The sequence below is a fragment of the Apteryx mantelli genome, chromosome 4 (genome assembly GCF_036417845.1).
Source record: "Apteryx mantelli isolate bAptMan1 chromosome 4, bAptMan1.hap1, whole genome shotgun sequence".
Lineage (NCBI taxonomy): Eukaryota > Metazoa > Chordata > Aves > Apterygiformes > Apterygidae > Apteryx > Apteryx mantelli.
Window position 1 is genome coordinate 3,159,166 of NC_089981.1, and position 72,089 is coordinate 3,231,254.

Sequence of the window (72,089 nt, forward strand, 5' to 3'; positions counted from 1 at the left end):
AATTCTCCCCAAACAAAGTTCTCTTTCTAACAAGTCTGCTGAAGTTTCTCTGATATGACCTAAAACTCTCCTCAGAGCATCCTTCACCTCCTTATTCCTTAGGCTGTAGCTGGTAAGATTCAGCACTGGAGCCACCACTGTAGAGAACAGAGAGGCCCATTTATCTCAGTCCAATGAGTAGCTGGATGTTGGGCTACCGTACATAAAAACGGTGCTGCCATAAAACAAGAAGAGAGCTCTCAGATGGGAAGCACAGGTGGAGAAGGCTTTGCATCTGCCCTTGGAGGAGTGGATCCTCAGGGTGGTGGAGATGAGGTAGATGGAGGAGATGAGAATTGCCAGAGATGTGAAGGTGCCACGAAACACACCAAAAATGTGAAGTACCGTCTCTTTGCTGCAGGTGTCAGAGCATGAAAGCTGGATCCTAGGGGGATGTCACAGAAATAATGACCGATAACACCAAAGTCACAGAAAGAGAATGTGAAGGTGGAGATAGTTTGCGCAAGTGTGTGGACAAAGCCAGTGAAAGAGGAGATGATTACCATCTGTGTACAGGCTTTTGAGGAGATGACAGTTGCATAAAGGAGAGAGTTACAGAGAGCCACATGCAGTCATATGCCTTTACTGCCAGCAGGAGACACACAGCACTAGCCATGAGGAGACAAGTGAATAGCTGTGCCACACAGGCACTGACTGAAATGGCTCTCCTCACTGCTGAAGAGTTCACCAGCAACCTTGGGGAGATAGCTGAGGAGTAACAGAAATCCACAGAAGCCAAGTTACTGAGGGAAAGGTACACAGTGTGTGAAGCCGGGGGATCAACCTTCATCTACATGATCATTCCAAGATTCCCTATTAATGTGCTTTAAAAAAGCGGGTTACCTTCACCTCTTGGCTTTCTGTTAGTCCAGAGAGGATAAACTCAATGGCCACACAGTGATTCCTCTCAGGCATGTTGCTAGCACACTCATGCTATCTCCCGACAAGAAACTGGTTCAACACCTAGAAGTGATGGGAAACTGGCAACACACAATTGATTGTCTTGGTAGCCACAAGGAAGTATGGAGCATTTTCTTCATAGCTTCTGACTAGACTTCTTTAATTACGCATTGAAATGACTTGTGATACAAGGGAGTACTGTTCCTATTTTTCAGGTGAGATAAGAAAGCGCAGAAAGATAAAATAATTTATTCAAAAGGCAGCAGCAGCACTGTGAAAAACAAGTCCTAGTCTGGCACTACAATGGTTTTCGTGTGCCCTCTTTCTCCTCTTTTAAGGAAAAAAGTCTGCTTTTCTTGAGGACATCTATGGAGCACCCTTCTCCCCTCACTCGTGGCCACGGTTGGGTGTACAGTATCATCCAAATGGCCCACTCCAAGGGCAATGGCCCGCTTGTTCCTGAAGATACATGGTCTTGACACTAGTTCAGACATCATTCTTCCTGTATTGCAATCACCAATACATTTTTTGCCTATTAGCTAACTCCCCCGGGCATTGGTAGCAGGGTAGTTAGAGCTCAGTATGGGCCACAAAGTCCATTAATGGGACAAAGCAGCCCCCGTTCAGCCTTGCTGAAATAGGAATATAATGGTTAGGCTGCAGCTGTGCCAACTTGCTAAGACCTGCCTTAATTACATGGACCTCCACCACCCTGACCTTTGGGACTGCAACTTGTAAACATACAAATAACAAATCCACATCCTGGCAGAAGAAAGTAAGAGTTTCCTCTCTTGAAAGAAATGGCGGCAAGCACTAAATGGCAACAGCAGCAGGAAAACCCAGCTTTGCATCTTCCCAAAGAGGAGGAGATACCACAAGATCCTCCAGGTTTGACTGAGAAAGGATTTCTCATTTGCTTGCATCCCTGTTGTCAAGGAAAAGTGGCCATCTTCTGCTCAGGAATAAATTGGGAAGAGTCACCAAATGAAATACTTTCCATTTAGAGGGGGAAAAAAGTCGTGCTAAAAGGGAAGGAATCCTGAACAGAAAGGGAATCACTCATCCCTGTAAAGGTTCTACCAGCTTCACCTCACATGAAAAATTATTATTAATCTATTGGAGGTTACCAGTAACCTGGCTGATGCTCTCAAAGCAGAGTTCTTATCATGTGGGTGACTGAATGGAGGTTTCAATTCTTGCTGAGGTCTGTTTCTAGCATAGGCTTCAAGGTATTGCATAGGTACAAAACTATTCTCTTACTGACCTGTTTCATCCAGAAAGGCAAGAGTAGATACTGTAAATACCAAGCCAGTTTATTCCCCCCTTGAGCCAAATCTTCAGAAGTACTTGCCCATTTCAAGAAGCAGACAGCAGGATTAAAACCTGCCTGTAATGGTTAGGTACAGAGTTTAAGTGGGCAAAATGCTTACCCTGCTTAGATGCACAAAAGACCAGACTGCCTTTACACACTGAGTTATCCTTGCATAGCTGGCTGTTGTTTATCTCCAACCTACCCAACCTTTTCTGCCCTAAAGCACAGCAACTAGCCCAGTTAATTCTCAGAAAAGGGCTTCAATGAGCTTGCTATCAACAGGTTGCTCTCTTCCATGGACTACTTGGGAAACTGAAGGAGGAAATTTCCCTCTCCTGCCCCAACGTGAGTGATCAAACACTGGATTAGGTGCAAATTTGTAGAATCTCCATCTGTGCTGACGTTTAAAATTCAGCTGGATCGGGCCGGAGCAATCTGATCTGACTGAACCTGCTTTGAGGAGGAGGTTGGACTTGATGACCTCCAGAAATCCTTCCCAACCTAAATGATTCTATGAGTCTATCTGCAGATTGAAAATGATCTTTTTGATCTCTAAAATGAAGAAATAGGCCTACCTTCCTTGCATGAAGGTGCGAGATATTTTATGCCGTATTGTTGCAGAAATAAACTCTTATTTCAAAAGCTACAAACTTATGAGGCCTTCCAGAGACAGCTGGAAGTAGCCTCACGATCCCAGGCCCTGGTTCTCATGGGGGACTTCAACTACCCTGAGATCTGCTGGAAAGACAACACAGCTAGGCACAAACAGTCCCGGAGGTTCCTGCAGAGCATTGGTGACAACTTCTTGACACAGGTGGTGGAGGAGCCAACAAGGAGAGGTGTGCTGCTGGACCTCGTACTAACAGACAAAGAAGGACTGGTGGAAGAAGTGAAGGTCGGGGGCAGCCTTGGCTGCAGTGACCATGAGGTGGTGGAGTTCAGGATGCTGCGAGGAGGCAGCAGGGCACTGAGTAGGATCGCAACCCTGGACTTCAGGAGAGCAAACTTTGGCCTCTTCAGGGACCTACTTGGAGGAATGCCATGGGTTAGGGCCCTAGAAGGAAGGGGCGTTCAAGAGAGCTGGTTAATATTCAAACATCACTTCCTCCAGGCTCAAGATCAGTGCATCCCTATGAGTAGGAAGTCAAGCAAAGGAGGTAGGAGACCTGCATGGATGAGCAAGGAGCTCCTGGCAAAACTCAACCAGAAGGAGGAAGTCTACAGAAAGTGGAAAGGGGGACAGGCCACTTGGGAGGAATACAGGAACATTGTCAGAGTATGCAGGGATGCAACGAGGAAGGCTAAGATCCGTTTGGAATTAAATCTGACAAGAGATGTCAAGGACAGCAAGAAGGTCTTCTTCAAATACATCAGTGGCAAGAGGAAGACTAGGGAAAATGTGGGCCCTTTGCTGAACGGGGAGGGTGCCCTGGTGACAAAGGATGCAGAGAAGGCAGAGTTACTGAATGCCGCCTTTGCTTCAGTCTTTACTGGTCAGGCCAGCCCTCAGGAACCCCAGACCCTGGAGGCAAGAGAGAAAGTCTGGAGAAAGGAAGACTTTCCCTTGGTGGAGGAGGATCGGGTTAGAGATCGTTTAAGCAAACTTGACTCCCACAAATCCATGGGCCCCAATGGGATGCACCCACGAGTGCTGAGGGAGCTGGCGGATGGTATTGCTAAGCCACTCTCCATCCTCTTTGACAGGTCATGGAGAACAGGAGAGGTGCCTGAAGACTGGAAGAAAGCCAGTGTCACCCCGGTTTTCAAAAAGGGCAAGAAGGAGGACTCAGGGAACTACAGGCCAGTCAGCCTCACCTGCATCCCTGGAAAGGTGATGGAGCAGCTCATCCTGGAGGCCATCTCCAAGCATGTGGAGGACAAGAAGGTGATCAGGAGTAGTCAGCATGGCTTCGCCAAGGGGAAATCATGCTTAACCAATCTGATAGCCTTCTCTGATGGAATGACTGGCTGGGTAGATGAGGGGAGAGCAGTGGATGTTGTCTCCCTTGACTTGAGGAAGGCTTTTGACACTGTCTCCCATAACATCCTCATAGACAAGCTCAGGAAGTGTGGGTTAGATGAGTGGACAGTGAGGTGGCTTGAGAACTGGCTGAATGGCAGAGCTCAGAGGGTTGTGATCAGTGGCACAGAGTCTAGTTGGAGGCCTGTAGCTAGCGGTGTCCCCCAGGGGTCAGGACTGGGTCCAGTCTTGTTCAACTTCTTCATCAATGACCTGGATGAAGGCACAGAGTGCACCCTCAGCAAGTTTGCTGACGATACAAAACTGGGAGGAGTGGTGGATACCCCAGAGGGCTGTGCTGCCATTCAGAGAGACCTGGAGAGGCTGGAGAGGTGGGCGGAGAGGAACCTCATGAAGCTCAACAAAGGCAAGTGCAGGGTCCTTCACCTAGGGAGGAATAACCCCATGCACCAGGACAGGTTGGGGCTGACCTGCTGGAAAGCAGCTCTGCGGAGAAGGATCTGGGAGTGCTGGTGGACACCAAGTTAAGCCTGAGGCAGCAATGTGCCCTTGTGGCCAAGAAGGCCAATGGTATCCTGGGGTGCATCAGGAAGAATGTTGCCAGCAGGTCGAGGGAGGTGATTCTCCCCCTCTACTCAGCCCTGCTGAGGCCACATCTGGAGTACTGTGTCCAGTTCTGGGCTCCCCAGTACAAGAGGGATGTGGCACTACTGGAGCAAGTGCAGCGAAGGGCTACAAAGATGATTAGGGGACTGGAACATCTCTCTTATGAGGAAAGGCTGAGAGAGCTGGGCCTGTTTAGCCTGGAGAAGAGAAGGCTGAGAGGAGATCTTATCAACGTGTACAAGTATCTGAAGGGAGGGTGTAGAGAAGATGGGACCAAACTCTTTGCAGTGGTGCCGAGTGACAGGACGCGAGGCAACGGGCACAAACTGAAACACAGACGCTTCCATCTGAACATGAGGAAAAACTTCTTCACTGTGAGGGTGACAGAGCACTGGAACAGGTTGCCCAGAGAGGTTGTGGAGTCTGCTTCTCTGGAGATATTCAAAACCCGCCTGGACGCAATCTTGGGCAACTGCTGTAGGTGACCCTGCTTGGGCAGGGGGTTGGACTAGATGATCTCCAGAGGTCCCTTCCAACCTCAACCATTCTGTGATTCTGTGAAACATTTCATGTACCTTCATAATAGCGAGTTGTTTCCTGTTCACTACAAAGACATCTTACTGAAACAAATCAGAAGATTTATCTAAATAGAAAAACTTTAGGACTTCAAACTTGCAGTAGAGCCCCTCCCTGCTCCAGATAAATGCCCAGATAAATGTTCTTTGCTTCGATGTTTGCAGAACTCTGCAATTCGGTACTGCCTTTAGAGCAACAGCTCATTCTTTTCCCTATATGTTGCAGCTGACCTGCAGCCTGGGCGTTGTGAAACATTAGTGGAGCGACACGCTGAGAAACAACTTCAATATGAAATGTGATATTCTAACACTCAGCTTGCTGCTTCAGAATTCTTTCTTCAGAAAAATGGTGTTACTGAAGTACTTGGTGTACTTATGACTCTCGATGCAGTTTATTGTCTGTAAATTAGATCTCCTGCAAGACACCAGGCCTTAATCAGGAGTCTCAGCAGGTGCACTGTAATGAAGAATCTTTCTGTGAATTAATCTCCCCTACCCTTGGTTAGGGGTCTAGTCAACATCTATTCTAGGCTCCCCCTATAGACAAAGGAAGCAATATCACCTTCAAAGGACAATTCATCCCATCTTAAGATAAGTGTGATAAGCAGAAGGAATCATCCTCTAAGGGTGTCTTTGTTGTCATTGATTACAGGACATGCCCATCTCATTCCCTGCCCTTACTACTTTTTACTAGTGAAACTGATGACATAAGTGTCCTAGCAAACTCAGTGAACCCTCGTCATGTCTGTCCCTATCAACTCACAAACAAAGCTTAACAAAGCTTTAGACTGCAAACTTTAATACAAATTCTTTTAATAATAACAAGACCATATTCATGTAAATAGCAGTACAGTGTAAGATATCAGAGGAATCAGTTCTGCTTATCTGACTCTGAAGAGCTGCAGTGCAACTCTGTGGAGTTTAAGCATTAGGAATGCCATCTGAATGTGAATCCACCTCTGTTACTAATTATGATCAAACTTGATAATTCTTCTTCTAATTAAAATGCACAGTCCTGATACACAGTTAGCTGGTTTTTCCACAGAAGATTCCTGTTGTCTCTAATAACACATCTACCCTTGGACTCGTGTCCTTTGTTAGATAACCTCTTTGTCTCATGGACCATCTAGTTTCAGGCTGCCTGCTCATCTGTGGAGCAGATATTTTGCTGTGATAACCTGTTCATCTGTGGACCATCCAGGCTCAGATTATGTGTCCATCCATCGGCGTAGATTTTTCTTCAAATGCAGATAGAAAATTCTTCAAGTAGGTAATCGCTGGTGATTTGCTTAGAGTTCTGGTGCCTCTGCCTTAACACTGCCTTTGCATTTCCACCTAATCCCACATATAATTTTCTTGTAAGGTCCTTGAATAATTAACTCTTTTGAAGAAAAGAAAAATAATGGTCTATTGGAAGATGTTGACATAGATATCATGCTTTAGTAAACAGTTTGCCATTAACCTCTCTCTGTTCTTGCAATATCACTGGACACTTATTGAAATTACTTTATGATAAGATGATGAAGACAGCTGTTCTGGGAAGCTGAGGAGCCTTTGAGACATATGAACGAAGACCCTTCCCCTGATTCTGGCAGGAGTTTAAGGACATCTCTACCTGCCAGAAAAGCTAGCTTACTTGTGCTACTTCAAGGGCTTAGAGGTTGTTCGACAAACTGTTGGCCTTCAGAGCAGAGAGCTGAATTGGGTTACTCAGCTGAAGAGTGATCTGCTCTGACTGTCCCTAGCAGCGAAAGTCATCAGTGGGGCTTAGGCAGGCAGAAATGTCCCAGGTAACGCAGCCTTGGTTAGACTGTGCTTACAGTGGCTGCTCATGTTGTGGAGTGGGGGCAACTCCTGGGACAATGAATGTGCAGTGCCATGTGTAAGATGATGAGTGAGGGAAGCTCGTCTCTTTGGGCTGCACCATGAGGTCTGCAATGTATTTGCACTGGACTGAGTCCTCTTCCAGACTGCATTAGACTGGCAATGTAATGGCTCCCGGAGTTCTCGTCTAGACTATGTGAAAGCCGTGGTGTTCAGGAGATAGCTGGGTTAAAAGTGGATCAACAGGTATTGCTTGTCTGGGTTATTTATCTTTCTTTCCTGTAGTCCTCTCTCACAGTTTAGTCAGGAATATCTGAAACCTCCATGGTATTCTAGGAAGCATGAAAATGTTTGCTTGCAGAAAATTTGTGCTTCTAGATCCTGCCAGAGTTGCTCTGGGAACTGACTGGTTATTGTTTAATGACACCTGTCAGTCTTAATGATAAAGCTAAGGATATGGAAGAGTGGAACATATTTCTTCCTCAGACACTACGTTTACACATTAAGGGGTCTAAGTGGTTCAGGATGGGCAGAATGGGTTGCTCTGAGTGATGACCCCCAGTGAGAGGGAGTGTAGCTTTTTATGGGACCTTTACTTGCAGTCCTTCCTAAGGATAGGGAAAAATGGTCTTACACCCATTTGTCCAATAACTCTGTGTGTTGAGGCAGTGTTATAGCAGGTTCCGTTTCCTTCTCTGTGCTACTTCCATGGCCAAAGCAGCTGAGACTGAAGTCTTTCTCTACTGAAGCCAGTGGCTTTTTGTTCTCTGAGAGCCAGCTCCCTGAGTCAGATGGAATGCGATCCAAAACCAGAACTCAGGGCAGCATTAAGCTGCATTAACGGGGACTTGAAATAATTCCATAAACCTGAGCTGGTCACTCTACACTCTTCCTGTAATTCATAGATATAAATATAGACCTTTCAAGGGAGACAGAGACAGGTGTGATCAACCTCTCTTCCAAAACTATGGAGGCAAACAGACTTTTATTTGCCTTCATGAGCTATAGAAAGAGCCTACAAGTTTGGTTTATGCTTTGGCAGCTTATTAACAGAAGTCTAAACTTAAGTAGGATGAATCCCAGCCTCAGCATTTGTAAAAAATTCTTCTGTGTGCACATTTTTAGCCTGCGATGCATGTGAATTGGTTCAAGGATATTCACCCACAACAAAAGAGGGTAGGCTGTCCCTCAGGACCACCTGCTGTGTGGTAACTTTGTTCTTGCATGGAAGACTCGAGTCGCCCACATCACTAATACTGTAAAGAGTTTAAGGTGCCTGATGAATGTGACCTGGTTTTACTGAAAGGTTAATGATCACCTTCAGACTGTGAGTCAGGAAAAAAAAGGCTACAAGGATGTATGAGGTAAGGGAATGGAAACAGAACATGGAAGCGATACTGCTGAAGTGGTACTAGTTAGCAACAGTCGAAAACAAAGCTGGGATATCTTCAAGACATCAAACTTGAAAGTAAAAACTTAGGTGAAAATAATCACCGTCAAAAGTGCCACAATTGTACTTTCTCACAGTAAAGCTGTAGCTCTTGCTATTACAGAAAAGTTTTTAATATTTAATATTTATTTTTAATATTTAATATTACTACTGTTTTCAGGGTCTGAGGCCACTAACAGGCCTTAATGGGCCTGATGATCCTCGCCTGAGGCAGCTACTTGCACCTCCTGCCCCATGGGCCCAGGAGCCCCATTTATGCTCAACCCTGGGCCTTCAGTTTCTGTCTGAGCTTCCCTAGAGGAGCACTGATCTCCAGCTCAGCTCAGCTCAGCGTGCAGACTCCATTGCTCTGGACCCTGCCCTGTGGGCTGACTTCCCAGTTTGACCTGGACCTATCTTGTCACTTTGGGCCTGCCCAGTAGGCACTGGACTCTCTCTGCCCCTGGTTACCCTCACCAGGCCTGATCCTGGCTCTGACCCGCAGGCTGACTTCTCAGCTTGACCTCATACCTGCTTCATCACCAGGAACTCTCCTGGTCATCTGGACTCTTGGTTGAACTTGGCTACCATCTCCAGGTCTTCTCTGCCCACCTGGCTCAGGGCCAGAGGGACAGGCCCTGGCTGCAGCCTCCTGAACTTATCATTCTACACATCCTGAACAGGGAAAAGGAAGGAAAAAATGGGCACTTCTATGGCATAACTCATCTCATCATGTAGCAGATGTCTAAGATATTCACATGAACCATTCTGTAAAAACACCTGTTACTTTTTTTCCCTCCCCCTCCCTATTGAGAAGAAACTAAGATGGAAGACAGAAACGAAGGCATGCTTAAAGGTATATCTCTAGGTGAGATGAATTCCATAAGCAGGCATATGCATGTAGAGCTACTCCAGATTTATTACAAATAAACCAACTATTCCTTCAGTGCCGTATTTATAACTGTGATACTAATATTTTTTTAATTCAGAAAAGGATATTAAAGTCCACTGGTTGGATTCCAACTGTTTCCAGTCAGCTTGATGGCATTCTACTAGACAAATGTCTGATAGAAAACACTCTTTGATTAATTCTGCTCATTCCTGCACCAAACCAAGCTCCATTCACACTCATAACAAACTGACTGTCTGACTAGTAGGTAAACGGGCGTATGAATTCATGAGCTGACTTTTGAAGGTGTGCAGGATATACAAAGTTACCTGTGAAGACAGAAATGGATGGTCAGCATCTCTGGGGAAATTAAGGTTTCAAATGCATTTGTCTGCATGGGATTACAATGATATTCCAGAGTAGATGTCAACTGCACTTAAACTCCACAACTATGAAAAGAATTAAATTCATATCCATTTTCACTTATCACGTCTTTATTAAACCAAAGGTAAGTAACTGCAATTTGTTTGCACGGAAGAATACATGACTACAATCTGCTGCTGCTGTATCAATTCTATCAATAAATTGGACATACAAGCCACAAAGAACACGTGTGAAAATGAGGCTATTCTAGGATTCCTAGACTGTAACATTCTAGTTCCACATTGTCCTGAAATGATGTTTTGCTAAATTTCAGTCTACTTTTAAATACAAACAGACTTTATCTCTGTTATTTCTGTTTTGTATAACAGAGATGGTCTCTTTCCAAAATGTTGAGAAGATCTGGATTTATTCCACTCTTGGTAATACCCAGCACTCTGAAAAAGAAGGAGAACAGGCTTTTATCTATCTGGTTAACGATGGAGCTTCTATATGTGTGTATAGACATCTGGAGATCAAGAGTCTATAAGCAAATCTGGTAAATAGTCCAGTCCTTACTGGGAAAAAAAAAAAAAAAAAAGCTTGCAAGCAATTACATAGCAACTTATGCTTGGATCATACAAGAACTTCCAAAGTGAAAACAGATGTTACTTCCTAGTTGAGAAAGCAAGCAACTCCACCTGTGTTGAAATCCAGTGTTGTAGCAGGCAGGATTAAGCAGTGGGTGTAAGAAAATGAATGGCCATCCTTCATAGCAAAGAAACTAGATATGGGAAATAGATCTTTCAACCACTAATTTCTAAGGCCAGGAAAATGCAAATTTCATACTAACCAGTGTAACTAGTAAATCCCCTCCTATGCAATGTAAGAGTGAGAAAAAAGAAAACGAGAAGTACTTTTTTTTTTTAATTTGATCTTAGCATGTAATATGGCTCAGATATCTTTCTCAGCTCCAATATTTCAGGATACATGAGAAAGTAACCGGGTTCTAATTACACTCACTGACTTGGATTCCCCAGTTGGAAGGACAAGATGTGAGGTTTTTGCTGTCTGCGCTTTGGCTGTCTATGATATAAGGTATATGATCTCAGAAGTAATCGCCTTCACCTAAGCTGTTCATCTCGTGTTCTTCATAGTTTACAAAGAAGATTCATGGATCCCGGGCTATGAAGATGTCCCTTCTAAGAAAAGATGAACAGTGCCCAAGAAGTGTCCCCCTTTTTTCTTTATTAACTTTAAAGGAAGATTAGTTTGATGAGGTCAGATGAACTCAAATCTGCTGCAGAGATTTAAATTTGGGTAAGATCAATCAATGTGCTCAGCTCTAACTGGAATAAGCTGGGACAGCCTTTTGCTCAAGCCTATGACTAGATGCATAGTCAACTATCTGAAAAGAGCATGTTGGATATTTTTGTGCCACAACACTCAGATATGATGCAATGCAATGTTGGTCAGTACAATATAATTACAAGATGATACATTAAAACAAGTGTGTATATATATATATATATATATGTATAACTGATGATATTATCAACAAACGTTGAAAAACGGAAACTTTCTCAACCATCTTACTAATTTCGAATTCTCATTTTCAAACAAATAGATAGGGTCCAAAAACTTTCTCAGCTCTGTGGACATGCTATGATCGTGCCTTGCCACCAGATGGCGAAGGCACAAACCTGAGTGTATATAAATGTGTATACACTGGTGCTGATGTTTTCCGGTAAGTTGAAGATGGCTATTTTATTTGTTGGATTTTCTTTAGCCATAGTAGGGCGCTATATTTTAAAAAACTTTTCTGAAAATTGTCATAATTCTCCTGCACAAGTTAATTATGAAAAGTCATACAAGGGGACATCCATAGGTAAAGGTGGAAGTGACACAATCCAGTATTATAGCTGGGGAGGCAGCACAAGTATTTGGGGAAGCAGAGTAAAGGGAAGACAAGAGGATTTTCTTCTGTGAGGTGAATTGAATAACTGTGAAACTTCCACCTTGCAGGAATTAAGTTACTGTGCTCCTTCAGCAAATTATCCATTATGAATGTATTAATTATGTCACCAAATACATCAAAAGTTCAACATCTGGCAACAAGATAAATACAGGGAGTTACATTATCTGTTTGTGTTAGAGTAACTGACTCTTAGGATTCAGTTCTTCTCACCTAAATTCAGGCATCCTACTGAAGTACCTCATGCTGGCGCCTAGGAGGTTTGAGATCTCTCAGTAGAGATAAAAGGGAGAAATTAGGGAGGGGTGTGGGTGAAAACGTTCATGTCATCTACCAGGAAGCATGTAAAAGCTTTGTCTGAATCTAATCTAGTCATCTAAACCCCCTCTGTACTCAATGGAGAGAGACAGGCAGCTCCTGGAGATGATTCAACTTGTCCTAAGGAAGAAGCGCTCTGTGAAGATGCTAACTTCTTTCTCTCTGATGAACACAGAGGAAGCCTGATTAGCTTTAAATAGGTCACTTGCATACAGCTAAAGCTCAGTAAGGAAGTCTTCCCGTATGTTTTCCCCAAGTGTTTCACACCTATGAGCATTTGAAAGAGTAATCATGGAGCCTGGCCTCCTGCATTGCTGTGGTATGGAAATACGGTGTGATGGCATGGCACAGAACTGCAGGCTTGGGAGGGTAAGGCTGGTGGATTTCCAGGGCAGGAGTTGTTTTTTTTGTGTTTTTTTTACACATGCACATGCAATTTCATACATGCTTTCTCCATGACATGTTGATTAGGCTCCATGCATCCCAGATTTCGGGATGTGCATAGTTTACTGCGCACATAAAGACAGCCAGAACAGCACACGGTGCAGCTCAGTGTGATATTTCAGAGAATGTGAAATGCATCTCCTGGACATAGCTGTGCAGTAGATCCAGACCCATCATGGATCTTGAGCACATGCCACATGTCTCTACAGCAGATGGGATTCATCTCCCTGCAGTTAAGCTATTTAAAAGTTAGGTGACTGAATCTAATCTGGTTGTCTAAGCTGCCTTTGTAGTAAAGGAAGGAGACAGGCCATTCAAGAAGATAATTCATCATCTCTCTCTCTTGCAAACTCATCTTACAGGGACGTGGGACATTTTCCATTTCCACTCATTTCCTGCTGGTATTTTAAATGCTATCTTAAATTTGCCCTCACTCCCACACCTGCAGAAAGAGAAGGAAGGTCAGAAGCAGTGGGGGAGTCATTGATATTCCTGGTGGAGGCTGCTCTCCAAAGATCTCCCATCTTTGGGCAAATAGTGTTTCTCTTCAATGGTGAATTCCTACTTCTCTAATCTTCCTTTTGCATGAGAGAGCAATGTTGAAACACTGAAATGTCTTCTGGGTCAATTATGCTAAATTTCAATTGAGAAAAATCAAAATGCTTCATTTTGATCATTTTGAAACATTTAATTTCAATAAAGAAATTATTAGATATTTCAGAATGTATACCATAGACATTGCAATACAGTCATATAATATGTAATAATAGAGTGTGTTTTGAATTAAATGAAGCTAGACAAGAAAGTAGGTATGAAAAATGCTTTGGAAACTGGAAGTGCTTCTCCACCTCAAATGTAACAATGGATCAAAGTCAAACTATACCAGCTGACTAGCTGGGCAGTTGGTTTAAAAGGAAATGCTAAAAACCTGGGAATAGGAGCATTTACAGAGATGAGTTATTTATTTATTTATTTATTTTTCCTTGGGAGATGTTGTGCTGGAAGCGGGAAGGGGACCTGTGGGAAGACGGAGGCACTGTGGGATGCGTGGAGGAATACCGGGGCTGTTAAGGTAGTGGTAATTCTGCATGTGTGTCCATCGCATGCATCTCTAAGCGCACGAGGTTTATCAACTGGAAATAACTGAGTATGTAATCACCTCACAGGAACAGCTTTTGGGAAAGAGATCTTCAGATATGCATGGGGGTGAGGGCAGACTGAAATAGCAGCAGGTGGCTATGGCCCAGAAGTGAAGGGGCTCAGCTGGACTTCAGGGAGAAATAACAGAATGGTGGAAACAGTGAATTTAGGAGCAGAGTTAGCCAGCTACAAACGAGGGACATGTCTGCAGAGGATGCGCAAATGACTTTTTTGCAATTTCTGATCGCCTCACAGCCTGTCTTTGCTTGAAACAAGGTAAACCCTGGCCTCAGCTCAGTTCTGCCCTTACGAGCATTCACAGTCTGTGTCGTTACCTGTGGAGGCTAGGTTGAGTGCCAGTCTGGACTTCCAGCTGCTTGAGCTTATCTAGGTAATGCCCTGAACTGCACTTCTCACACTTGCTTCTGTCACTTGCTCCAATTACTCATTTCTTCTCCTCCTGCTAGGCTGAGCCATGTCTCCTTTTAGTCCTCTCCTCCCTTCCTTTGCCTTCCCTCCATCCAGAGTCAGCGTCCTCACGCACAACCTAACCAGGCCACCACAGCGGGACCATTCTTTCCCCAAACAGCCCCTGGAGTCTTCCTCAGCTGAGTCCCTTGCTCCAGGAGTTCAGCCAGACCTTGGCACTTACTTCACAGACCCCCTCCGTGTTGGCTGTAGCCTGTGCGGCCACCAACACATCCAGGTTCCCCCACCCCCTGGACTCTACCTTCTTCAGCCATGGCCTTGCAACAGCAGCCAGCTTATCCTCAGTGCTGAGTTCTTCAGTTTGAAAGGCATTGCACTACAATAAGGTTAGAGCTCATGATCACGGGTGGGGGCAAGTGGTATGTCTGCACGGTCTGACATCATTGTGTGAAAATAGTCTGGGATGCCAAAGGTCTTTGCAGGACAGGGGACTGAACTCTCTATTTCCAAGTCTGTAGGCAGCAGCCCTCACTTGGGTCTGTGAGTTGACACATATGGCGGAGGTGGGCTGGAGGTATTCTTGATCTTGGATCTCGTAGGGAACATGGCAGTGGAAAATAGGATTTGGGATCCTTAATGGAACTATGGCGTGCTTGTCGGGTAGGGTTTAGGATAAGAGTTGCACTGGCAGACTTGAAGGGTTGGCTGACAGGCTTCTCGGCAGTTGAATTTTGTTGCCAAACCCAAAAGGAGGCCACAGAGTTGTGCAGGGACAGCCCTGAAGAGCTGGAATTCACTACCCGCTGCTAAGGATACAGAAAAACACAAGGACACAATTGCCAGTTCGGGGAGGGGCTGTTCTTCCTTCCCTGCCCCACTCCTTCAGTGACCACCTCCATTTATGCCCCACTGAAATTTTCTAGGATTCTGCTGTGTTGGGGTCTTGGCAATTTTGCTGCCTTTACTTAGAAACCCAATTTTTCATTTAATTTTAGAATAAAGAACATTCTGAGGGAGCCTAGCAGGGAGGATGGAGCCTACCTGCAATGTGAGCTGCAGGGAGGGATTATTCCCTTGCAACAGAACTACCTCAGAGCATCTTGTCTCTATGTCTGAAACACAAATGGCCACGAAAGAAAAAAGGATCGTTCTCAGCCCCATGTCTGAAGGCAGCAGCTAAGTCTGTAATTGGCCTGGGCTCATAACGAGCATCCTTAGTTGGACAGCTCAAGACCTGACAAAGCTCATTAATCCCACTATTAGTCAAAATCAGATTGCTTTGATGGCATTACTCCAGGAACATAGTCCTGGTGTGCCATGAGAGGTCTGAACAAAGCCCTTCTCCAGACAAACACTTGCCCCTCTGATGCCTACATAAACCCCATAGTGACGGCTCCTCCGGTATAAGGCTAAGGACCCTCGGTGGAAGCACCAGTCTGCAGGGTTACACAATGCAGTAGCATGCACAGTGCAAAGAAGAGGCCTAAATAAAACAGCAGTATGGCATGCATAAAAAGACTTTTCCTCTCCTTCCGAGCTTTCTATTTGCTTTGAGATCCAAAGCTAGGATCAAACGAGGCAGGGGCTTCCTGACACAAAGCTTCGTTAAGCCAAAAAGCATCCTCCCAGGACTCCCTTTGGCTCCTGCATCTACAGAGCTCTGGGGATACCCATGAACGGACAAGCTCTGCTGTGAACACTGTGGCTCTCCAGATTTCATATGGGCGGCCCCCTTCGCCAACAACACTCCTTGCCTGCTATTCAGGAGCAATGAACTGCTAAGAGGAACAGTGCTGGCTGGTGCTCAAATGGGTGTAAAGGCTGCCAGGTGAAAGCCAGTCTGCCGGTTTTGGAGACCACAAGTCATCACTTTGACTGGGGGCTGAAGGATGCAGAAGTGCACCCCTGCACACCGGTGCCATCTGGTCCCAGCTGTCTACATGCTCACCTCTCAGCCCCACTCCCCCCCCTGCAAACCTGCCCTTGCTCATGTCACGCTGCACACTCCCTGCACGGGCTTTTCACAGAGGCCACGGTGGCAATGCAGCAGGCAATGTGGGCATGCCTGAAAACCGAGGGGTGCCTCTCCTTCCACTTCCCACCCTCAGCCTGGAGCCTGCCATTCCTGACAAGCATGAAGCCTGAGCACTGTGCCATGGCGTCCAACCCTGCCACATGACATGTCCCCACGACTCACCAGCAAGTGTCAACACACGTGCCAGTGGGCCAGAGGAGGATGAGGGAATTCCTGCTTTTGGGGCACAATTCCTCCTCCGCCAGCTTCTTCATGCCCAGGCACCTCCTTCGCACCGCAGAGCATCTGCAGCTCCCGGGGCCCCAGCCAGTGCTTCAGGCAGAAGGTCCTGCCTCCTCTGCAGAGAGGAACAGCAGGGGCTGACGTGGAGGCTGCTTTCTTGGGGGCCGTGCTGGCAATCCCCCTGGCAGAGTCTCGGGAACGGAGGCCAGAGTGCACGGTGCTCGAAATCTGCCACAGTCACTGCCCCTGTGGGCCCCTGCTGTGGAGGTTCGAGCTGGGGCCATGGGGCAGGAGGTCTCTGTGTTGGGCTCTGTGGGGCACCGGGACAGAGCTGGGGCCTTGGGGCAGTGAGTGGCAGCGGGGGCCATGGGGCAGCAGGTCTGGGCTGGGGCTGTGGGGCAGGGGGAAAGAGCTGGCCCCCGGGGCTCCACGGGGGCAGGGGCCACGTCTCCCCGGGCGGAGCCGTGGTGCCCCATAGCAGCCCTGCTCCCAGCATGCCGTGGGGATGCCCCAAGGCATGCTGGGAGTGTGGCTGCCGCCAGCCCAGCCCTGGTGTGGCAGAGCCGAGGTGCTGGCACCCTGAGGGCGCTGCCTTCCTGCCAGCTTAAAGCCATGGGCTCTATGCAGCCAGTGCGTCGCTGTCTGCTTTCCGGGGGCGTGCAGTCATGTGCCTTGCAGTCTCCTCGATCGCCTCCTTGGCACACTCCAGGCTCCTTTGTGCGACCTTAGATCCCTTCTCCATGCATGCGCTGATGCTCTGGTCCCCTCACACCTGCTAAAGTCTCCTCCAGTCCTCTCCCTGCATCCTCAGGTTCCTTCTGTTTCCCTCCGTGAGCACCTGAGCCCCCTGCTTTCCCCACCCTCAGCACTCTCCTCCCTTCCATTTCCCCCAAGGCTTCCTCTGATCCCCTCCGTTGCTCACCACGCGCACCCTCAGCCCCTCCATCCCCTTCCCTCTGTGCTCCCATCCCCTCCATTCACCTCCTGGCACGCTTGCATCCCCTCCCTTTCCCCCACTCACACTCACTTCCCCTCTACAGCTTCTCTCTTCTGCAGTCAGTGCTGCTGCCGAAGGCACCGTGCCCCTTCCACAGACCTCTGCCGCTGTACAGGTGGGGCAAGGGGGATCAACAAGAACTCAGCTCTGCTCCCACTGTCTCGCTCAGTCCGTTGCTTCCTTTGAGGCTCCCTCAGATTTGCAGGGCGGAAAATAATGTGCAGGGGATACCTTTCAGGCACTTGGTGTAAAGCCACTCTGCTTTCCATGCAGCCATCTCAGCTATCTGCTCTGCTTCTGCAAGGGGTCTCTCAGCCTGCAGTGCTTACCAGGCAGGTGAGAAAGGAAAGACCTCAGGCATCGTTTCCTTCCGAAGAGGCCAGAGGGCCGGCCGCTCCTTGACCACCCTCAGGGCAGACTGAGAAGTAACCAGAGAGGGTCACCAGAATGTACTGCGTGCAGGCATTATTCCCGTGCCTCGATCGGGTGTGTGATACTGCGTTGTCATGCTGTAGATGGGAAGCTGCTCTCAGTCTCCTCCACTGGGAACCCAAGCGGTGGGATGGCACTGCGAGTGTTGCAGGCTCCATCTGAGCATCACATTTTTCTTCTGCAAAACGAGTGACTTTAGAAGGGAAATGGGCTTTTGGGGATCCAGTGACAATCTCCACCTGGCGCCACCCTTCTTTTGGTTTTGCCCTGTTAGGATCACATCTTCAAACCCCCCCCCCAATTAGAACCCACCCCAAGACCAGGATTCACAGACGTCATCTCTAACACAGAGAGAATTTAGTGCCGAGGGAAAGAAATGACCTTTCCGATAAGCACTTTTATTTTTCTTGATTTTCCCAGGCTTTGACACCGTTTGGAGGCATTCATGGTGGATTTGCCTTAATACAGTTTTCAGGGTGAGAGAGCAAACCCCTCTGCTCCTTCGCTAGGCCATGCCATCTCCATGCCTGTGGCCTAGGGAAGCAACAGCTAGGACTTGGCCCTTCCTCCCCAGAGGCTGAGAGAGTGCAGTCACAGTCTTCCTCTTTATTCATTCACTTGCTCATTTAGGCCTTCCTTCCTGAGCAGAGCCTCTCCTTGCCAGCAACTGTAGCCCCGCAACCCTGATCTGGGGACATTGCGGGAGTGGCATGCCTGAGGTGAGCCCCAGCCTGGGGGACCCCTCCTGTGGCTCCCCGTGCCCCCTGTTGTCCTTGGGGAGTGGGCAGTGAGGTGCAGGCAGCTCCCTAAAGTGCCCCAGGCAGCTCCCCTTGCCCTTGCAGGGCCCACCTTGGCAGCACCTGGGGGGTCAAGGAGTCCCTGCAGCCCCTCTGTGACATGGCCTGGGGCATCACGCAGTGCATCGCAGCAACAGCTGCGCCCTCCCCATATGGCCCTGGCAGCCTGAGCTGAGCCCAGGTGCTTGGGGCTGCTCTCGCTACAGCTCTGCCCTGCCCTGCTCTGCTCTGCTCTGGAGCAGCTGTTGTGCAGCGAGCAGGAGAAGGCGAGAGGAGGTGGTGGGACAGTGCGAGACGCTGTTTGTTGACCTTCCCAGCAGGTTGTTGGAGAGGAGCGTTTCTTCCTGCCACAAGAGCTCTTTGGACTAACTCGGTAGGCTGGGAATTCCCTCTGTGCCCCTAGGGAAGTCCTCGGTGCTGCTGGGAATTGCTGCCTGCGGGAGCCCTCCATAATATGGCGCTGTCAGGGCTGCAGAACTTGCACGTTTAGAATCTTTGCTCCCTGGCAGCGCGTCCACCCCTGTGTTACTAGTTCCTTGTCAGCTGCAGTCATAGGACCTTTGGTCCTCGCTCCAATAACTCTTTCCTCCTTTGCCGCTGTCACACCTGTGGTCCTTGGCACTGTGGAGCCAACCTGGTTTGACAGGAGTGTTTTGGAGGTGGACAGTCATGGCTACTGGAGTCTTTGAGCACTGGGAAGGTGCATGAGAGGAGCACTTGTAAAGGTGCTTCATGTCTGAAGAATTTGCAGACGGCTCCTGTGTATTTCCCTGTTGCTGCTGTTTTTGGTTTTGGATCATCTTTGCAACCAGACCTTCCAACTTCTGCCCCTCATGTCTGTGGGCTCAGTAATTTACGTATTCTCTTGTGAACCAAACGCTTGCTTCACTTGCAGGAGATTTACCTTGTCCTCTTCAGCAATTTTCTTTGCCTGAGAAACTTCTGCAAAAGTAAAGAGCTTTACTTCTGTGCTTACAAAAGTCCATTTGTGGTTCATATACTCTTTGAGTTCAGGTTCTGAGGAAGAATGGACCTCAGGCAGACTGAGCGAGTCCTTGCAGAAGTCAAAATGACTTTACCTTACTCCTTTTCGGTAAGTAATGGATTTCACACAGCACAGTGATGCCAGTGCACTTTTCGCTCAGCTGAGAAGAACTTCCTCCAAAGTGTACCACAGTCTAAAAGAACCTGTATCTTTGCTCCCTATAGGCACGCTATAGCGTGAGAGAAAGGAAGCCTGTTGTATGCTATCAAGCTCCACTGGAAAGTAGGTTATAGGCACAGCTTCTCGGAAGAGCTAATCTCTCGTATAGAAGGGGGATAGAAGATGTTAAACGAAAATGTAGCTACGCACAGCGCAATCAGAAACTATGTCTAGGTTCTGTAATTGTAGGGCCATCAAAGGCCGGTGGACACCAAGAAGGGGAAGATGGCCAAGATGCTCACAAGGAGTATAACCTTCGGCGCAGGAATACTGTTGTCCAGTATCAAGAGCCTTTGGAATGTGGGTTACGCGCGCAGTTTGTCAGAAGGCCTGATTCCTTGTGCTTAAGGGTGGGAGCTATAAGTTCTTGAATGAAAATGTGCATATGCAGAGACAAAAAAGAAATGATGACTTGGTACTGTAATGACAGGGTCCTCAGAGGACGATGAAGAGCAGGAAGAGGATGACGGCGAAGATACTCCAAAGCCATCTAACCTGCGGCAAACTGCTGAAGACACTCAAGCCCCACTGGAAGGTAGGCTATATGCAGAGCCTCTCTGAAGGGCTAATTTCTTGTGCAGAAGTGGCATACAGGGTGTTGAATGAAAAGCTATACGCGCACAGACAAATAAGAAGTTCTCGCTAGGTTCTATAATCATAGGGGCAACACAAGAAGGTGAAGGCCGAGAAGGGGAAGATGGCAAAGATCCCTGCAAGGAGTATAACCTTCGACCCAGGAAGACCATCACGTACTTCCAGGATCCACTGGAAAGTAGGTTCCATACACAGTTTCTTGGAAGAGCTGATTTCTTGTGGATAGTGGGCTAGAGGTTGCTAAATGAAAAGACATATACCTCCCACCCAACCCCCCTCCCACACACACACACACCTTTCATTTAAATTCCTTGCCTTCATTCTGCAGGTAAAACTCTCCCTTTGGGATCGAGATGCCTGTATCCTGCGCACACTGCAGTTCTTGGCCAGTGTGCAGGCTCACTGCTGCTTTTCATTTCTTCAGGGCCATCTTCTCCGGACAGGCAAAGGGCTGCTCCGTCGCAAAGCCCATGCTGCAGAAGAACAAACAGGTTGGTGTACAGATAGTGATAGTTCTCAGGAATCCATAGCGGTGCCACTCCCATCACTCAGTAATGCTTGAAAAGATTTTCCGATTGATGGCCGTGATGGGAAAATCGCAGCATTGTAGCTGGCACAGCTGGAGGGTCTAGAGAAAGCAAGGCTTTTCCTTTGGGAGAGAAGATAACTTTCATTAGCCCACAGCTTTTAAAAAGGCAGGATTTAGGGGTCAGCGATGAGATGATTGCGGATTGTCCTGGCTGAGATTGGGGATCTGCAATTCTTCTGTTCTGCACTTGAAGCCAGAATCCCCTTCCACAAATTGTCATTAGACAATTTCATCGTGCAGTATAAAAATGTCCACCTGCCTTTCTTCACGCTTGCATAGTGAACGCCAATCACGTCTAGGGAATATTTCATGGTTTGGGAAGTTTATGCCAGTGCATAAGCGCTTCTGCACTCACTTGCCAACATGAAAACCACAGCAATCCCGCTAACTGCATGTTCAGTTAGAAAGCCCCTTTCCCTTTCTCCTTCATTCACATCTGGTGTCTTCCCCAAAGCTCTGGGAAAGACAAATTCAAGGCAAAGCACGTGGATGGAAGGAAAAGCGGAACCACCCTGCCGGAAGCTGATCCAGTGCAAATCCAGAGTTCAGTAAGCAGTGGTAACTCATTGTATCAGTGGGGACTTTTCCAGGGGTCATGAAAACCTTCCCTACTGTGCTGCCGACAGCTCCCAGGCTTTACACTTTCCTCTCAGGGAACTTCAAGATCGTCCTGAGCCTTTCCACAGGATAAATTTGGAGGAAGCCTTTTTTTTCCAGGTGGCAGCTTTCTCTGGCCTCTGACATGTCTTCTGTTGCATGTCTCTTTAGGTATGCTTTGATGGTGTGGGTGGTCTCTCTCACCACATTTCAGCCTTAAAGGAGATGGTCCTGTTCCCACTGCTTTACCCAGAATTCTTTCAGAGATTCCAAATCTGACCCCCCAGGTAACGGGCAGTGCATTCGAACTACAGAGCTAACTGCTGCAATATGCTTTTCAACATGAAAAGTATTCTCCTTTTGTTTTCTTCCTTTTTTTTTTTTTTGGAGGGGCAATATCTCAAGACGTAATGGTTAGCTTTATATATTCTTGGCCAACAAAGCTTGACTCACTGGATGTTGAAATATGACTTGAAATCCTTCCCTTTCCATACCTTTAAAAGTGTGCAAATCTTCAGATGCTTTGCTGCTTTGGTCACAGGAATTCCCTTTTCTGGCTGATGTTTTAAGTAGGGTGTGGAAACACAGAAGACCTTTTTTGGCCTCCCAGCTGAAGGCTTCCTCCCCAGTGCTTCCAACAAATTCTGGGAGGCACAGTCCAAGAGACTCCAACTGTGGCAGGGAGAAAGACAGGCTTTGCTCGCAAATCTGTCTAAGACGGGAAGTGTTCTGGTTAGGAGGGAAGGCTGCTTTGCTTTCACAACGGGGGCTGTCATGGGCACTTTTCCATGTTTTTGTTGTAGCTACGTAAATCTCTTTTTTTCATGTTGCAGAGGCTGTCTGTTCTATGGCCCACCAGGCACTGGAAAGACACTGGTGGCTCGAGCGCTCGCAAATGAATGTAGGCAGGGAGACAAGAGAATAGCATTCTTCATGAGAAAAGGTGCCGACTGCCTCCGTCAATGGGTGGGAGAATCCGAGCGTCAGCTGCGCTCATTATTTCAGCAGGTAAGGAGGAAATGCGCAGCAGGTTGGGTCAGAGTTGGACCTCTACTTTTCCAGGGTGGACGTCTTCCAGGAGGACTTGGCCTCTTGGGCAGTTTGGCAGTGTCTCCTGTTGAGAAGGGAACATCAGGGTTTCCTTTTCCCGTGCCGTGCTGCTTTGCCTGAGGGGCTGGAAATCTTGCAGATGTTGGGTCCAGCACAGTGCCAGTGCCTTTGCAGCCATAATGTTTATCCTGCATGTTCTCGCTGCGTGGTGCTCTGTTTCACATACGTCAGTATGCCTGTATCTGTACTTCCCTTCCAGGCCTATGAGATGCGGCCTTCGATTATTTTCTTTGATGAGATCGACGGTCTCGCTCCTGTGCGCTCCAGTCGCCAAGACCAGATTCACAGGTACTTCTTTTCGCTTCCATCTCCATGTCATCTGCTTCATCTCTAGGAAAAGAAGACCCACCTGCTTCCCTTTATAGGACACACACCCACCCCCACACTCTGAACTCCTCGAGTACAATGACACAGAGCTTCATAGCAGTTTAAAGGCAGGAGTTGAAATCAGGTCACTAAGCTTGGTGTCCGGACAAGGTCTCTCTCGAGACCTTGCCTCGCTTTTTCTGTCTTACCATGAGTCCTTTCGCTAACAACAGCTCATCCAGAAAAGCTTCTCCTTTCTGAGCGACGTGACTTTGGAGAAAGGCATGCCAAAGGTAACAACAGCTACTAACCCAGGGAATCCAAACAACATTTTTTTGGTAGTTCTATTGTCACAACGCTCCTGGCGCTTATGGATGGCTTAGACAGCAGAGGAGAGATCGTGGTCATTGGAGCCACCAACAGCCAGACTCCCTGGATCCTGCTTTACGAAGGCCTGGACGCTTTGACAGGGAGTTCCTTTTCACCTTGCCAAACAAAGAGGTAAGGCTGTTTCCGCAACCTTCCTGCTACTGGCACAAAGCCTTGCTTGACAAAAAAACCAGCTTGCCCCACAGCATCTCTGAGAGCGAGCAAGGAAACAAGTGGCATACGTGCTCCACACCTCCCGGTTCCCCATACAGAACTGGCAGGAAGGCTGCAAACAGGAGTTTCACTCCGCCTGGAGCACACAGACATTCTTCCTTGCCCAAGGGCTTGCTCTTTGCTTAGTTAGTGAGTCCACCTAGGCTCTGGCCTTCTGAGGTTGCTGCCTTGTTCTCAGTTCTCCAGTTGGGAAAGCCTCGGGGGAAAACTTGGGCTTGAGTGTGGCCGGGCTGGGAATCCTGGGAGCCGCCCATAAGCATTTAGGGAGCTGACATTGTTACTGGTATTAGCAGGGAGCTCGGGCTCTCTTTCTTTTTCTTTTTCTCTTTTTCTTTTTCTTTTTCTTTTTCTTTTTCTTTTTTTTTTTCTGGCTACCCCAGATTGTTTTGTCTTTAGTTTGCATTTTGTGGGGAAAAGGAGAAAAAGGTTATTGGATTGAAGGCTAGGAAAAATGCACAACACACTATACTGGACAGAAACAGGAAACACTTCACCGAAGCTCTGGCAAAGAGCAGCGATGAACATAGGCACAGCTTGACATTTGCTCGTTCAAGGACAGCAGCTGGAGTCAGAATTCTTGCTCCTACTACTCTACTTACTCTTCCTATCTACTTGAAAAGTACTGAGCTTTGAAAAGCAGGCAGTGTGTTACTAGAATGTAAACATTTCTTAATTTTAGCAGAGGAAGACAAGCAATTACGGGAATGTGATGGGGGGAGGGGGACTGCGCATTGCTTATTTTCTTTTTGAGAAAGAGGCTTAAGACAAACCACAGTGTGACCACCTCGTTTGTAGGCTCGAAAAGAGATTTTCAAGATCCACACCAGAGACTGGTGCCCTAAGGCCCTGGATGCACTGCTTGAGGAGCTTGCTGAAAAATGCGTCAGTAAGATGAAAAAACGCACCGAGTTCCTGCCTGTGCCTGGCTCCTGACAGCGTCTGAGCTCGTGCCAGGCAGTACCCAAGCTGCTTCTGTCTCCTTGCCTTCCCTTGTCTCTGAGAACATGGAAGGCTTTGGGGGGGGCATCTTCCTCTGGAGCTAAGGTTGGCTCAGAGGCCTACTTCCGAAGCACAGGCTGTAGGGCGCTGGGCCTCCCGTAATGCAAGCTCCCCATCAGGGCACTGCTCTGCAGTGCAGCAACTCTTTTGCCATTGCCCATGAAACTCTTCCCCTTTGGGCCACATGCAAAGACTTTGCGAGTGTCCCTCTGCAAAGCCTGTCCTTGACTGCTTTCTGCTGCCTGAGACTGACATCCCTTTGGATTCTGCTCTTGTTGCTCAGGATACTGCGGGGCCGATATTCAAGCCCTCTGCGCTGAAGCTGCCCCCTGTGCTTTGCATCGACACTATCCGCAGATCTACACAAGCAGTCACAAGCTGCACATCGATGTTGCTGCCATTGAAATCACAGCAACAGATTTTCTTGTGGCTATGCAGAAGACTGCACCAGCTTCACAGAGGGCTCCAGCTTCCCCTGGACAACCACTGCCACCCTTTTCCAAGCCACTGCTTCAGAACACGCTACAGAGACTCCTAAAAGGCCTGCAGAGGGTATTTCCCCACGCAGCACTTGCACTCCAGCAGGACCAACAGCCAGGTAGGGCTTCACTGCCTTCACCGCCGTAAAACTCTCCCAAAGCAAACACTGCTAGTTTGTGCAAGCAACAGAAACAAACCTTTCAGTCAGGAGGAGGTGAAACTGAATGGTAGAGAGGGCAGAGCCGGGAACTCCTCCCACTTCACAGTACAGAACTCTATGTTCTCCACTCAAGCATCCAGTTTCCAAAGGCTGTCAGCATCATCTGTCCCGTTTGCAAGGAGAAAAGGAGCTTTCACCGCTAGCAAAACATAGCTTGCGCAAATCCAGACACTTAGGAGAGCTCTGTAGAGACTGAAGGCTTTGGAAAATGGCATTCAGTGTATGCCCCGCAGACAAAGAAATACAAGGCCCCAGGTTTCAGCTCACATTTAGAAGCTGTCTTAGCACAAGAGAAGGTTGCAGACTCTTCGGGAAAGTTAACAAGCCTCTCTTGCCTTCTCATGGTACCACTCATTTCTTAGAAAATGACTGCATGGACAGTGATGAGGAGTCACCTTCTGGTCCTGAAGATGAGCCGTTTCCTCCAAGGCCTGGCCAGCAAAAGCAAACCTTCCTTAACTGTAACGGGTAACTGCCCGTGTCCTTTCATTGAAATTCTTCTGATTGCTGGGACTTTCCAAGCTGTCGTGGCCGTTGCAAGTGGGAGGGGCGTTAGATGAGGGAGGACAGAAGAGTTAGTCCAGGGTGCTTTGGTATCAAAAACTGCAAGCAGGAAGCACGGAGATATAACTAGGTGCTACAGTTGTAGGAAAGCAAGTAGCTCCAGCCTATCATCCGGAAGGAGCCAGCCTCCTTTTCCTCCACCAAAGACATCCACAGACAATAAGGCCAAAGAAATATGTTGTCTCTCCTCTTAGCTAAAAAAATGCAACGTGGGTTTGTGGAGTCACCTAGCTTCCCAGATTGGGAATGCAGGAGTGACTCACTTCGTAGGAAGAAAATTGAGGAATGGCCGGCTAAAAGAACATAATAAAAACCCTGCAAAAAAGGCTTCATTTGCGATCTTTAAGCCACTATGCTTACATTCATATTTTGATATTGCAATGGGAAATTAATTCAATCCCACAATGGAGAAGTTAGCTTATGGGGTCCCAGCTGCGTCAGTAGTTTTTCTCACTCTCTCTTACCGTGCTGCTCAGGAAGGCTTCTGACCCACAGAACTTGGTCCAGTCTCTAGGCTCCTTGGCCTGAGCCACAAAAGGTCCTGCAGTACTGGGATGGCAAAAAAAAAGAAAAAAAAGGTGCTATTCACAGACGTGTTCCATGATAACAGAGCAAAAACCACGAGAAAGTTGTATTTGCAATCTAGGAGACAGCACACAAGGAAAGATGAAACCATCTGAATGAAGGAATCTAATAAATATCCTCCAGTTCTATGTGTTTTGCACTTTGTTAGATACAGCTAAGGCCTTTCAGAGCCCACGGCATTTCTTTTCCCAGGAGGGTTCTTCTGCTCCTTCCTGACCACCTTCTCCATTTCCAGTGGACCCCCTGCACCTAAACTTGACCAAGGCAGAGGCCTCAAGGCTGCTCAGTCAAGACATCCTGAACATAAGAGCCTCACAGCCGGGGGGAAGAGATCCAGACCAGTGTGTGCTGGACAAAGAACGACACCTTGAACATCTGTGTCTTGATCGATCACTTCCTTTGCAAACTTCTTGTTTTGCAGTTACGCTCCTAGCAATGCTTGTTGCCAGCCAGCATGTCACAGGCCCAGGTTCTTAATCGCTGGAGAGCCCGGGTACGGGCAAAGTTCCCACTTGGCGCCTGCACTAATACACGCGCTGGAGAGGTTTGCGGTTCACGTGCTGGACCTGCCGGCTCTCTTTGCTAGCAGCACCTCACCCGAAGAAAGATGCGCACAGGTACCTCTTCTCTCCGCAATCTCACAGGATCAATAGACTCAGGGGAAGCAGGCAGACCTCCTGCGGTTAATGGTGGTGGCCTGGCTTTCCTCTGCTTCCTGTGGTGTTTATTTCGCGCTGAAAGAACACTTTTCTTGTACGCTGAACAATGCAGAAGAAGGACGTTGTGCATGAGCATCTTTTCCATTCCAGGCTAAACAGTAAGGATGTTGCTAGCAGCTCAGGGAGCTCCAAGACGCTCTTGATAAAGCCCTCTGCATGGCAAAAGCTGCTGCTCATGACAGTGGGCTCTCCAGAGTTGTTTCCCTTGCCTCTTCAGGCTCTGTAGCTCCCAGGAGGCGCCTCTGCCTCAGCCTGACTGCACGTCATGCCCTTTCTCTAGCCTCCCTCTTTATAACACTGAAATGCAACCCAGGCTTGGGAGGGGGGAAGAAAAGGGTTTCTTTTCTCTCATCATACCGCAGGGAAGAGGCAAGAACACACTTGCTGGATTCGAGCGGTGTAGCAGTGGCCCCAGGCTGATGTGGACCCTGCTGAAGGGCTGGGCCTGTTTTTTCAAGCACACTGCCACTCGCACCGGGCGTGAGGCTCTGGGCGAGTTACCTGACATCTAAGCAGTTTGGAAATCAGGCAGAGATTCAGGCCTGCCTCTCGCTGTGGAGAGGCTGAAGGAACTGGCTCCAAGCAGCAATGTTACCTTATTCTTGGTGGCTTGTTTGGACGCTTTGTCTTTGTGCACTCCCGTTTTGCAGGCAATTTTGATTGATCCATTGTTGTTCAGCAGCAGCCTCTGCTACCCGCTTCAACAATCTTCTCCAAACTTCCTTTTGACTAGTTGATCCGAGAAGCCCAGAGGACAGCACCGAGCATCCTTTCTATTCCACATATCCATGCCTGGTGGGAGGCTGCCAGACTCACCTTGACAGCTACGCTCACAACATTACTAGAGGGCATTCCAGCATATGCTCCAGTGCTGTTGCTCGCTACGTCGGATGTTTGCCATGCAGATCTCCCGCCAGAGGTATTTCTCTCACTGCCTTCCCGGCTTCTTTCAGTCTCATGTTAATTTATCACTCCATTAAGCACCCAAATACTGTGCTCTCCTAAGCCATTCAACACCGGCATTACTAGGGCACCCTGCTGGCATCTCTTCCCTCTGCAGTTGCCACAAGGCTTCAACATGAAGGGCAGCAAGGCAAGTAAATCCAAAACAGGCAACCTAGGAGATGCTCAGTGTCCTCCCTTGGAGCACTGGAACCTCGGGTCGCTTCACAGAGCTTTAATCCTAGAGGTGTTCCTTAAAGAAGATGCCCTAAATTGCCCTGCCGACCCACTACAATCTCGCCTTTAAGGCCAAGAAGCAAACTTGTTCTAGTCTCTCCCTTATTCAAAGCATTCCTCAGCTTCACTGGAAAAGGAATTCATCTTTGTGGAGCAGAACACAAATTTTGGGGGGGGGGGGGGCTTACGGCTGCGCTGTCTTTTCTCCTCCCACCTCAGGTACGAGCTTTATTTTCTGAGCTTTACGGAGAAGTTTTCAATGTCCAGTCACCTAGCGAGGAGGAAGGGAGAAAGTTTTTCGAGGACTTGCTTGTCCAGCAAGCTGCTAAGCCTGCTGCACCACAAAAGAAAGCAGGTGAGCCTATTCTACAAACACAGCGTTGCTATCTCTAGCTTAGCAGCCATTCGGCATTTGCTTTGGTAATAGATTTCCTGGCACGAAGGTTTACTCTGCTTGTGTCCGAGTATCATCACTTGGCTAACCTTTTCTGGTTGACTGAAGCTTGTCAGGCACGGGAAGTCCTCCTGCCTGCAGCATCACCACCTGAGCCTCGACTGCTGACAGAGGAGGAAGAGAGGCAGCTTGAGGAGCAAGGGGATGAGACATGGCCAGCGGTGCCTGCAGAGTCCAGTACACCCCTCTCTACTGGCAAGTCCTTTCTTCCTTTTTCTTTTTTCCTTTTTTGGAGAAGGTGCCAATGACATTGATATCTTCCCTCTTGTCATGGCATACCTGGTTTTGGTGATGCCGGTGGCTTTATGCCAAAGGCATTCCATTTCCAAATTAGGTGCAGCACGTGAGGTCAGTCCCCAGGACAGTCACTCAATGTGCTTATGAAATAAAGCCCAGCCACAGAGCTTGGCTCACACTGTAAAACACTGGCCTCGATGGCCCCGCAACGGCTAACTCCTCAAATGTAACATGTTGTTTAGAGCAGTTGCTGAACACTCCACAAGTTCTTATGGTAATAGGAAACAGTGAGGATTTTTCCTGTGCTTTTGCTTCCTTTTTCTCTTCCTCTCCCTCTTGCCTTCCTGCCCGCCACCCCCGCACCAAGTAATGGCCGTCTGTCTGTGAGGCTTAGGCAACCTCTGCTTTTGGAACACAGGGGAAGGAGAGCTTGTCTCCAAAGACTTTTCTGCTTCTCACCTCTTTTACTTCCTGTGATGAGAGGCAAAGCCACCTGAGCTTATGACCCTGCTTTGTGCTCATGCCTTCGGTCTACAGTCTGCTCTGTGCACAAAATCTTCAAGGGCATTCTTTTATGCATGATATAGTCTATTAGTTCTTGCGCTTTTTAATTCTAATAACAATTGGACCCCCTTCGCTTGCTGCCCTCTCTCCCTCAACACATGCATGTAGTGAGCCAGCACAACGGTACTTCAGTCCCTCTCACCATTTCCCTTGTGCACCAAGTAAGACGACGGTGCTAGATTTTGCAGACAGAACTGCTTAGCTAATGCTTTGGCTTGCTTTTTCTCCTATCTCTGTGCAGCTGCCTGCAGACAAAAGCGAAGGAGGAACGCATCGCCCTCAGAGAGCCTAGCAGAGAAGAGGAGGAAATGCTCACCCCCTGCTGAGAAGGAAACCAGCATCTCTCTCAGGGTAGGTTGGAGCTCACTGATCCACCTTTGCTTCCCGCTCTGCTAACGACCCTTGAGCTATCCATTCTGCCAGCAGAGCTGCAGGCATGGGCAACATTCAGCTAACGGCGAGACAGAAGCACCTGAGGAGGCTCCCACTGCCAGCTGGCAGCCCTCTTTCTAGAGGCTCTGTGGCCTCTCTTCAAAAGATGCATTTCGCAGGGCCCTGCATTGCAGCCACAGAAGCTCATCCAAGGCAAGAGGGCCTTTGCTGTGGTAGCCACTCTCCTTTACTACAAAACGGGCCATGGCAGTTCCCGCTGTTCTCAGAGAAGTTCACTTGCAGTTAGGATCGTGGAGGTGATTGATAGCCTGAGGAGCAACACAATGTTACTACTCTGCCATTCTTTTTCATTATTTGCTGTTTAGTCCTCAGTGCACAATTCAGTGAAGAGAGCCTGTAGTTATCATATAAAGACATCTGTTTGTATATATATCCAAATATAGCGAGGCTATACCAATAAAGCTCGTATAAATCCTTTTAAGCTTTCTTACTGGCTGTTTGTTGCTGTTGTTGTTCCATACCTATTGCGTATACATACATGATCTGTTGACATCGAGGTGTTTGGCCTTCCTTTTGCATGTGCATTGCCTGAAAGTCTCGTGCCTGGCATTTTTAGGAGACCAATGGTCGTCAGTGCCTTTGACCTACACACATCTGGACGTCTTCCAAGTAATCTCAGTGCCTCTCTCAAAAGAAAGCAACGGAAAACTCGACCATCTTTGCCCAAACGGTGACAGGCGTTTTTTCTGGCGTCGCCTGGGCTACTGCCTATGCCGTTGTCTATTAGGCAACGTTGCAAGGCAGCGCAGAGGTCATTCTTCTTCGGACCTGCTCGCGCCCCCAGGGCTTCTCAGAGAAGGAAAACAAAGCTGCAGCAAGCGTCGGGGAGGAAAACTCTTCCCCAGGCAGCGGCACTTTGCTGTGCTCGGGGCGCCCCGCGCCCGGGCACGTCTCAGCCCGCAGCGCTGCCTGCTGCCCGCCGCCCCCCCCCAGCAGCTCTCCTCCGCCCGCTCGGCGGCAAGCGGCGCTCGCGCTCTCTTGGCCCCTCGCCTCGGCCCCGGCCCCCTTCTCGGCCCGCCAGCGCCCCCGGCAGCCGCTCCGCCGCCGGGCACGGCTCTCCCGGCACAGCTCTCCGCCCGGGCGGCCGAGCCGAGCCGCGCCGAGCCGAGCCGCGCCGAGCCGCGCCAGCCCCCGGCTCCCCCGGCGCCCACCCCCGCCCGCAGCGCCCGCCCGGCGCCCACCCGCAGCCACCCGCCGCCACCCCCAGCGCCGCCGGCAGCCGCGCTCCGCGCCGGCAGCCGCCCTCGCGGCGGGAAGCGCCCCCGAGCCCCGCCGAGGCTGCGAGCCTGCCCGGGGCTGCAGCGCCCACGGCGCCGGCTGCCCCCGCACCCTCGCCCCCGCCGCGCCTGTCGCGCTCTCGGCTCCGCGCAGCGGCCCCGCGCCCCGACGCCTCGCCGCCCGGCGCCCGCGCTCTGCCCCGCCGCTGCCCCGGCCCGCCTCGCCCGGCCGCAGCCTGTGCTAGCGCGCCCCGCAGCCGCGGCGCTCCAGCCCAGGGCGCTGCTCTTCCCCAGCGCTCTCCTGCTCGCCCCTGCCAAGGCTCAGCGCCTTCGCCACAGATGCGACCAGCGTGTTCATTGCACTGCTTTAAAGGCTCGCGTCTGGCATTGTAACACAAGAAATCGGCTTGGGGCAATGGTAACTCCCTTGCCAGGCTTGCTTGCCTGGATCGGCAGCGGTAATGGGCCTTCTTCCCAACGGAGAGCTGCCAGAGGCTGGTCACAGCCTGCCCTTCTGAGCGCAGATCCAAAAGCTGCCCTGGCAGATGGCCGTTGGCAGACGTCCATCGCAGAGCAAGCTGCCGTGGGAGCGTCATCTTTCTTTTCCTGCTTCTGCCCGCTGCAAACAGAAATCAAGCAAACAGCAGGCAAGAAAATCAGGAGGAGAGAGCGCTCCTGCCCTTCCCCTTTGTGCAGTGCAGTGCTGTGCGATGCAGCAGGAAGAGCCGAGAGCGAACAGCTGAAGGCGCCACACACACTTTACCCCAGACTTTGGAGAAACTCCAAGGCAGCTAAGAGCTTACGAAGGAAACAACCACCCAAGCTGTAAAACTGTGAGCATCCCTCCCTCAAGGGACACAACCTTTGCTGATGTGGTTTTACATTTGACTCACTGTGTCCCCTCAGAGAGGGCTGCTGCCCAGGTGCTCCTGCTCCTTCTCATCTTCTACCCTTTCACTTGAAAAGCCCTCCCTCCTGCTCTCTCTCCTTGCTGCTAGCACTGGTGTCGAATGGTAGTGCTCTGAGTGGGGCTGCTGCTTGCCTAGGTGCTTGCCCAGCACTCCCTGGCAGCGTAGCGCTACTCAATGCAGTGCACTTGCCCCGGACGACGGGAGCATCAGTGCAGCCCTCTTTGGCTTCAAGAGGTTCAGAAACCTCTTAGCCTGGGATTTGCACCTGCATCTTAGGGAGGAGAGTGTGCTGGGAACTGACAAGTATGGACTCTCTGGTGTGGCTGTGTGTTTCCTTCCCCTTCGGAACGAGCAACAGATGAATCCTCTTGCTGGAGGGCCTTCAAAAGCACTTGCCTCCTCGGCAGAAGGCATCCACCACTGCCCCAGAATGAAATTGTCCCACACCAAGAGGAAGCTCTCAGCACCTCTAGTTGTGGCTCAACACAGGTCCTGCAGAGAGAAGGGTTCCAAGCCATGTCTCTGCAAAATAATTTCTCTTTTCCTGCTTCTGATGCTCTGGAAGTGAGTATGCCATGACAGCTTCCTCCACATCTGGCCCTGCCTTGCTGACCGTCTCTTCCAAGTTGCTGGCTGTAGCAGAGACTTGTCACGGCCAGAGAAAGCAAGCGCTGCTGCTGCTGCTGCTGCTGCCAAGAGGGTTTCCTTGCTCTGGAGTCCATCTTCTCTGCCCGGTGGGAGCAAGGGAGGGCATTTCCACCTGCTGGCCTGCAAGAAACCTGTCATGGTTACAGTGCAGCCTCTCAGCAGTAAGGGCCACCAGTGAGCAGCATCAGCCACGCAGAAATCTGGGAGAGGCTCCAGGGAAAAAGCGGAGAGAGCCAAGCATGTGCTGGAGAGACTCCTGGGCCCAGGAAGGAAGCTGTGGCTCTATATGCCGCAGGGAGGTTTGTTGCAACGGGTTGTGCTGCATCCAGTGACCCGGCACCTGCCCAGTGGGCCATCACTCCAGGGCTCTCTTAGGCTGCTGCTCTGATCCAGTGAAGCCACAGCCAGGCACAAGCAATCTGACCGAGGAAGAGGTGGGGCACGCTGCCCGCCTGGCCTCTCTGCCTCTGCACATGAGACTTCCTCCCAGGCTCCTCCAGGGAGCAAGTGGCATCTGTCTCCATGCATTCAGACCCCTTCTTCCATCTTCCCTAGCAAAACTCCCCTGCAGCCTCGGTACATGTTTGCTACTCGCACAAAGTCCAACACATTTTTCCCTTGGCTGTCCAGATTCCCCTTTGATTTGGCGCTATCCATCGGTGCGGTGTCCCTGCAGGCAGCAGGCAGCGCCATGGGGTTCCTGCGCTGCTGCCTGCCAGCTGGCTCCCCTGAGCTCCCCCCAGGCAGGGCCAATTTACTCTCCTGCAGAAGCTGACTGCAATTTGCTAAGATCCCGCACACCAGTGCACTGCAGGAATCTGCTGGAGCAGATGGACTGCTCACCTTTGCCTGGCACTCAGGCAAAGTCTCCATGGTCCTGGCACTTCCTATCGTTGACTAGGCAAGAGAACAAAGACTGCACGTGGGAAATGCATGTGGTGCTTCATTTTAGAAATCACTGCTTTCCAAAGTCACTCTGCTGGTGCGGAGGGAACTGTAAAGGCACACGATTCTAGTGGCTTACCTCCAACGCAAGGAGCTTAACTGAGGGAAGTCTGGTCACTCTGCTTGCCCCTGGAGCAGTGATGTGCAGAAAACACAAGGCATCTACCAGGTGATGTTTCCATGTAGCACAGGCAATGGACAAAGGCGGAGCTCTGTAATACCAAGCCCTTCTTTTCCCTCTCTCCTGCAAGGCAGCAGAAGGTTTAAAAGTGCTATCCCACACTGCAAGACATCCTGCAGCAGGCAGGAATCCAGCTGTGCTCACGGCAAGCCCCTCTCTGCCATGTACTCAGTCCTGCTGCTCTACCTGCTTCCAGCAGAGGAAAAAGCAGCTTTCCCTTTTCAATGGAGGCCAAAGTGAGCCGTGGTGACAGCTAGATGAGGCTGGTGTCAATTTGCAAGCTCATGGCTAAGCAGCTCAGGGAGCTCTACATGTTTACAGATGGGCTCTCTGTGCCTGGAGGAGGCTGTGGACTTAGCTGGATCTTGTGGGAGCAGCTCTCCATTGCTCTTGGGACTTTCCAAGACCCCTCCTTTTTGACATCCCCTGTTTGCAGCGATTCCACCCCATCCGCACTGCTCTCTGTCTCTCTTTTTCTCCCAGATGTCTCTTGCCCCGAACCTCCAGCCTGTCTCCACCTCTCCCTGCTGCCCCAAGACAGGCTCTTTTCAGGCCTTTCCCGGTTACTCACGGGGGGAGGTGTTCCTTCCCACCCCAGCCCGGGGCTTGGCATGGGGGAGTGGGGAGGGAAGGCGAGTGCTGGGAGTGCTGATGCCCCTGATCTCCTCTCTCCTTCCTTGTCTCTCCTAGGAGGTGGCGGGAGAGGGGAGAGGGACAAGACGACACCGACAGCAGGGGCTTCACCATGGTGGACACCAACACAACAGCCCTTTCTCTGAGCTACACGGCCACAGGATACACAAACTCTCAGAGGACTGCAGAATCTCAGTGCATAAGAGATTACAGAGCGGTGATAATTTCAAGTGTCTCTGTGTGTGCTAGTGGGGAACGGGATGGTTGTGTGGTTCCTGGGCTTTCACATGAAGAAGAGCCCCTTCACCGTCTACATTCTGAACCTGGCCATCACCGACTTCTCTTTGCTCCTCTTTCTTCTTGTTATATTACCGCTAGACATGGTTATAGAAATCTCTTGTTCTCCATTATATAACTATATCTTTTCCAAATATCTCCTGATGGATCTGTTTCTCCTGGGGTACTTTACCAGCATGTATCTCCTGGCAGCAATGAGCATGGAGAGGTGTCTGTCTGTTTTATTCCCAGTCTGGCACCGATGCCGTCGCCCAAAGTGCTTGTCCGGAATTGTGGGGGGGGTAATCTGGTTTCTTTCTGGACTTTTTGTTTGCTTGTTTTTTCTGGGTTGTTATTCCCCCTTTAATATGAACTGTTGACATATATTTCTACAACTAGGCATTGTGAATTTCTTCATTTTCTTTCTTCCCGTTCCTTTCCAACCTGATCCTGCTCATCAGACTTTGATATGGCTCACAGAGGCGTCACCCTGGGAGACTGTTTGTTGCGATCTTGCTCAACATCCTCTTCTTCTTTGCCTTTGGGTTTCCTTACAGTGTAGAAATAATACTCAGGGTTGCTTATTCAAAAGAATTATTTCCTGAAAATCTGTCTTTCTTGCTGGCGTCTCTGAACAGTAGCATCAATCCTGTCATTTACTTCCTTGTCAGGAGCTGCCGTCAGCACCGGTTGCAGGGCTCTGTGAAAGTGGCCTTCCGGCGAGTGTTTGCAGAGAAAGCAACATGTGAGGAGGGCAGCCAAGGCCCCGGCGACACTGCTGTGGAGACCACTGTGTAGATCCCTGCTGGCAAGGCAGGAGTGGAGATGCTGATCTCCACAGGCAGCCCGGGAGGAGACGGAGAGCCCCATGCCATGGCTGGTGGCCCTCTTGCCACCAGGGAGGTGACCAAAGCTGGGTGTGGGGACAGGGCCACAAGCCTGGCATAGTGCTGCTCTGCTGGACTTGGTCCCCAAGCACTGCCTGTATTCCCCTTTGCAACCTCCACCACGGTCCTGGTCCTCGCCCAATAAACTTTGGCTTTCTTCTGCCAGCAAACAAGCCCTTGTGGTCTTCTTGGGGCTCTCTCGCTCAGGAGAAGTGAGCCACATTCACAGGAAGGCTCTGGTGGAGCTTTGGCCGACTCGGGGAAACAAGTTTTCAGGCAGGGTGAAAGCGGCAATGCCAACACGTGGTGGTGGTGGTGGTGGTGGTGGTGGACCACCAGAGGGGGATTGCCTCTTCCTGCTGTCCCTGTGCTGAAGTGCAAGGCTGAGCAAGAACTGGAGGGGAACCCTGCCAGCAGGAAGCAGAAATGCAGCTGGGTCAGCATTTGGTCAGCGGTCACCTCCCTCGGGCCCAGGGAGCAGCGTCTGCTGCGAGAGCTGCTCTCTGTGCCCACCCTGCTGCCCCGGCACGGGGTTCTCCGCTGCAGCCCCCCTTTGCTGGTGTGAAGAGCAGGTGAGCGGCTGGGCTGGCTCACTGCAGGCAGGCCCCGGCCCCAGCAGCACAGCTGGGGGTCAGTTTGCAGGCCGTCTCTTGTGGTCTGCCAGGCTCTGCACCCCCGGCACCTCCTTGGCTGCGCACACACCCCTGTGAAGAAGATGTCCCGAGGTCTTTCTCCCTTGAGCTCAGCAGGCGGGGTCTGAGCCTCTCGCACACATCCGGCACCCTCAGCACCCCACAGCTGTGATTTCCACGGGCAGTGACCGGCTGTATGAGAAAGTCCCCAGAGCTGTGTTTTGAACCTGCCCCCAGATCACGTCTTTTTCTGACGCCGTGTCCTCGTCAAATTTGAAGCAGGGAAGAAGTGTTCCCTCTTTCCCTCCCACAGAAGTGTGCAGCCCTCACTCAGAGGTCTTTGTCTTCTCTCCCCCAGCCTGGGCATGTCCCCCTCGCTCTGCAGAGCAGCCCCTGCCAGGGAAGGTGGTGCTCTCCTTTGCCTGCCCTTGTTTCCTGTCTTGGTGCCTTTCCCAGTTCTCCCATGGTGTTGCTGTGCTGGGGGGTGAGCAGGGCCTGCGGCACGTGTAGTGTGTGTGCAGCCTCTCGAGATCTCCGTCTTTCCCCAGGAAACACCTCAGAAAGAAGGAGTAAAGGAAAGGAAGGAAGGGAAGGAAGGAAAGACAAGTGAGCAGTAAAGATGCAGTCTCCATAAGGCTGATGGATGAGATTCTGTGAGACAAGAATCTCTTGCAGAGAAAAGCTCATTTGCAGCCCTCTGTACTCCACGACATTTAATCTCTGAGGCAACATGTTCATGCCGGGAATGGGATTAGAATCAGTGGATGAAGCCCTTGTGCTGTTGCATGCCAAACATTGGTAAATTCCCCTTTTTGGTGGTCCCTGGCTCATCTCTCTGGGACAGCAGCACCAACCCAGTCATTTACTTTCTGGTCCGGAGCAACCGTCACCACCGGCTCCATGGCTCTGGGAAAGTCACCTTCTGACAAGTGTTTCCATAGAAAGCAATGTGCGGAGAAGGAAGCCAAGTGCCCAGAGACACTGCTGCAGAGACTGCTGTATAAATCCCTGCTGGGGAGGAGGTGTGGGAGGGTGGGGCAGCCTGCAGAGGGGACTGAGGGGAGGTGGGCAGCAGTGCTCAGCCCCCAGCGGAGCCAGGGCATCTCCACTGCAGTGGGAGCAGCTCAGCTGGTGATGTGCCCCTTCCGAGCAGGGCTGTGCTGGGGACCAGGGAGCTGGGTGAGAGCGATCCTTCTCTGCACACCGTGCCAGTGCCTCTTCTCATTACGTGGTTCCCCTTGTGGAAGGGGACATGGTGCACAGAGCATGGCTATGCAGAGCATGCAGAGCGCGGGGAGGAAGAGTGACCCAGGATGCTGGGCATGTCTTTGGGACCCTGAACCTTACAGGGAGTCTCTTCCCTCACTTTGACTTGAGGCCAAGCCTGCAGGACTCCAGTGCATTCTGGCAGCTCCTGGGAGGCCACTCTCAGCAGGGATGAGTTTCATCCTGGCTATTTTGGGCTTGTATAGAAACATCCTTCAGGCCTGAACACCTAGGGGACCGTTCAGCTGGTGCCACGGCTGCTCTGGTCAACACACAGGGGTCCTGGAGTGATGCGTGGTGCTTCTGTGTGTGTAGAAAGAGCACCAATTCCTCACCTACACCCTGAGCCTCTCCATCGCTGTCCCCAGAGGACATCTCAACTCATCACTCCCAGCTTTCGCCCAAGATGGCCATCTCCAGATGAGTTAGTTGCCCTAGGCTGCCTGTACAGGCAGTGGAGAGAAAGGTGCTTGTAAGGAGCTTTTCCCTTCCCTATGTGGCTGCAGCACGCAGCTCCTGCTGAGCCATCAGCCACCCTCCTGTCCCTGTGCCAAATCTCTTCCCCACCACCGTCTCGCCCCACACTGGGGATGCCTCGCTCCCCTTACGCAGTGCCATGCAAGGCCTCTCACCCTAGTGCTTCTGAGAAAGCTTTCAGCTCCCAGCCACAGCACCTTATCTCACTGTCTTCCCAGTAGCTGCTGTGAGGGTCACCTCTCTTCCTGGCACTGGCACTTGCCTGTTGCTGCAGGGCTGAAAGGGCATTTCTCTGCCTCTCCATCCAGCTCTCCAGACTTTCTATTTGTTTTTTGTTTTTTTTGGCTCCTGCCCTCAATCCTTCCCTCCTTTGTGTCTCCATTACTCTCTTTCTGGGTTGGCTGGTGCGTGGATCGAATTAACACTAAAACAGTTTGTGAGCAAGTGAAGGGCTGGATTTAAAAGGAATGGATCTAAATCTGATTTTTTGAAATTAAGTTGAGGGCAGAGAAAGAAGGGAAAATGTCTGCACCAGAACATTCAAAGAACTAACAGGGGTCTAAACTTTTCTTTTTTGTTTGTTTTAATTCTACGGAGTAGCAGTATTCCTGAAGCCATTTCATGCCAGTTAACAAGGTTTGGAGAAGCCCTTTAATGGTTGATTACAATATTGCTTTAGCAGAGATTTCACTAGAAACCATGAGACCTCTCTGCTGTCCTCCTTCGTTGGTTTCATTTCATAGGTTCACCTTTGACTGCAGCTGCTCAGGTTAAGAAAGATGGGGCCCATCATGACAGTGAGATTTGTCCGCCCTAAGTTATTTTGTTTAAAAGCTAGATGTCCATTTAAGACCTAATCGCATCCTAAAATCAGTTCTGAGGTAGATCAGATGCATCTGCCTCCAGAGACATTCATTTTTTTCCGCAGAAGAGCCTAGAGTGACTAAGTCAGGGTTAAATTTGCTGACTTCCATTGGCATTAAATAGGTGACTTCCTCCCTCAGTTTCCCAATGCGTAAATGAAGGACTTTTTTGACTGACTTGGTAATTCACTGACCTCTGTTAAAACATGCAAATTCTTGCAAAGAGGCTTTATTCACTGGATTTCCAGTGATGAAATTTCTGGTGAGATAGGACTTGGAGGGTCATCAAGAGGTCACCCAGGACATCTTCTGTCCCTATAAAAACTTCATCGTAACCACTCCTGAGAGAAATGAGCCCAACCTGTCCTTAAAAGACTCCTGTGATAGGAATTCTTTACCATCCCTGGAGGATGGTGACTCTTCCTACAGCTTGAGGTTTCTTTCTTTTTTTCCTTTAATGAAGATTTCTCTTTTACATGTGTTTTGGAATACACAGAAGTGAAAAAAGGAGAGAAAATATCTAGATTACAAATGGACTGTTTTAGCATTCACAATGCTAGGAAGCCAGAGCAGTGGACCTAATGGCCCTTTACACATGGGAAATCCATACAACTATCAGCTTGGAGTAAGGAAGAACTCCGAGAAGCGTTAACTGCATAGGTCCATGCATATGCTTGTCCAGTTGAATACTCAGCTACTCCTTTGACTGTTATTTCTTATGGAGAAACCCTGAAATGCCTTTGTGATATCATTATAAAAGCATTGACTGACAACTGTTTCTTTAAAATATATTTACTTAAACTTTTCAGTCAAGACAGAACTCATTCTCCTCCTTTGCCCCTTTCTTTCACGCCTTGCCTTCACGAAGCCTCCACCCCTCCCTCCTCCAGCCCCAAGAGCCCTTCAGGTGGAAGATTTCCTGGGAGAGGGTTAAAAGTTGGTACTTAAACGGTTTTCTTCTCAGCCCTTTGTGCAGCTGCTGGGATATGAAAGTGTCATTCAGCACACCCAGGTCACATCATCCACACAGCCTATTAAACCACTTCTCACACAGGCAGGAAACATCAAGATACACTTGTGACACATGAAAGCAAGTAATAAATTAGATGGGATTGGATTATACACTAACAGCCACCTCCTAAGCAAGTTTTGGAAGCTTTCCAGAAGCCATTCTATGTTCTTTAAAGGTGCTGTGCTCTAACACATTCATACCAGGGAAGACAGAAGTTGAGGAGATAAAGTTGTACAGCCCTTACACAAAAAATTAGATCTCTAAACACAGGTGAGGTAAGTTTTGCAGCTTCTCTGGCTTCTCGCTTTGCTTTGCTTTGCTCGCTTTGCTTTCCTCTTCCCTTTCCTTTCTTCTTGAACAAATGTGATAATACAGAAAGAAACTTCCACTGAAGTTATCAACTGTCTCTAGTTATCTTTGGCTAGAATCATATACAGAGCTAGTTCTACAGCCGCAGATTCGATTGCTTCGATATTATTCTTTTGTTTCCCATAACCACCTGAGATTTTAGGGAAGAATGCATGCAGTAAGGAGATGGTGCAATTTCTCACCCTTTTTGAGATGTTAAGAGTACACATGAGATTCATTTTATTTTGCAGCTGATTGCATTATGTCATATAGCTCAGGTCTACCCCTGCAAAGGCACTTGAAGAGATAAGCCATAACTGGTGGCAATCCTCTACTGAATTAGTCATTCTAGTAATCCTCTTAAAGTCAACAGTGAGAAACAGGTACCTGCAGCACATGATTCATCACATCTACAAGTAGACTGGTCAGGTGTAATATGCCTAGCTTAGGTACAGGTGCCTACCTGGCTTAGGTCGATGAGATGAGATCAGACAGATGGGTAGTTTGTTAAATGCAGTTTGGTGGTGATGGAAAGGACCTTATCAAGCAAGACACATAGTCGAGCTGTCTGAATTGTGAATCGGTCCTTTTGTAGATGCACACCTTGTTTTTAGTTCAGGAATTTGCCATCTGCTGGTATTCAGGCATGTAGTTTCCCCTGACCATTTCTCTCTTGGTCACTCCTTTCTGACTGCCCAAATATGGCCCTGCGATTGCTGTGGTATGCTTCCAGTCATGCTCTGGCTACGTTGTTGCTCAATGGAAGGAATAGGGGAAGAAAGGATCATGACTTGATAAGACGAGGGAGAAAATGACCTCCCATTGTTCTTACTGATCCTTTTCCTTGTAGAAATATCTGAAGGGGAACCATCCATGCAAAGTTTACCGTTCTGCTTGAAAAACTTTCATCTAGTGTAAGTACAACTGTAAGCATAGGAAAAGTCCCTAACTTTGCCCACTTCCTCTCTCGGCTTCACTTTGTGGGTTTGAAACTAATCTTGGCTTTTCTCAGTTTCAGTGTTTCCTGTGGATGCTTCATCACTTTGTGCCTGCATGAGAGTTTCTGATTATGCTGCAGATGGAAGTAGTTGGTAGATAAATTGGCTTAACTGAATCATTCCACAGATTTGCTCACAGATCACGAATACAAATGAGAAGACCTGGTTGTGATGTAATTCTGCAGGACTTAAAATGGTGCATTTTAACACCAGCTGACGGGGAATGTTTGGATCCTAGAAGGAAGCCCATACAGTGGATATTTTTATTAAAAGAGTGCCTGCTTTTGGCTGACCTTAAACTCTCTGTGAAGAGTTTAATCTGGTGGTTCCCAGACTTCTTTGACCAAAGGAACTCTGGTGGTCTGGGTGCATAAAGGCAAGCTAGAAACGTTACACTCTTTCTAAAGGTGTAGGCTACTCATTTATTAGTGACATGTAATGCTCTATGGGTTGTAGCTGGAATACAGGGTGAACCAAAGAAGTCCCATGTTTATGCTGGAATGTGACCTTGTCTCGAATGAGAAACTGTATGGATGTAGAAATGCCTAGGGACAAGGAGCTCAGCCATAACCTGAAAAAGGTGGATGGCATTGCAAAAAGCTCTGCGCTACTTTCAGGGACCAAAAGGGATTATTCTCTAAAGGTCATTCTAACCTGGTGGTGCTAATTTGCTTAAGCTCCTCATAGTGAGTGGAGGAAAAAAGGGTTCTGCAAAGGACCCTAATTTAGTCATTCTGAATCAGCCTATAGAGAGACTTATACTGGCTGTTGAAGGAGTTTAGTTAGATTAGCTTCATTAAGCTAAGTTAACCCTTGAAAGGATCACTCAGAGTGTATCAAAAATCATACTAGGTAAAATCAGTACAACGCTGGGACAGAAGATCTCACAAGCGTCTTTCATTCTTCCTTCCTCTGATAGAAACAATGCTGAGATTTAGAACAATGTGAAATACTCCATTAAGTCATATGTGCAATTTTTTTCCCCTCCATGATAGATAACCTTCCCAGAACTCCTTTTTCAGCCTGTGACATTTCATATTTACGTTTCAAAATGTATATACACAAGAGAGTGCTTTTCTCTGCCTGTGGGTACATTTCCCTTCTAAACAAGAATTCAAAGATCATGTGTACTTATAAAGCAAATCATCATTCTGAGCAATATTTCCAGGTATTCTTAAAGACACCCATTTTACAAAGATTGCTGTCAGGGACTTTGTCTCCCCTGAGGGCAAACATGCTGCATTATCTGCCTTGTAGTGCCCAAGGTGAACACTCTGGCCGTGTCCTTAGTGCATGGAAGGCTATTGGCCATGGAGCCAGTCCTTCAAAATCCTGGAGGACCAAGATTAAGGAACATATCACAGAGTGCACCTATCTCTGTGCCACCAAAGCCATGGCAGAAGCTTTGTACCGTGGAGAATTAAATAGCCGTTAAAAAAAAATACATGACAGAAACTAAACACTTCATAAGCTTAATACCAATGCTATATCTTTCTTGGTTTGTATCCACTTCTGATATAGAACTCATTATTAATAATGAAAAAAATGCTGATGAACCATGTGTCTGTCTTTGTTTTCCCAGGTGTATAAGCTGTATATTGCATATTGGCACCCGTCTGATCAACATGGAGAACGTAAGCAGTGTGAAGGAATTCATTCTTCTGGGCCTTTCAAAGAACCAAGGGGTGCAGAAAATATGTTTTGTGGCGTTTTTGTTCTTCTATATTGTTACTGTGGCAGGAAATCTGCTCATCGTTGTCACTGTAGTTAGCAGTCAGCGTCTGAACTCCCCCATGTATTTCTTTCTCTGCCACCTGTCCATTGCAGATATTTGCTTCTCTTCTGTCACAGCTCCCAAAATGATTGCTGACTTCCTTGTTGAGAAGAAAACCATTTCCTTTGGGGGTTGCATGGCACAGCTATTTGGGTTTCATATCTCCGGCGGCGCTGAGATCTTCATCCTCACAGTGATGGCCTATGATCGCTACTTTGCCATATGCAGACCCCTGCACTACACCACCCTCATGACCAGGCGTGTGTGTGGCTGGATGGTGATGGGTTCATGGGTGGGGGCCTTTGTGCACTCCCTGGTGCAGACCCTCATAACCGTTAGCCTCCCTTTTTGCGGCCCCAACAAAATTGACCACTACTTCTGTGATGTCCGTCCCCTACTACAACTGGCCTGTACAGACACCTATGTTGCGGGCATCATTGTTGTTGCCAATACTGGAATGATTTGTTTGGTCTCTTTCTTCATCCTGGTCACGTCCTACATTGTCATTTTGTTTTCCTTGAAAAGGCGAACGTCCGAAGCGCGGTACAAAGCCCTCTCCACCTGTGGGTCCCACATTACTGTGGTGATTCTCTTCTTTGGGCCATCCACATTCACCTACATACGCCCATCCAGCAGTCTCTCGGAGGAGAAGAGGTTAGCTGTGTTTTACACTGTCATCACGCCCATGCTGAACCCACTCATCTACACGCTGAGAAATGAGGAGATGAAAAGTGCCATGAGAAAACTGTGGAATAGAAAAGTTTGGCGTGAAAAGGGTGAGGTGTAGAACTGTGGTAACATTTTCTCAGGAGCTGAGAAAATCAAGTCTCTCTCACTATAATTCCATTTTGGAAAATTTACTGAAAGCTCCCTTTTGAAGAAAAGCTTGGTTTTAGCTGTTGCAGTAATTAGGAAGACACTGAAAGTTCATGTTTTGATTGGAATGGCATTGTAAACTCTGTGACTAGCAGGGATTCCCTTTATGTTCTCTTTTTGAATAGCACAGGCCCAGGACTGGGGCTTCCAAGCACTGCTGAGACACCAGCAAATAAATAAATGAATGCTATGAAAAATATTAAAATGTGTTCCAGGCAGAGCATCCCATTAGTCCGAGCTCTCCCAGGTGTAAACTTTCCGTCAGACAAACTCCATCTACTCTGTAATCTACTCAGCTAGGAAACGATGGCCCAAGGTGTCTGCAAGGCTGTTGGTCCCCTGCTGCTGGAAGCAATTGTACCAAAGGCTTCCTTCCCCTTTACTTTGGAGTAAATGCCTTCTTAGGAGTACTGCATTGTCATATGCTGAATCCATGGGTTAGCAATTAAACTGCTGATATTAGATGCTGGCTGGGTCATTTGCTGATGCAGGTGATATGAGGAGAAGCTTCTCCCCTTCCCATTCCAGTGCAGCAACTCTCTGCCTTTCTGCAGTAGTTCACCTGTCACTAATGCCCTCCTTCCTAGCCATCCCCTCTGCCCTTCATCTCTGCCTCAGATTTTGCATTTTAATTTTTATTACTAAAACAGAATCAAAGATCCAAGTGAAAGATAAATTGCTCACCGTAGGAAATTGTCGCCGCCAAAGAAAGCATTGCGGGGCAAGGAAAGCATTGGGGGGCAAAGAAAGCATTGGGGGGCACAATTTTATGTGTCAATGAAAAAAAAGCTGTTTGGGAATAATTCCTGTACGCAGGATAACGCCTAGCCCAACAGGGCACATCTACAGGCCCAGGCAAAGGAAGAAACATGTATTCCAAGGGAATAGCTGGAGCAGCTACTGCTGCAGGAAGGAAGAGAAGAAATGTGAATATGGAAGATTAAATCATCTCAGAGCCAGCCAAAGCTGCCACAGGGAGGTTGGTTCTAGCAGCTAAGGTTCTCCACAAGGCCAAAGGAGCCACGAGGAGCCACGGGACCCTGACTCCTACCTTGCCAGGAGGAAAAGAGCAAATCAGCTGCGTGAGGGGGAAAGACATCTGTGTAATGCACTCTGAAAGTAACTAAAGCACTTTCTTTTTCCTTCCTTCACTTCATGTTCCCTATAAACACTTGCTTGCACTTGTGTTGCACCTTAACATGGCTTAAGTGTGATTCAAGATAAGAAGGTGTTCCCTGCACAGGAGAGCGGCAGATCTACAGACCAAACCCTGGGACAATGTCGCAAATGCTCTGGTTCCCTGAATGTCCTCTGTTCTATGCAGGGGGTGCATTTGCAAAATCTTGCACATGGTCAGCCATGACGTTGATTTTAAATAGAAATGTTTCCAAAAGAAGCACATAGCTAATACTAAATGAAGTCCATTTATCTGGACAGCATTGGAAAGCAAGCAAGAAAGCAAGCAAACCCCCACATAATGTGACATGGTCTAGGTGATCACACTCCAGAGTCACCCTGTAGAGATTACTCTAATAGCTGTCCAAAATATATATTTTAGCTCCCCGTCCACTGATTCTTTCTGACAAAGAAAACTTCACATGCCTCTGCGATCTCATTGCTTCTGGTAAGCTTGTGCTTCTGCTGTGCAATTTACTTGAAATATTTCTGCCACAACTTCCCCATCTGGAGAGAGAGAGTTGTTCTTGCAGATGCTCTTGGAAGTTGCTTTTGCAGAATGAGAAATGGAGCTAGACATTCAGGCTGTCCGTTTCATCCTCTGTAGTTTTCAGCCCTGGCAGAGATGTGGACTGCTCTCGTGACACATAAGAAGCAGCTTGGAGCTGAGAGGTTTTGATGAAAGTGCCTGAAGTGGTCCAGGAAGGTCATCAGAGGAGAATAGCAGGCAATCCTGCCTTTGAAAAGAGACATTATTGTTGAGTGACTTTTGTGAGGTGCATTTTATGAAGTAGAAAGAACTCTATTTTTTTTACCCTTTATTTAATTGGTGTCTTCTTTGCTTATTTTTCAGTTATATGCCATTTCCAGAAATATCTGTCAAAAGGAAGTTTCTGGTGTTACAGAGTCAAGGAGTCAATAGGTAGCTGCAGCACTGCCTATGTACTCAGTCTTAACTTGTCCCCTCTAGCTGTACACATCGTGGCAACAATGCTCTTAACACACACGCTTTGGGCCTCCCCACACTGCTTTCCCTCTGCCCATGGAGTGGCATGGAGATAGGGCTGGAGACATAAAAGAATATTTCCTCTGCTGCTGAACTTGGAGGGTGGAAGAGGCAGAGATCGCGTGAGAAGGAAGTGATTGACCTGTGATTGTGGAACAGGATTAAGATCCCAAAGGACTTGCCAGTATTGTGGACATTGTTATGCAGCTCTTGCCATCTATCTTTTCAGTGTAGAAACTGAACACTAGAGATACTTGCGTACTGCACTAGAGTGCAGCAAAGGTGAATACAAGGGTGTTGGTGAGTAAAGGAGATTCAGCAGCGGTGTATTTATTACCCCAGGGGCATCACAGGTGTGTTTATGGGGATTTCCATGGTCCAGAACTTGGCTGAGGTGTACAAAAACCTTACTGACACATCGTTAATGCAGATTATCTCCAGTATTCACCCACGTACTGTAGGAAAGGTGGTCTGAGGAAATACAAGCCTGCTCTTTTGGAGACTGTGGTCGCAACCCAGAAACTCATGAGCAATAACTGGAACCAATCCACACAAGATGTAGCCCAGTACAGCACATATAGGACAATGACTCTCCTGCTTCAGGTTTCCTGGCATGCCTTGAACATGGTCTGATTTCACTTAGGGCCCCTTAAAGAGAGTTGGTGCCTAAAGGCACATCTCTGCTAAACAGACATGAGGTAGGTGTCCACTTTACCTCCTCCAGAAGGATCTACACTGATAGTTGAAGTGATGTTAATTAGCCAGCTGCCTTGTGTCATGATGTGAACACTGATGGTTGCACAGAAATGCATGGACATTCTACCAGAGTCAGAGAGCACTAGTAAGGACTAGTTCTGTTGAATTCCTTCAGAGGGTTGAAACAGAAGGTACATTCACTGCTTGAGCAGAATTCCTTAGGGCATGACTAACGTGTTGAGACTCAAATGATAACATGCACTATCCTTCTCAGTCAGTTTTTCATTTCCAAATCAACACTTCAAAAGTGGATGTTTAGGGAACCTAGTAACTAGTCTTCCTTTTTAAAAGGGGCAAAGATCAGAAATATGAATCTGGAGGATATTTCCACCAACTCCCTCAAACAAATAAACGGAACTCGCTATTACACACATCAGTAATACATTCTGGGTTAGACATCAACTGTCACTCCTTGAGAGAAGCATTGACTTTGAAAGGAAACTTTCCCCAAAAGGCATAAAAGGGAATACATTGATATTGAACATACCAGTGATCAATATGGATGTGTACTGATAACACTGTGTCTCTGATGCCCTCACAGGTGGCTTTATTCTGTGCTTCAGGTCCTGTCTACGTGACGTATGTGAAGAACAAGAACAATGTGACGGAGTTTGTCTTCCAGGGACTCACACAAGATGATGCATTAGCAAAAGTATCCTTCACATTCTTCTTAGTCTTCTATGCCACTGTTATTCTTGGAAACCTGCTTAGCATCATCACTATACAGAACAGTCAACAGCTGGACTCTCCCATGTACTTCTTCCTGAGCTGCTTGTCCTTTGTAGATATCAGTTACTCTACTGTCACAGTTCCCAAACTCATTTATGACCTTCTTGCTGAAAAGAAGACCATCTCTTTTGTGGGCTGCCTAGCACAGCTCTTTGGGGTCCATCTCTTTGCCTGCACGGAGATGTTCATCCTCACAGCAATGGCGTATGATCGTTACACTGCTATATGCAAGCCGCTTCATTACACAAGCATTATGAACAAGCATGTGTGTGGCCGGCTGGTGGCAGCTTCGTGGGTGGGAGGCTGTGTGCACTCCCTGGTGCAGACCCTGCTGACCGCTCAGCTATTGTTTTGTGGGCCCAATGAGATCGACCACTACTTCCGTGATGTACACGCTTTGCTGAAGCTGGCCTGCACTGACACCTACATGGTTGCTTGCATCGTGGTTGCCAATAGTGGTCTGATTTCCTCAGGCTCTTTGCTTGTTCTTGTTGTGTCCTACGTCATTATTTTGGTCTCTTTGAGGACACACTCTTCCAAAGGGCGTCTCAAAGCACTCTCTACCTGCACCTCCCATATCACTGTTGCACTTCTGTTCCTTGGGCCATGCATTTTCATCTATATGCGCCCTTCCACCATCTTCTCAGAAGACAAGAGTAGAACTGAAACTAAATTCAAGGTTTCATGTAGCTCTCATCTTTCTTTGGAAATTGTCAGTCACAAGGATGTGAGGATATTGTCACCAGTCAAACCCGAGCCTTTGGGGTGGTATTGTGGCTTTTACCTTTAGACACCTTAGAGCTGTGTAAGTCTCAGGTCTAGGCTTCTCCTGGCATTAAGAGGAATAACTAGGTATTTTGAGAGGTTATGCTTTCCCATTAGCTCCTACGAGCTTCAGAGAGTGGTGTCTGCTCACGTTTCCACACAAAAAAAGTGATGGTGGTGCTAAACTTCCAAGAGAAAGCAAATCCTTCAGGATGGCACAGCACAAGCAGGTTTCATCTCACATATATTGGTGTGCTGACATGAGGTGCCTCAACTTGAGAGAGCTGCTGAAGACAGCAAGAGACCTTTGAGGGGACTGAGATTCATTGCATGGTAAAATAGGAGCATGAGAGGAGCAGGATGCTGCACTAGGTGTCTGCCTTACAGTGAAGGGTGACATACACCGTACTAGACTTTCCAAGGCTCCCAGGAACACTGATGGACACAGAGGCCGTTCCCCAATGCCAGGCATTCACTCCGATTTTCATCAGTCTGTGCCAACCTGGTGTCTCTGGGAACGCTTCATTTAAAGGAGCTCTGCTAACACCTTTCCAAGGTCTTGGCCTTATGTCATAGCTGAGCTTTATAATCTATCAGAGCAGCAATCCAAGCACGGTTAAATACCATAGTCAATGATGGAGCCACAATCCAGTTCAATTGTCGGGACATTTTTCACCGCTTTATTTAGAGACTGGATGAAGTTTCATACTTTGGCCAGTCGTCTGGTGCTTTACACTATAAAGATCTAAGGAATAGGTATCTCAGTGGAAATATGGGTATCTAATATCTCTCCATACTCCATAAGATATAACCTAAATCCTAGCTGAACACTGAAAATTTCCCTAAAATTCTTAACAGTACTGTTCTTGATCCATCGAGTTTTCCTCAACTGTTTGCAGCAGGGAAACCCCCAAATGCCCCTACGACCTCCTGACTCTGGGCAATGCTGTTCTACCGCAAATGGACTTACTTTAGCATTGCTGTCATGAGAAGTGATTCAAGGCCGGGATTTTCCCAGATCTCCTCCTGGAACTGAGATTTGGGGAAGGGAAGAAGAGGAACAGGATTCTGGATGTTGGATCAGAAGGCTTTCTTCGAAAAGCAAACTGTAGATTTGAAGAGACAGCAGCTCTTTAACATTTTAAATTCCCTAATTTTGTCTGGGTTTCTCGAGGTGGAGACTAAGGGATAGGTGAATGCAGGGCTTAGATGAATGTGGGGCTTTGGAAAATCTGTTCTTTTTGATGATATTTGTCAGAAAGCATATTTAGGTTTGAGATTGTGATTCTTGATTGAAACATGCTGCCGGTTCTGCTGATGCTTAGCTCGAGATGGCTTTGACTATCTTAAACATCAGCGCAGAGAGAGGTGTGCAGACATGACTCATTGCTGTGCAGGGAAGCTCTTTGATGACAACCTACCTGTCTTTTTCTGGAAGAGTAGTAGTGTACATTGCTCTTCCCAGAGACCTGTAAACATACACAGGAAAATAAAATGATGCCTGTGATTTCTTCTCAAGCTATTTCCTTCCTGTGAGCTGGGAGTCCACTGAAAGAGACAATTTTGGACACCTCAGAAATCTGGTTTAAAAATCTCACTTCTCTGTTCAAGATAAGGACAACGCAACATTGATACGTGTAAAAACTGTGAACTTCACATATCTGATGATACTTAATGATGAGAAACAAGAGATAAACCTTGAGCTTCAGCCTCTGCAGCAACAGAAAGATGACAACTAGCAGGACCAAAGGGCTACATTTTCCTGAGACTTGTAAAATCCTTCTTTAGGGTGCCATAGATGACCACAGGGACACAATCTTTGCTAGAGTTATGCACAGCTTTAAGGAGAGGAAGTCAGGTGAAATAACAGCCCTAACAAGCTTGCAGTGAAATGCAAATGGAATCCGCAAGACCTCTTTCCATCCCCCTTTGACTGTAAACCTTATGCAGAGGCAGGAACCTCTCGCCTGTCTGAGATTAATTCTGTCACTTTCAGCTCAATAAAGATTTCAACTCCTTCTGCCAACTGAGGGACAGCATTTGTAAACTCAGCCAGAAGGGATGAAACATCGTTTAGCGCTAGAACACCTATCCTTAGAGCTAGCTTAGTTGAATTGATAAAAGGATTCCAAAACCTTTCCCAACTTTCTCATCTCCCAGAAATGATTGGTCGTTTATTCTCAAAATCACATTGATGCCAGACATGTAGTTGGTAAGTCACCATCTTATTCCGTCATTCTTTTAAGTGAAAGAACATTGCAGCTTGATTAACTTTCAGATTATGTCCAATGTCCTTGAAATAACCACCAATTCACTCAGTTGCCTCAAGTGGATTGATGATATGTGGAGATGAAAAGCAGGAATAAGTTCTTGTTACTTCACAATGGTAGCAAATTTAGAAGTCAATCTTTTCTGCATTTCTGTAGTTTTTTCATGTTTCCAGGCAGAAGGGGAAAAAAGGAGGTAGTAATGAGTGACAGAAGAGGGAGATTTAACAGAAGAGGGACAGTTACTTTCCCTAGTGTTTGGGGGGCAAAAACACGGGTGTGTGTTCTCCAAGATTTCCTTTCCAGGACTTCAGGTTCTGTGTGTTGCACTGGAAGAGGCTACTCCTTTCAAATACTGAAGATGTAGCAGAAATGGCCGTAAATTCAAATCACATTTCTTTTCTCCTCTTGAATATCTCTGAAAGCTTTTTCTCATCTTGACGGACTGGTGGTTTTCCTACATGAGCAAACGTTCCTAGTAGAACAGAGAACTGCAATTCTGTGCCACGCACTCCTCAGGCAGGAGTCCTGTTTGTGCTTGGAACTTGCAAGTTAAAAGTCAGGATTCCTCCAGCTTTCAGCAGCAGAGGAAGACAGTCTTTCAAGATAGAAGTTGCAGATACAACCAGTTAAAAGTCCACCTAAAAGCACTTCTAACAATTGAGTACCTTTCTGAATCTCACCCTTGGAAGCTGATCAAATCTTCCTTGGAAGTCCTACTCTTTGTACCAAGGTTTTGATAAATTCTCCCCAAACAAAGTTCTCTTTCTAACAAGTCTGCTGAAGTTTCTCTAATATGACCTAAAACTCTCCTCAGAGCATCCTTCACCTCCTTATTCCTTAGGCTGTAGCTGGTAAGATTCAGCACTGGAGCCACCACTGTAGAGAACAGAGAGGCCCATTTATCTCAGTCCAATGAGTAGCTGGATGTTGGGCTACCGTACATAAAAACGGTGCTGCCATAAAACAAGAAGAGAGCTCTCAGATGGGAAGCAGAGGTGGAGAAGGCTTTGCATCTGCCCTTGGAGGAGTGGATCCTCAGGGTGGTGGAGATGAGGTAGATGGAGGAGATGAGAATTGCCAGAGATGTGAAGGTGCCACGAAACACACCAAAAATGTGAAGTACCGTCTCTTTGCTGTAGGTGTCAGAGCATGAAAGCTGGATCCTAGGGGGATGTCAAAGAAATAATGACCGATAACACCAAAGTCACAGAAAGAGAATGTGAAGGTGGAGATAGTTTGCGCAAGTGCGTGGACAAAGCCAAAGAAAGAGGAGATGATTACCATCTGTGTACAGGCTTTTGAGGACATGACAGTTGCATAAAGGAGAGGGTTACAGAGAGCCACATGCAGTCATATGCCTTTACTGCCAGCAGGAGACACACAGCACTAGCCATGAGGAGACAAGTGAATAGCTGTGCCACACAGGCACTGACTGAAGTGGCTCGCCTCACTGCTGAAGAGTTCACCAGCAACCTTGGGGAGATAGCTGAGGAGTAACAGAAATCCACAGGAGCCAAGTTACTGAGGGAAAGGTACACAGTGTGTGAAGCCGGGGGATCAACATTCATCTACATGATCCTTCCAAGATTCCCTATTAATGTGCTTAAAAAAAGCGGGTTACCTTCACCTCTTGGCTTTCTGTTAGTCCAGAGAGGATAAACTCAATGGCCACACAGTGATTCCTCTCAGGCATGTTGCTAGCACACTCATGCTATCTCCCGACAAGAAACTGGTTCAACACCTAGAAGTAATGGGAAACTGGCAACACACAATGGATTGTCTCAGTAGCCACAAGGAAGTACGGAGCATTTTCATCATAGCTTCTGACTAGACTTCTTTAATTACGCATTGAAATGACTTGTGATACAAGGGAGTACTGTTCCTATTTTTCAGGTGAGATAAGAAAGCGCAGAAAGATAAAATAATTTATTCAAAAGGAAGCAGCAGCACTGTGAAACACCAGTCCTAGTCTGGCACTACAATGGTTTTCGTGTGCCCTCTTTCTCCTTTTTTAAGGAAAAAAGTCTGCTTTTCTTGAGGACATCTATGGAGCACTCTTCTCCCCTCACTCGTGGCCACGGTTGGGTGTACAGTATCATCCAAATGGCCCACTCCAAGGGCAATGGCCCGCTTGTTCCTGAAGATACATGGTCTTGACACTAGTTCAGACATCATTCTTCCTGTATTGCAATCACCAATACATTTTTTGCCTACTAGCTAACTCCCCCGGTCATTGGTAGCAGGGTAGTTAGAGCTCAGTATGGGCCACAAAGTCCATTAACAGGGCAAAGCAGCCCCCGTTCAGCCTTGCTGAAATAGGAATATAATGGTTAGGCTGCAGCTGTGCCAACTTGCTAAGACCTGCCTTAATTACATGGACCTCCACCAGCCTGACCTTTGGGACTGCAACTTGTAAACATACAAATAACAAATCCACATCCTGGCAGAAGAAAGTAAGAGTTTCCTCTCTTGAAAGAAATGCTGGCAAGCACTAAATGGCAACAGCAGCAGGAAAACCCAGCTTTGCATCTTCCCAAAGAGGAGCAGATACCACAAGATCCTCCAGGTTTGGCTGAGAAAGGATTTCTCATTTGCTTGCATCCCTGTTGTCAAGGAAAAGTGGCCATTTTCTGCTCAGGAATAAATTGGGAAGAGTCACTAAATGAAATACTTTCCATTTAGAGGGGGAAAAATCTCATGCTAAAAGGGAAGGAATCCTGAAGAAGAAGGGAATCACTCATCCCTGTAAAGGTTCTACCAGCTTCACCTCACATGAAAAATTGTTGTTAATCTATTGGAGGTTACCAGTAACCTGGCTGACACTCTCAAAGCAGAGTTCTTATCATGTGTGTGACTGAATGGAGGTTTCAATTCTTGCTGAGGTCTGTTTCTAGCATAGGCTTCAAGGTATTGCATAGGTACAAAACTATTCTCTTACTGACCTGTTTCATCCAGAAAGACAAGAGTATCTACTCTGTACTGTAGATACTGTCTGTACTGTAGATACCACGCCAGTTTATTCCCCCCTTGAGCCATATCTTCAGAAGTACTTGCCCATTTCAAGAAGCAGACAGCAGGATTAAAACCAGCCTATAATGGTTAGGTACACAGTTTAAGTGAGCAAAATGCTTACCCTGCTTAGATGCACAAAAGACCAGACTGCCTTTACACACTGAGTTATCTTTGCATAGCTGGCTGTTGTTTATCCCCAACCTACCCAACCTTTTCTGCCCTAAAGCACAGCAAGTAGCCCAGTTAATTCTCAGAAAAGGGCTTCAATGAGCTTGCTATCAACAGGTTGCTCTCTTCCATGGACTACTTGGGAAACTGAAGGAGGAAATTTCCCTCTCCTGCCCCAACGTGAGGAATCAAACACTGGATTAGGTGCAAATTTGTAGAATCTCCATCTGTGCTGACATTTAAAATTCAGCTGGATCGGGCCGGAGCAATCTGATCTGACTGAACCTGCTCTGAGGAGGAGGTTGGACTTGATGACCTCCAGAAATCCTTCCCAACCTAAATGACTCTATGATTCTATCTGCAGATTGAAAATGATCTTTTTGATCTCTAAAATGAAGAAATAGGCCTACCTTCCTTGCCTGAAGGTGCGAGATATTTTATGCCATATTGTTGCAGAAATAAACTCTTATTTCAAAAGCTACAAACTTATGAGGCCTTCTACAGACAGCTGGAAGTAGCCTCACGATCCCAGGCCCTGGTTCTCATGGGGGACTTCAACTACCCTGAGATCTGCTGGAAAGACAGCACAGCTAGGCACAAACAGTCCCGGAGGTTCCTGCAGAGCATTGGTGACAACTTCTTGACACAGGTGGTGGAGGAGCCAACAAGGAGAGGTGTGCTGCTGGACCTCGTACTAACAGACAAAGAAGGACTGGTGGAAGATGTGAAGGTCGGGGGCAGCCTTGGCTGCAGTGACCATGAGATGGTGGAGTTCAGGATGCTGCGAGGAGGAGGCAGGGCACTGAGTAGGATCGCAACCCTGGACTTGAGGAGAGCAAACTTTGGCCCCTTCAGGGACCTACTTGGAGGAATGCCATGGGTTAGGGCCCTAGAAGGAAGGGGTGTTCAAGAGAGCTGGTTAATATTCAAACATCACTTCCTCCAGGCTCAAGATCGGTGCATCCCTATGAGTTGGAAGTCAAGCAAAGGAGGTAGGAGACCTGCATGGATGAGCAAGGAGCTCCTGGCAAAACTCAACCAGAAGAAGGAAGCATACAGAAAGTGGAAAGGGGGACAGGCCACTTGGGAGGAATACAGGAACATTGTCAGAGTATGCAGGGATGCGATGAGGAAGGCTAAGGCCCATTTGGAATTAAATCTGGCAGAGGATGTCAAGGACAACAAGAAGGGCTTCTTCAAAGACATCAGTAGCAAGAGGAAGACTAGGGAAAATGTGGGCCCTTTGCAGAACGGGGAGGGTGCCCTGGTGACGAAGGATGCAGAGAAGGCAGAGTTACTGAATGCCGCCTTTGCTTCAGTCTTTCCTGCTCAGGCCAGCCCTCAGGAACCCCAGACCCTGGAGGCAAGAGAGAAAGTCTGGAGGAAGGAAGACTTTCCCTTGGTGGAGGAGGATCAGGTTAGAGATCATTTAAGCAAACTTGACACCCACAAATCCATGGGCCCCGATGGGATGCACCCACGAGTGCTGAGGGAGCTGGTGGACATTATTGCTAAGCCACTCTCCATCCTCTTTGAAAGGTCTTGGAGAACAGGAGAGGTGCCTGAAGACTGGAAGAAAGCCAGTGTCACCCCAGTCTTCCAAAAGGGCAAGAAGGAGGACCCAGGCAACTACAGGCCAGTCAGCCTCACCTGCATCCCTGGAAAGGTGATGGAGCAGCTCATCCTGGAGGCCATCTCCAAGCATGTGGAGGACAAGAAGGTGATCAGGAGTAGTCAGCATGGCTTCACCAAGGGGAAATCATGCTTAACCAATCTGATAGCCTTCTGTGATGGAATGACTGGCTGGGTAGATGAGGGGAGAGCAGTGGATGTTGTCTCCCTTGACTTGAGGAAGGCTTTTGACACTGTCTCCCATAGCATCCTCATAGACAAGCTCAGGAAGTGTGGGTTAGATGAGTGGACAGTGAGGTGGATTGAGAACTGGCTGAATGGCAGAGCTCAGAGAGTTGTGATCAGCGGTGCGGAGTCTAGTTGGAGGCCTGTAGCTAGTGGTGTCCCCCAGGGGTCAGGACTGGGTCCAGTCTTGTTCAACTTTTTCATCAATGACCTGGATGAAGGGAAAGAGTGCACCCTCAGCAAGTTTGCTGATGATACAAAACTGGGAGGAGTGGCGGATACACCAGAGGGCTGTGCTGCCATTCCGAGAGACCTGGAGAGGCTGGAGAGGTGGGTGGAGAGGAACCTCCTGAAGCTCAACAAAGGCAAGTGCACGGTCCTGCACCTGGGGAGGAATAACCCCATGCAGCAGTACAGGTTGGGGGTTGACCTGCTGGAAAGCAGCTCTGCGGAGAAGGACCTGGGAGTGCTGAAGGACACCAAGTTAAGCATGAGGCAGCAATGTGCCCTTGTGGCCAAGAAGGCCAATGGTATCCTGGGCTGCATCAGGAAGAGTGTTGCCAGCAGGTCGAGGGAGGTGATTCTCCCCCTCTACTCAGCCCTGCTGAGGCCACATCTGGAGTACTGCGTCCAGTTCTGGGCTCCCCAGTACAAGAGGGATGTGGCACTACTGGAGCAAGTGCAGCGAAGGGCTACAAAGATGATTAGGGGATTGGAGCATCTCTCTTATGAGGAAAGGCTGAGAGAGCTGGGCCTGTTTAGCTTGGAGAAGAGAAGGCTGAGAGGAGATCTTATTAACGTGTACAAGTATCTGAAGGGAGGGTATCAAGAAGATGGAGCCAGACTCTTTTCAGTGGTGCCCAGCAACATGACGCGAGGCAACGGGCACAAACTGAAACACAGACGCTTCCATCTGAACATGAGGAAAAACTTCTTCGCTGTGAGGGTGACAGAGCACTGGAACAGGTTGCCCAGAGAGGCTGTGGAGTCTCCTTCTCTGGAGATATTCAAAATCCGCCTGGACGCGATCCTGGGCAACTGCTCTAGGTGACCCTGCTTGGGCAGGGGGTTGGACTAGATGATCTCCAGAGGTCCCTTCCAACCTCAACCATTCTGTGATTCTGTGAAATGGCTTCAGGAATACTGTTACCCCATAGAATTAAAATGAACAAAAGAGAAAAGTTTAGACCCCTGTTAGTTCTTTGAATGTTCTGGTGCAGACATTTTCCCTTCTTTCTCTGCTTTCAACTTAATTTCAAAAAATCAGATTTAGATCCATTCCTTTTAAATCCAGCCCTTCACTTGCTCACAAACTGTTTTAGTGTTAATTCGATCCACCCACCAGCCAACCCAGAAAGAGAGTAATGGAGACACAAAGGAGGGAAGGATTGAGGGCAGGAGCCAAAAAAAACAAAAAACAAATAGAAAGTCTGGAGAGCTAGATGGAGAGGCAGAGAAATGCCCTTTCAGCCCTGCAGCAACAGGCAAGTGCCAGTGCCAGGAAGAGAGGTGACCCTCCCAGCAGCTACTGGGAAGACAGTGAGATAAGGTGCTGTGGCTGGGAGCTGAAAGCTTTCTCAGAAGCACTAGGGTGAGAGGCCTTGCATGGCACTGCGTAAGGGGAGCGAGGCATCCCCAGTGTGGGGCGAGACGGTGGTGGGGAAGAGATTTGGCACAGGGACAGGAGGGTGGCTGATGGCTCAGCAGGAGCTGTGTGCTGCAGCCACATAGGGAAGGGAAAAGCTCCTTACAAGCACCTTTCTCTCCACTGCCTGTACAGACAGGCTAGGGCAACTAACTCATCTGGAGATGGCCATCTTGGGCGAAAGCTGGGAGAGATGAGTTGAGATGTCCTCTGGGGACAGCGATGGAGAGGCTCAGGGTGTAGGTGAGGAATTGGTGCTCTTTCTACACACACAGAAGCACCACGCATCACTCCAGGACCCCTGTGTGTTGACCAGAGCAGCCGTGGCACCAGCTGAACGGTCCCCTAGGTGTTCAGGCCTGAAGGATGTTTCTATACAAGCCCAAAATAGCCAGGATGAAACTCATCCCTGCTGAGAGTGGCCTCCCAGGAGCTGCCAGAATGCCCTGGAGTCCTGCAGGCCTGACCTCAAGTCAAAGTGAGGGAAAAGACTCCCTGTAAGGTTCAGGGTCCCAAAGACATGCCCAGCATCCTGGGTCACTCTTCCTCCCCGCGCTCTGCATGCTCTGCATAGCCATGCTCTGTGCACCATGTCCCCTTCCACAAGGGGGGACCATGTAATGAGAAGAGGCACTGGCATGGTGTGCAGACAAGGATCGCTCTCACCCAGCTCCCTGGTCCCCAGCACAGCCCTGCTCGGAAGGGGCACGTCACCAGCTGAGCTGCTCCCACCGCAGTGGAGATGCCCTGGCTCCGCTGGGGGCTGAGCACTGCTGCCCACCTCCCCTCAGTCCCCTCTGCATGCTGCCCCACCCTTCCACACCTCCTCGCCAGCAGGGATTTATACAGCAGTCTCTGCAGCAGTGTCTCTGGGCACTTGGCTTCCTTCTCCGCACGTTGCTTTCTCTGGAAACACTTGTCAGAAGGTGACTTTCGCAGAGCCATGGAGCCGGTGGTGACGGTTGCTCCTGAAGAGGAAGTAAATGACCGGGTTGGTGCTGCTGTCCCAGAGGGATGAGCCAGGGACCATCAAAAATGGGAATTTACCAATGTTTGGCAGGCAATAGTAATGCTTTTTCACTACTTCTCCCTTCTTCAGACAGTCTCGCGATATAAAGAACACAAGAACTGTCTGTCCAAAGTTATAGCTTGACTCTTGCACTGATGCTTTGCTTCCCAGATGCATCCATGAGCAGCTCTAGTTTCATAGACCTTGCAGAAGATGGCCTACTGCTGCTCAGGGTCACACAGATTGAGAAATTGTCAGTCCTCTTCCCTAATGCCTGCTGCTGATTTCACAACCTCCCTCAACACAGCTTCTCATTCCCCAAGGTCCACTGTCACTGCAGAACCTCCCCTAGCACATTCCTCACTACCGAGTGTCCTCTTCTGACCTCAAAACCTCTCCCAACACAAGCTGTCACCATACATTGTCCCCTCCTACTTCACACTACCTGTTCTACGGTAGGGTCTCCTTGAACTCTCTAGCCAGCCTTATGACACCTCAGCAGCCACAATTCTGCAACCTCTCCTAGTGTTACCCTTCAAAACACGATGTCCGCTTCTGATGTCACAAGGTCTTTCAACACAGCTTAACACCCACAGTATTACCTGCCACTTCATACTGTCTTTCAGCACAGTCCCTCACCACACCTCAGGCACTTCTGATTTCACAAACTCCACGAAGACAGTCCCTGGCCATGTAGCATCCATTTCAAGTTTCACAACTTCCCTCCACACCGTGCCTTGTCCCCATCGTGCCCATCATCAAATTCACAACACACATTCACCATGGCTCTGTCAACAAACCCCTTGCCAGTATTCACTATCCAGCTGCAAAACCTCATTCATCTCACCATGCACAGTCCCTCCTTGTCCAAATCACAGCTCCCCAAGCATGACCTGCTGCCATAGTGGTGTCCAGAGCCAGGTGCCAAGGTAAGTGGAATGAAAATGGAGAAAAGACCTTTCTCCTTTGCTGGCACTAAGCACACCCCTACGGGGAATTATTTTGCAGCAGGAGGTAGCAGCAATTCTTCATTTGGACTTGTGCATTAAGTCACCTCTGGTAGTCCATTTGGCTAGGGAAACAAAAGGACATGAATGTGATGCTAGCCAAGTTGCTGCCATGTGTGCCACTGGGTACAGAAAGTGGCAGGCTGATTCATACTAGGTTAGCAGACCAGATGCTATTGGCCTGATCTCTCGCTTCTGTCATCTGTTGGTCCTCTTCCTTTCCCAAAGACTGTAAGACTTTGTTTACCTTCTTACCCAATACTCTTGTTTCCTGTAGTGACTACTGTTAACCCTCATTAAGCTGCCCAAGACTCCAGGCGACAGTAAAAGGACATTGAAGTTAGGGGACTATTTTCACCAAGACATTTCTTTACCAGTATTTATTCTCATTAACTGTAGGATTTCTGTTTTCACTGTGGAGATCGCTGGCATTCTGTGCAGAGGAGATGGAGACATTAACTATGTTGCCATTCCACATTTCCAGAAATTTCAGCAAAACAAAGCAAAGGACAGTAGCTGAGACAATGTCTTTCCTGACATCCATGAGGCATAAGCTACAAATACACAGTAGAGTTGAGAGAAATGATGAATTTGACTTGGGCCTTGGTTGAGATGATATGCTGATATAAATCAGCATGTCTATTTGCTTCGTTTGTTTCATTTCATAGGTTCACCTTTGACTGCAGCTGCTCAGGTTAAGAAAGATGGGGCCCATCATGACAGTGAGAGAAAATATCTAGATTACAAATGGACTGTTTTAGCATTCACAATGCTAGGAAGCCAGAGCAGTGGACCTAATGGCCCTTTACACATGGGAAATCCATACAACTATCAGCTTGGAGTAAGGAAGAACTCCGAGAAGCATTAGCTGGATAGGTCCATGCATATGCTTGTCCAGTTGAATATTCGGCTATTCCTTTGACTGTTATTTCTTATGGAGAAACCCTGAAATGCCTTTGTGATATCATTATAAAAGCATTGACTGACAACTGTTTCTTTATAATATATTTACTTAAACTTTTCAGTCAAGACAGAACTCATTCTCCTCCTTTGCCACTTTCTTTCACGCCTTCCCTTCACTAAGCCTCCACCCCTCCCTCCTGCAGCCCCAAGAGCCCTTCAGGTGGAAGATTTCCTGGGAGAGGGTTAAAGATTGGTACTTAAACGGTTTTCTTCTCAGCCCTTTTTGCAGCTGCTGGGGTATGAAAGCATCCTTCAACACACCCAGGTCACATCATCCACACAGCCTATTAAACCACTTCTCACACAGGCAGGAAACATCAAGATACACTTGTGACACACGAAAGCAAGTAATACATTAGGTGGGATTGGATTATACACTAACAGCCACCTCCTAAGCAAGTTTTGGAAGCTTTCCAGAAGCCATTCTATGTTCTTTAAAGGTGCTGTGCTCTAACACATTCATACCAGGGAAGACAGAAGTTGAGGAGATAAAGTTGTACAGCCCTTACACAAAAAATTAGATCTCTAAACACAGGCGAGGTAAGTTTTGCAGCTTCTCTGGCTTCTCGCTTTGCTGCGCTTTGTTTGATTTGCTTTGCTTTCCTCTTCCTTTTCCTTTCTTCTTGCACAAATGTGAAAATACAGAAAGGAACTTCCACTGAAGTTATCAACTGTCTCTAGTTGTCTTTGGCTAGAATCATATACAGAGCTAGTTCTACAGCCGCAGATTCGATTGCTTCGATATTATTCTTTTGTTTCCCATAACCACCTGAGATTTCAGGGAAGAATGCATGCAGTAAGGAGATGGTGCAATTTCTCACCCTTTTTGAGATGTTAAGAGTACACATGAGATTCATTTTATTTTGCAGCTGACTGCATTATGTCATATACCTCAGGTCTATCCCTGCAAAGGCACTTGAAGAGATAAGCCATAACTGGTGGCAATCCTCTACTGAATTAGTCATTCTAGTAATCCTCTTGGAGTCAACAGTAAGAAACGGGTACCGGCAGCACATGATTCATCACATCTACAAGTAGACTGGTCAGGTGTAATATGCCTAGCTTAGGTACAGGTGCCTACATGACTTAAGGCGATGAGATGAGATCAGACAGATGGGTAGTTTGTTAAATGCAGTTTGGTGGTGATGGAAAGGACCTTATCAAGCAAGACACATAGTCGAGCTGTCTGAATTGTGAATCGGTCCTTTTGTAGATGCACACCTTGTTTTTAGTTCAGGAATTTGCCATCTGCTGGCATTCAGGCATATAGTTTCCCCTGACCATTTCTCTCTTGGTCACTCCTTTCTGACTGCCTAAATATGGCCCTGTGATTGCTGTGGTATGCTTCCAGTGATGCTCTGGCTTGGATGGAGCCCAGCTATTTCTTTTCAACTGGGTACTGCACAGCCATAAAGGTGTGCTCATTTCATCCCTGTCATTTATTTTGTTGAGAGGTCTACGTCGTTGCTCAGTAGAAGGAAGAGGGGTAGAAAGGATCACGACCTGGTAAGACGAGGGAGAAACTGACCTCACATTGTTCTTACTGATCCTTTTCCTTGTAGAAATATCTGAAGGGGAACCATCCATGTAAATTTTACCCTTCTGCTTGAAAAACTTTCATCTAGTGTAAGTACAACTGTAAGCATAGGAAAAGTCCCTAACTTTGCCCACTTCCTCTCTCGGCTTCACTTTGTGGGTTTGAAAGTAATCTTGGCTTTTCTCAGTTTCAGTGTTTCCTGTGGATGCTTGATCACTTTGTGCCTGCCTGAGAATTTCTGATTATGCTGCAGATGGAAGTAGTTGGTAGATAACTTGGCTTAACTGAATCATTCCACAGATTTGCTCACAGATCACCAAGACAAATGAGAAGACCTGGTTGTGATGGAATTTTGCAGGACTTAAAATGGTGCATTTTAACACCAGCTGACGGGAAATGTTTGGATCCTAGAAGGAAGCCCATACAGTGGATATTTTTATTAAAAGAGTGCCTGCTTTTGGCTGACCTTAAACTCTCTGTGAAGAGCTTCATCTGGTGGTTCCCAGACTTCTTTGAGCAAGGGAATTCTGGTGGTCTGGGTGCATAATGGCAAGCTAGAGACGTTACACTCTTTCTAAAGGTGTAGGCTACTCATTTATTAGTGACACGTAATGCTCGATGGGTTGTAGCTGGAATACAGGGTGAACCAAAGAAGTCCCATGTTTATGCTGGAATGTGACCTTGTCTCGAATGAGAAACTGTATGGATGTAGAAATGCCTAGGGACAAGGAGCTCAGCCATAACCTAAAACAGGTGGATGGCATCACAAAAAGCTCTGAGCTACTTTCAGGCACCAAAAGGGATTATTCTCTAAAGGTCATTCTAACCTGGTGGTGCTAATTTGCTCCTCACAGTGAATGGAGGAAAAAAGGGTTCTGCAAAGGACCCTAATTTAGTCATTCTGAATCAGCCTATGAATCAGACTTATACTGGCTGTTGAAGGAGTTTAGTTAGACTAGCTTCATTAAGCTAAGTTAACCCTTGAAAGGATCACACAGAGTGTATCAAAAATCATACTAGGTAAAATCAGTACAACGCTGGGACAGAAGATCTCACAAGAGTCTTTCATTCTTCCTTCCTCTGATAGAAACAATGCTGAGATTTAGAACAATGTGAAATACTCCATTAAGTCATATGTGCAATTTTTTTCCCCTCCATGATAGATAACCTTCCCAGAACTCCTTTTTCAGCCTGTGACATTTCATATTTACGTTTCAAAATGTATATACACAAGAGAGTGCTTTTCCCTGCCTGTGGGTACATTTCCCTTCTAAACAAGAATTCAAAGATCATGTGTACTTATAAAGCAAATCATCATTCTGAGCAATATTTCCAGGTATTCTTAAAGACACCCATTTTACAAAGATTGCTGTCAGGGACTTTGTCTCCCCTGAGGGCAAACATGCTGCATTATCTGCCTTGTAGTGCCCAAGGTGAACACTCTGGCCTTGTCTTTAGTGCATGGAAGGCTATCAGCCATGGAGCCAGTCCTTCAAAATCCTGGAGGACCAGGATTAAGGAACATATCACAGAGTGCACCTATCTCTGTGCCACCAAAGCCATGGCAGAAGCTTTGTACTGTGGAGAATTAAATAGCTGTGAAAAAATACATGACAGAAACTAAACACTTCATAAGCTTAATACTAATGCTATATCTTTCTTGGTTTGTATCCACTTCTGATATAGAACTCATTATTAATAATGAAAAAATGCTGATGAATCATGTGTCTGTCTTTGTTTTCCCAGGTGTGTAAGCTGTATATTGCATATTGCCACCCGGCTGACCAACATGGAGAATGTAAGCAGTGTGAAGGAATTCATTCTTCTGGGCCTTTCAAAGAACCAAGGGGTGCAGAAAATATGTTTTGTGGTGTTTTTGTTCTTCTATATTGTTACTCTGGCAGGAAATCTGCTCATTGTTGTCACTGTAGTTAGCAGTCAGAGTCTGAACTCCCCCATGTATTTCTTTTTCTGCCACCTGTCCATTGCAGATCTTTGCCTCTCTTCTGTCACAGCTCCCAAAATGATTGCTGACTTCCTTGTTGAGAAGAAAACCATTTCCTTTGGGGGTTGCATGGCACAGCTATTTGGGTTTCATATCTTCGGCGGCGCTGAGGTCTTCATCCTCACAGTGATGGCCTATGATCGCTACTTTGCCATATGCAGACCCCTGCACTACACCACCCTCATGACCAGGCGTGTGTGTGGCTGGATGGTGATGGGTTCATGGGTGGGGGGCTTTGTGCACTCCCTGGTGCAGACCCTCATAACCGTTAGCCTCCCTTTTTGTGGCCCCAACGAAATTGACCACTACCTCTGTGATGTCCGTCCCCTACTGCAACTGGCCTGTACCGACACCTATGTTGTGGGCATCATTGTCGTTGCCAATACTGGAATGATTTGTTTGGTCTCTTTCTTCATCCTGGTCACGTCCTACATTGTCATTTTGTTTTCCTTGAAAAGCCGAACGTCCGAAGCGCGGTACAAAGTCCTCTCCACCTGTGGGTCCCACATTACTGTGGTGATTCTCTTCTTTGGGCCATGCATATTCACCTACACACGCCCATCCAGCAGTCTCTCGGAGGACAAGAGGTTAGCTGTGTTTTACACTGTCATCACGCCCATGCTGAACCCACTCATCTACACACTGAGAAATGAGGAGATGAAAAGTGCCATGAGAAAACTGTGGAATAGAAAAGTCTGGAGTGAAAAGGGTGAGGTGTAGAACTGTGGTAACATTTTCTCAGGAGCTGAGAAAATCAAGTCTCTCTCACTATAATTCCATTTTGGAAAATTTACTGAAAGCTCCCTTTTGAAGAAAAGCTTGGTTTTAGCTGTTGCAGTAATTAGGAAGACACTGAAAGCTCATGTTTTGATTGGAATGGCATTGTAAACTCTGTGACTAGCAGGGATTCCCTTTATGTTCTCTTTTTGAATAGCACAGGCCCAGGACTGGGGCTTCCAAGCACTGCTGAGACACCAGCAAATAAAGAAATGAATGCTATGAAAAATATTAAAATGTGTTCCAGGCAGAGCATCCCATTAGTCCAAGCTCTCCCAGGTGTAAACTTTCCGTCAGACAAACTCCATCTACTCTGTAATCTACTCAGCTAGGAAACGATGGCCCAAGGTGTCTGCAAGGCTGTTGGTCCCCTGCTGCTGGAAGCAATTGTACCAAAGGCTTCCTTCCCCTTTACTTTGGAGTAAATGCCTTCTTAGGAGTACTGCATTGTCATATGCTGAATCCATGGGTTAGCAATTAAACTGCTGATATTAGATGCTGGTTGGGTCATTTGCTGATGCAGATGATATGAGGAGAAGCTTCTCCCCTTCCCATTCCAGTGCAGCAACTCTCTGCCTTTCTGCAGTAGTTCACCTGTCACTAATGCCCTCCTTCCTAGCCATCCCCTCTGCCCTTCATCTCTGCCTCAGATTTTGCATTTTAATGTTTAGACTAATAGAGAATCAAAGATCCAAGTGAAAGATAAATTGCTCACTGTAGGAAATTGTCGCCACCAGAGAAAGCATTGGGGGGCACAATTTTATGTGTCAGTGAAAAAAAAGAGTTGTTTGGGAATAATTCCTGTACGCAGGATAACTCCTAGCCCAACAGGGCACATCTACAGGCCCAGGCAAAGGAAGAAACATGTATTCCAAGGGAACAGCTGGAGCAGCTACTCCTGCAGGAGGGAAGAGAAGAAATGTGAAGATGGAAGATTAAATCATCTCAGAGCCAGTCACAGCTGCCACAGGGAGGTTAGTTGTAGCAGCTAAGGTTCTCCACAAGGCCGAAGGAGCCACGAGGAGCCACGGGACCCTGACTCCTACCTTGCCAGGAGGAAAAGAGCAAATGAGCTGCGTGAGGGAGAAAGACATCTGTGTAATGCACTCTGAAAGTAACTAAAGCACTTTCTTTTTTCTTCCTTCACTTCATGTTCCCTATAAACACTGGCTTGCACTTGTGTTGCACCTTAACATGGCTTAAGTGTGATTCAAGATAAGAAGGTGTTCCCTGCAGAGGAGAGCGGCACATCTACAGACCAAACCCTGGGACAATGTCGGAAATGCTCTGCTTCCCCGAATGTCCTCTGCTCTATGCAGGGGGTGGCAGAGTGGGTTCCCGTTTCACAGGCATGCACCAGTATACTGCGGACGTCTCAGTGTCTTCTCCTCACCATGGTGGGTTATGTGGATGGCAGCCAGCAGGACGGAACTGGGATAAATCCTGATTCTCAAGGCTTAGAGGGATAGTGTCCCTCAGGCCTGGGCCAGCATGTCCCTCACCCAGCATTCACACTCTGTGGACACAGCTAAAGGTGGGACCAGCCCCACCTATTTGTAGCAGTCTAAATTCTTCATGCAATGAAGGACAGTTGTCTAGCTCAGCACCATTGTCAACAGAGAGGGACAGGTGCCTTCAGAGGCTGGTCTGTCTCACCCGGGGTGGGGCAGGTAGAAAGACAGATGGGGCCCACTGACCCCCTTCATACTGAAACTGCTGAGGGGTTAGGGCACACGACCAGTTCAAGCTAAGGCTTATAATTTAAAAACTGTTTTTGTTTTGTTTTTTAATATTTTGGGGAAGAACGCCATGATTTTTCTGATTTCTCTTCCGGCTGCTGGATGCTAGCAGGCAACAGCTGGACCATAGCTTATGGAAGGCGTCAACAACAACAACAACATTCGATTCCTCTACACATTGGCCCATGAGCTTCAGCCTCTGCAGCAACAGAAAGATGACAACTAGCAGGACCAAAAGGCTACATTTTCCTGAGACGTGTAAAATCCTTCTTTAGGGTGCCATAGATGATCACAGGGACACAATCTTTGCTACAGTTATGCACAGCTTTAAGGAGAGGAAGTCAGGGGAAATAACAGCCCTAACAAGCTTGCAGTGAAATGCAAATGGAATCCGCAAGACCTCTTTCCATCCCCCTTTGACTGTGAACCTTATGCAGAGGCAGGAACCTCTCGCCTGTCTGAGATTAATTCTGTCACTTTCAGCTCAATAAAGATTTCAACTCCTTCTGCCAACTGAGGGACAGCATTTGTAAACTCAGCCAGAAGGGTTGAAACATCTACTAGTGATAGAACACCTATCCTTAGAGCTAGCTTAGTTGAATTGATAAAAGGATTCCAAAGCCTTTCCCAACTTTCTCATCTCCCAGAAATGATTGGTCGTTTATTCTCAAAATCACATTGATGGCAGACACGTTGTTGGTAAGTCACCATCTTATTTCGGCATTCTTTTAAGTGAAAGAACACTGCAGCTTGATTAACTTTCAGATTATGTCCAATGTCCTTGAAATAACTACCAGTTCACTCAGTTGCCTCAAGTGGATTGATGATATGTGGAGATGAAAAGCAGGAATAAGGTCTTGTTACTTCACAATGGTAGCAAAATTAGAAGTCAATCTTTTTTGCATTTCTGTAGTTTTTTCATGTTTCCAGGCAGAAGGGGAAAAAAGGAGGTAGTAATGAGTGACAGAAGAGGGAGATTTAACAGAAGAGGGACAGTTACTTTCCCTAGTGTTTGGGGGACAAAAACACGGGTGTCTGTTCTCCAAGATTTCCTTTCCAGAACTTCAGGTTCTGTGTGTTGCACTGGAAGAGGCTACTCCTTTCAAATACTGAAGACGTAGCAGAAATGGCCGTAAATTCAAATCACATTTCTTTTCTCCTCTTGAATATCTCTGAAAGCTTTTTCTCATCTTGACGGACTGGTGGTTTTCCTACATGAGCAAACATTCCTAGTAGAACAGAGAACTGCAATTCTGTGCCACGCACTCCTCAGGCAGGAGTCCTGTTTGTGCTTGGAACTTGCAAGTTAAGAGTCAGGATTCCTCCAGCTTTCAGCAGCAGAGGAACACAGTCTTTCAAGATAGAAGTTGCAGATACAACCAGTTAAAAGTCCACCTAAAATCACTTCTAACAATTAAGTACCTTTCTGAATCTCACCCTTGGAAGGGTGAGATCAAATCTTCCTTGGAAGTCCAACTCTTTGTACCAAGGTTTTGATAAATTTTCCCCAAACAAAGTTCTCTTTCTAACAAGTCTGCTGAAGTTTCTCTGATATGACCTAAAACTCTCCTCAGAGCATCCTTCACCTCCTTATTCCTTAGGCTGTAGCTGGTAAGATTCAGCACTGGAGTCGCCACTGTAGAGAACAGAGAGGCCCATTTATCTCAGTCCAATGAGTAGCTGCATATTGGGCTACCGCACATAAAAACGGTGCTGCCATAAAACAAGAAGAGAGCTCTCAGATGGGAAGCAGAGGTGGAGAAGGCTTTGCATCTGCCCTTGGAGGAGTGGATCCTCAGGGTGATGGAGATGAGTTAGATGGAGGAGATGAGAATTGCCAGAGATGTGGAGATACCACGAAACACACCAAAAATGTGAAGTACCGTCTCTTTGCTGTAGGTGTCAGAGCATGAAAGCAGGATCCTAGGGGGATGTCAAAGAAATAATGACCGATAACACCAAAGTCACAGAAAGAGAATGTGAAGGTGGAGATAGTTTGCGCAAGTGTGTGGACAAAGCCAGTGAAAGAGGAGATGATTACCATCTGTGCACAGGCTTTTGAGGACATGACAGTTGCATAAAGGAGAGGGTTACAGAGAGCCACATGCAGTCATATGCCATTACTGCCAGCAGGAGACACACAGCACTAGCCATGAGGAGACAAGTGAATAGCTGTGCCACACAGGCACTGACTGAAGTGGCTCGCCTCACTGCTGAAGAGTTCACCAGCAACCTTGGGGAGATAGCTGAGGAGTAACAGAAATCCACAGAAGCCAAGTTACTGAGGGAAAGGTACACAGTGCATGAAGCCCGGGGATCAACCTTCATCTACATGATCATTCCAAGATTCCCTATTAATGTGCTTAAAAAAAGCAGGTTACCTTCACCTCTTGGCTTTCTGTTAGTCCAGAGAGGATAAACTCAATGGCCACACAGTGATTCCTCTCAGGCATGTTGCTAGCACACTCATATCATCTCCCAACAGGAATCTGGTTCAACACCTAGAAGTGATGGGAAACTGGCAACACACAATGGATTGTCTCAGTAGCCACAAGGAAGTACGGCGCATTTTCATCATAGCTTCTGACTAGACTTCTTTAATTACGCATTGAAATGACTTGTGAAACAAGGGAGTACTGTTCCTATTTTTCAGGTGAGATAAGAAAGCCCAGAAAGACAAAATAATTTATTCAAAAGGCAGCAGCAGCACTGTGAAACACAAGTCCGAGTTTGGCACTACAATGGTTTTTGTGTGCCCTCTTTCTCCTTATTTAAGGAAAAAAGTCTGCTTTTCTTGAGGACATCTATGGAGCACTCTTCTCCCCTCACTCGTGGCCACGGTTGGGCGTACAGTATCATCCAAATGGCCCACTCCAAGGGCAATGGCCCGCTTGTTCCTGAAGATACATGGTCTTGACACTAGTTCAGACATCATTCTTCCTGTATTGCAATCACCAATACATTTTTTGCCTACTAGCTAACTCCCCGGGCATTGGTAGCAGGGTAGTTAGAGCTCAGTATGGGCCACAAAGTCCATTAACAGGGCAAAGCAGCCCCCGTTCAGCCTTGCTGAAATAGGAATATAATGGTTAGGCTGCAGCTGTGCCAACTTGCTAAGACCTGCCTTCATTACATGGACCTCCACCAGCCTGACCTTTGGGACTGCAACTTGTAAACATACAAATAACAAATCCACAACCTGGCAGAAGAAAGTAAGAGTTTCCTCTCTTGAATGAAAGGTGCCAAGCACTAAATGGCAACAGCAGCAGGAAAACCCAGCTTTGCATCTTCCCAAAGAGGAGGAGATACCACAAGATCCTCCAGGTTTGGCTGAGAAAGGATTTCTCATTTGCTTGCATCCCCGTTGCCAAGGAAAAGTGGCCATCTTCTGCTCAGGAATAAATCGGGAAGAGTCACCAAATGGAATACTTTCCATTTAGAGGGTGGAAAATCTCATGCTAAAAGGGAAGGAATCCTGAACAAGAAGGGAATCAGTCATCCCTGTAAAGGTTCTACCAGCTTCACCTCACATGAAAAATTATTGTTAATCTATTGGAGGTTACCAGTAACCTGGCTGACGCTCTCAAAGCGGAGTTCTTATCATGTGGGTGACTGAATGGAGGTTTCAGTTCTTGCTGAGGTCTGTTTCTAGCACAGGCTTCAAGGTATTGCATAGGTACAAAACTATTCTCTTACTGACCTGTTTCATCCAGAAAGACAAGAGTAAATACTGTGGATACCACGCCAGTTTATTCCCCCCTTGAGCCATATCTTCAGAAGTACTTGCCCATTTCAAGAAGCAGACAGCAGGATTAAAACCAGCCTATAATGGTTAGGTACACAGTTTAAGTGAGCAAAATGCTTACCCTGCTTAGATGCACAAAAGACCAGACTGCCTTTACACACTGAGTTATCTTTGCATAGCTGGCTGTTGTTTATCCCCAACCTACCCAACCTTTTCTGCCCTAAAGCACAGCAAGTAGCCCAGTTAATTCTCAGAAAAGGGCTTCAATGAGCTTGCTATCAACAGGTTGCTCTCTTCCATGGACTACTTGGGAAACTGAAGGAGGAAATTTCCCTCTCCTGCCCCAACGTGAGTGATCAAACACTGGATTAGGTGCAAATTTGTAGAATCTCCATCTGTGCTGACATTTAAAATTCAGCTGGATCGGGCCGGAGCAATCTGATCTGACTGAACCTGCTCTGAGGAGGAGGTTGGACTTGATGACCTCCAGAAATCCTTCCCAACCTAAATGACTCTATGATTCTATCTGCAGATTGAAAATGATCTTTTTGATCTCTAAAATGAAGAAATAGGCCTACCTTCCTTGCCTGAAGGTGCGAGATATTTTATGCCGTATTGTTGCAGAAATAAACTCTTATTTCAAAAGCTACAAACTTATGAGGCCTTCTACAGACAGCTGGAAGTAGCCTCACGATCCCAGGCCCTGGTTCTCATGGGGGACTTCAACTACCCTGAGATCTGCTGGAAAGACAGCACAGCTAGGCACAAACAGTCCCGGAGGTTCCTGCAGAGCATTGGTGACAACTTCTTGACACAGGTGGTGGAGGAGCCAACAAGGAGAGGTGTGCTGCTGGACCTCGTACTAACAGACAAAGAAGGACTGGTGGAAGATGTGAAGGTCGGGGGCAGCCTTGGCTGCAGTGACCATGAGATGGTGGAGTTCAGGATGCTGCGAGGAGGAGGCAGGGCACTGAGTAGGATCGCAACCCTGGACTTGAGGAGAGCAAACTTTGGCCCCTTCAGGGACCTACTTGGAGGAATGCCATGGGTTAGGGCCCTAGAAGGAAGGGGTGTTCAAGAGAGCTGGTTAATATTCAAACATCACTTCCTCCAGGCTCAAGATCGGTGCATCCCTATGAGTTGGAAGTCAAGCAAAGGAGGTAGGAGACCTGCATGGATGAGCAAGGAGCTCCTGGCAAAACTCAACCAGAAGAAGGAAGCATACAGAAAGTGGAAAGGGGGACAGGCCACTTGGGAGGAATACAGGAACATTGTCAGAGTATGCAGGGATGCGATGAGGAAGGCTAAGGCCCATTTGGAATTAAATCTGGCAGAGGATGTCAAGGACAACAAGAAGGGCTTCTTCAAAGACATCAGTAGCAAGAGGAAGACTAGGGAAAATGTGGGCCCTTTGCAGAACGGGGAGGGTGCCCTGGTGACGAAGGATGCAGAGAAGGCAGAGTTACTGAATGCCGCCTTTGCTTCAGTCTTTCCTGCTCAGGCCAGCCCTCAGGAACCCCAGACCCTGGAGGCAAGAGAGAAAGTCTGGAGAAAGGAAGACTTTCCCTTTGTGGAGGAGGATCAGGTTAGAGATCATTTAAGCAAACTTGGCACCCACAAATCAATGGGCCCCGATGGGATGCACCCACGAGTGCTGAGGGAGCTGGCGGATGGTATTGCTAAGCCACTCTCCATCCTCTTTGAAAGGTCATGGAGAACAGGAGAGGTGCCTGAAGACTGGAAGAAAGCCAGTGTCACCCCAGTCTTCCAAAAGGGCAAGAAGGAGGACTCAGGCAACTACAGGCCAGTCAGCCTCAC